The sequence below is a fragment of the Pseudophryne corroboree genome, chromosome 6 (assembly GCF_028390025.1).
Source record: "Pseudophryne corroboree isolate aPseCor3 chromosome 6, aPseCor3.hap2, whole genome shotgun sequence".
Lineage (NCBI taxonomy): Eukaryota > Metazoa > Chordata > Amphibia > Anura > Myobatrachidae > Pseudophryne > Pseudophryne corroboree.
In genome coordinates, this window is record NC_086449.1 from 14,929,826 (window position 1) to 15,001,914 (window position 72,089).

General features: G+C 40.8%; 1 protein-coding gene and 1 long non-coding RNA gene across 2 annotated transcripts; one reads left to right on the forward strand and one right to left on the reverse strand.

Moving 5' to 3' along the window:
- Positions 1–2,689: 2,689 nt before the first annotated feature.
- LOC134934011 (olfactory receptor 10AG1-like) lies at positions 2,690–39,912 on the forward strand. Its single transcript, XM_063929535.1, has 4 exons — positions 2,690–2,758; positions 2,954–3,882; positions 27,636–28,203; positions 39,742–39,912. Exons 1-4 carry the CDS (start codon positions 2,690–2,692, stop codon positions 39,910–39,912), a joined length of 1,737 nt encoding a protein of 578 aa, XP_063785605.1.
- Positions 39,913–50,625: 10,713 nt separating this feature from the next.
- On the reverse strand, positions 50,626–51,368 carry LOC134934766 (uncharacterized). The gene is made up of 4 exons (XR_010179798.1): positions 51,346–51,368; positions 51,201–51,264; positions 51,009–51,110; positions 50,626–50,780 (listed from the first exon to the last, which is right to left on the reverse strand). It is a non-coding gene; the product is annotated as an uncharacterized LOC134934766 (long non-coding RNA).
- Between the last annotated feature and the right edge of the window lie 20,721 nt (positions 51,369–72,089).

Below are 72,089 nucleotides of genomic sequence, written 5' to 3' on the forward strand. Positions count from 1 at the left end.
TAAAATTAAGACAGGTGCTTTGGCAGCTGAAACTTTTTCAGTAAGTTGCTAAGAATTAGGAAATTCAGCCGTGACTATCTTCTTGCGCTTAAACAGCTAGCCTTTTTTGTTTGAGAAACGGGCTCCTCCTCGTCTAGTTGATGAATAGATTTGACAGCCCCTACAAGTGCTGATACATCTAAGGGAGACTGATGCTTCTCCTCCCCTGAGGGGTGACTCAGTGAGAGAGATGTCTGCCTCCTCTGCCTCTCCAGATGATGCCTTAGAATCTGAAAGCTGTGTATACTGTGAGGATGGCACTGCACGCTTAGTGGTTTTAGTGGGCAAGGTTCTGTTACTCAGTTTCATCTGTTGTAAAGCAGTAAAGGTAGCAGCTAGGCTCTATACTGAGGTGGAAGTATGTCCACCCAGTGAGGGGGCATAGCTGTGACTGGTACAGCTGGGTGCTCCTGCTGGGGAAATCCCACAGGGGTAGAAACCTCCAGCAGTTACTAGGTGGTCAGCTATCTGTGCTAATATCTGTGGAAAAGAAGCCCAGGTGGGATTCTGCAAAGGAACTTGAGGGCCTGGCTGGTTAGGTGAGGTATAGAAACCTGCAGACAAACATCCTGTATAATGTCCTGGACTTGTATGAGACCAGCACAGAAACAGTAGCCTCCATGTAACCCGTGCCATTTCTAGACAAAGCTGCAAGAATATTATAACACACAATATGGCACTAGGCAGTGTGCAACAATTACAGTACTGTGACAACCTTCACAAACACTGGTAGCTGTGAAGTATATTAAACCCCTAAACACCTGTTCTTAGGGTTGATTGAGAAACAAAAGAAAATATATAAGCTAACAGTAGAAAAAAATCAGACAAAGAGCTAGCACAAGTCACAGACAATACAGAATATAATATAAAAAACTGCAATGGGCACTAAATCAATTACACAGACTGCAGTGGCTGGTAGCATATAGCAATGTATAACCTGGTTCCTTGGAGAGGTATACAGGAAGACTGGGACCAGCGTTTGACAGAGACCTGTAGCTGCATATGGGGAAATGGCTGCCATGGATCTCTGAGGGAGAGAAAGGGGAGGGAGGAGCAGCTAAGAGGTGGGAAGACTGCAGTGAATGGCTTCCTAATCCAGGGAATGGGATGCAAAGATTGGGCTAAACTCCCCTATGCTGACATCAACACTAGGTTCCCTGACCTCAAGTGAAAATCTTGTGCCAGTATGTTAGCCCTGGTGATCTAGTGGGGTCCTGGAAGAACAGGGGAGCTCATCAGAACCTCCCGTCTGTCTCCGAAGACCGGAGCTAGGACTGCATCAAAGATGCAGGTTCCCACAAGCATGAACCCACCTTCCCTGTCCACCCATACTCCAGATGCAGTCCTGTAGCCTCCCACGGAGCCGTGCTAGCCAGGCCACCAGGTGCCCCGCTGTAAGTACCAGACTGCAAGTTGGAGTTGCGGTACTAACAGGGGGTTGATGGACCAGCTGCCTTATGCGGCTAACTCTGTTAAATAAGAATAGGAAATAAAATATAAAATAAAGTTTGGGCTGCTAAATAGTAGCCCCACTGTTTAATGGTGAACTAGCTCCAGCCGCCACCAAAATTATACTGATTAGCCTCAGGCTGTGGGTGGGGTATAGGTAGTAAGGACCAGAGCTTCTTGGGATATGTTAAATCTTTAACAGTTTGGTACCAAGTCCTATCCACCACCTACAACCAATTGTCTCCCCTGCGAAGCCCTGTGGACCCTGATCTAGAAACAGACATAAATGTGTGACTCAAAGTGAAGCCATAAACATGCAGAGGAGGACCACAAGAGCAGATATGCCTTTCACTGCCTGATTAGCATATGTTTGCAAATGTACGTATCTTTTGTCTTTGTATTTCTACTATCAGGTACTGTAGGATGTCATTCTCTTTTGCTGGTCCATTGCAGTGTGCTGGGGAAATTTGTTTTTACTGTATAATGTGTGAAAGGTTAAGAGAATGTAAAAATATAATAATTCTGCCATTTTTCATCCTAAAGCTTTCTAAAGCTTTCTGATCAACTATTTCAAGAGAATAAAACTATTTACAGAATTATGAAAATTCCAGTTACATTTGCACAAACTGTCATTTGTAAAAGGACAATGATCATATACATACAGTATGCATTATGGACACGAAGGGTTAATCCAAGGGCCAGTCAATGTCACAAGGAAATAAAAGGCCTGGACTTTAACTTGGAAACTGGGACTTTGATGTTTGCGGACTTTGCCGTAGGAGCATCTGCCCAAAGTTAAGGATGTTAACTCTGGTCACCATCATCATTGTCATCATTATTAACAATATTATTCTGATAAAGTGCTCTCAGCCACTAAAGCAGAATCCATTTTTATTATTATTTATAACCGGAGTTAATTTTAACAAACATGCTACTGTAGATTTATTTATTTTACAAATCACCAGAGATAGCATAGCTTCAAATTAAAATGTAAGAATACAAATGAGGTATGTAGAGAATAAACCGGCCCCTGGAGTTTCCACATTATGTATATAAAAAGACTAGCCGATTATCATTCATTGTCTCTCCCTGCTGTGGGTGAGATGATCTGTTGTCTCTACAAGGAAAGCAGAAACAGTGACACTTCTTTATACATAATACTGATATATGCACATTACATTGATCACCTACTACTGCAAGGATGGGTGACTTGACACAATATTCCTATGGAGAGAATATTACAGGACACAATGCTAACGTTGCTAAAGAGGTAAGTGCCATTAACTCTGTGGCCGGGATGTAATGAAGTCCAAGTTTTGCAGCCGTGCAATCATGTACAAGGATAAACTATACCACCAGACTTGCAGTAACATGCTTTGGATTTTTGCTTGTTTCCATTGATGATGCCATAAAGTGCATAAAACCATGTATGAGCTACAGTACTGAACACTTCTGCTCTTTTTAGACATTTCAGGTGAGGAATATGACGGTAATCACAGAAATATTGCTGTTAGGATTTCCAAGTCTCCAGCAAGATAAGGGTCTAGCTTTCACTCTCTTCCTTGTGATTTACTGGGTGACAATATGTGTGAACCTCCTGATCATCTCACTGGTGGTGCACAGCAAGATTCTCCATTCTCCCATGTACATCTTCCTTACTCAGCTTTCTGTGTGTGATATTTTGGTGGTCACAGATATTGTCCCCAATCTGCTTTATGTTGTCCTCAATGACGGAGGCCTCATATCTCTTTTGGGCTGTATCACTCAATATTTAATATTTTGTCCCTCAGAAGCCTCAGAGTGTCTCCTACTGACAGTGATGTCTTATGACCGTTATTTGGCCATATGTAATCCGCTGCGTTACAATGCTATAATGAGCCACGTGTTTTGCTTTAAATTAGTTCTCATCGGCTGGGTTATAAGTTATTCACTGGTAGTATATCAAGCTATGCAAATATATACATTATCATTCTGTGGATCACATGTGATTGACCATTTTTTCTGTGATTTTGATCCTGTGCTTGAGCTTTCCTGCTCAGATACTTTTGGAGTTGAAATTAAATCTAAATTAATTTCCATTCCAGTAATTATCTTCCCTTTCTTTATCATTATTATTTCCTATGTCTGTATTGTGTCCACCATCCTAAGAATGCCATCACTTACTGGCAGACATAAGGCCTTCTCTACCTGCAGTTCCCACCTGGCCGTTGTCTGTATATATTATGGAGCCCTGACGAGTATTTATTCAGTCCCTAAGAATGAAAATTCACATAGTTTAAGCAAACTCCTGTCTCTGCAGTACACTGTGGTCACACCATTGATTAACCCTATCATCTATAGCTTCAGAAATAAGGACATCCACAAAGCATTTGATATGTATATCAGGAAATTTCTGTGAGTGCAACTAGATGATCCTCATTTGCACAAATAAACAGTCCACATCATTTGTCAGCTTCTTTTCACATTATAAATGATCACAAGTTTTGTAAGAGTTAATGGAAAATTCCTCTTTTAAGATGAACAAGACCTTAGGTGAACAAGATATCACAGAACATGAGTCTGGTGATTCCTGCTGCATTAGTGACCATAGGACTACAGATCACACCATATTGTGCTGCAGGTGTTGTAGTGCGTAATGCAGGAAAGTGTGCGCATATGTTCTCATAGACTAATATCTCAGTAACCAGCAACATGTTTAATGCTAATAATGTTTCCAATGTGCAAGTAACAAGATTTTGAATCCGCATTTTTGGATCACAAATGAAGTACAAGGTTTGGGAAATGGTATACTATTTAAGTTATTATATATTTATATTGCGAAAGGAAATTGTTTTTAATCATTTGTTTTTTTTTCTGGTAATGCATTTTACAGCAAAAGAAGACTTTTTGAGTATATGCCTAATATCTCTGACTCTCTTGTTACTATGGTATGTGCAGTTAATGGTAAAAGTATGCCTCCACAAGGGACGTGCGGTGAGCTAAATGGCTGAGGAGGCACTGGCTAGCACCAGAGCCAGATATACACCCAATATATGAGCCAAAGGGTACATCTGGCCATTATACACAGGTGCAGCAGTATAAACTCCTGGACATTTGGTGAGTTTTGCTCAGAGATGTGTGTAAAGGATACACAGGTGAGGCACTGCCTCACCTGCCATATACTTTTTACTCCAGAATTTTGGCTATAAAAATTATTAGACTAATGCAAAGAAGATATTTCAAACAAATTATTTGTATTTTTCATATACTTTATACAGTCAAAACTGTGGCACAAATGTTAGTATGACAGGAAAGGCTCTGCCTCACCTGCCTCACCCCACCGCATGTCACTGACTTCCACCCAAGCATTTATATCCACACAATATTATTATATGGGTCAGGGTAAGCTTGGGAATACCCTTATGATACAGGACTTATACTGAGTCATAAATCTATTTCACAATCTTACAGTATTATTTATTATGTGCATATTATCAAATTACCTGGTCTCTCCTCACTTAACAACTTCTACAGTTATAGGCCCTACACACTGGCCGATTACACTGACAGATATAAACAATCTCGTTCATTAATGAATGAGATATCATTCATATCTGTCAGTGTTTAGGCACCAACGATGAATGATCCGCGGCCCCACGCTCGTTCATCGTTGGTGCCGGCTCGTTTTTCCCTGCAAGCCAATATGGACAATATCGTCCATATTAGCATGCAGGGCTATGGGGCCAGGTGACGGGGGTAGGAGGGGTTGGGGTGAAGAACAGTAGTGCAGTTGTTTATTTTGTTTTTACTCAAATGTGAATAGATATTACCGACAACTTATTTCACAAATATGTATATATATATATATATATATATATATATATATATAATGCAAGTATAAGTTCTCCTCTGCAGAACCCTTTTTTCCATTTTTTTAATAGCTATAGCTGAGTGAACTGGTTCTTTCCTCTGGTAGATACTGTCTCCTTAATGTCAATGGGCCTAATTCAGACCTGATCACTGCAGCAAATGTGTTAGCTAATGGGTGAAACCATGTATACTGCAGGGGGGCCAATGTAACATGTGCAGAGAGAGTTAGATTTTGGTGCAGTGTGTTCAAACTGAGATCTAAATTGCAGTGTAAAAATAAAGCAGCCAGTATTTACCCTGCACAGAAACAAAATACCCCGCCCAAATCTAACTCTCTCTGCACATGTTATATCTGCCACACCTGCAGTGCACATGGTTTTGCCCATCTGCTAACAAATTTGCTGTTGCTATCAGGTTTGAGGGGGTCATTCAGATCTGATTGCTGCTGTGCATTTTCGCAAAGCGAGCGATCAGGTCCTAACAGCGCATGCGTTTGAGCCACAATGCTCACGCGTGACGGACAGCTACAACAAGCATCGCCAGTCAGCGAAGGGATGGTGTGAAAGATCCATTCGCACGGGCATACGCAAGGTGAATGACAGGAAGAGGCCATTTGTGGGTGGCATCTGTCCGTTTACAGGGAGTGTCCGGAAAAACACATGCGTGTCCTAGCGTTTTCAGGAAGGGTGTCTGACGTCAGCTCTGGCCCTGTTCCGCAGGGTTCAATCATACAGTAAGAGTATGTCCTGGGCTGCGCACACACTGCACAAACTGATTTTTATCAGCTCAACTACACATGCATTCGCACACTTGCACAGTGACAAAACACTCACCCTGAAGGCGGCGACTATTTGATTGCAGGACAGCAAAAACGCAGCCCAGCGATCAGATCTGAATGACCTCCTGAATTAAGCCCTATATCCTTGCTGAAGGTCAATTGCTGAAGGTCACTTTGTCTCCAAACTTCTACTTGTAACTTGGCACTAACTCAAATATATACAAAATTATTATTTTTTGTATCCACTGAGTCAGTCTTGGAAGTGTAGATGGTGCGAGATGGATATAAACACAACTCCACTAGATGTCACTGTCCATCCATTTATATTATTTATATACTTAAATGCATTTAAGTGTGGTTATAAAGTATACTGTATTACCTCAAGGCTTCATATGATGTTGATATTGTTAATATTAATAATAATAATAATAATAATAATACTTTATTGTCATCAATAGTTCAATGAACAATCAACGAAACTAAAAAGCAAGCATATACAGAGACCATAAGAACAGAACGAAGAGAGCACTCCTAAACCCAAGACATTCCCAATTGTCAATTTATCTCGGTCCTATCTGGTTTAACATGTTTATTGCTTTTGGGAAAAAACTACCCCTTAACCGGTTTGTCCGACAAAGAATAGAACGGTAACGCCTATTAGATGGCAACACAGAAAACATCCCCCCATTTGGATGAGATAGATCTCCCAGAATACTTTTCACCTTAGTGAGGAGCCTTTTTTCATATATATCCTGAATACAGGGCAGGCTGACTCCAATTACTCTACTTGCAGTTTTAACCACTCTCTGAAGGGACTTACGTTCTATAGCAGTACAGTTTCCAAACCATACTATAATTCCGTATGTGAGGACACTCTCTAAAATTGCTGAATAAAAGTTTACTAAAATCTCCTTACGTATCCCTGCCATGCGCATTTTCCTCAATAAAAACAGGCGTTGTTGAGATTTTTTAACAACACATCGTGTATGGATACCCCAAGACAGGTCATTGGAGATGTTAATACCCAGGAATTTAAAGGACTCAACTGTCTCCACAACCTGGTTATTTACGACTAGGGGACAAGAAGGCTGCATATGAATTTTCCTAAAATCTACAATCATTTCTTTTGTTTTTTTTACATTTAAAATTAAGTGATTAGTTTGACTCCAAGCTTCTAACCTAGCGACCTCAGATCTATATTCTGACTCATCGTCCTTACTTATTAAACCTACGACTGCGATATCATCGGCAAATTTAATAATGTGAACTGACTCCGAATTTGAATGGCAATCATAGGTAAACAGAGAGTACAGCAGGGGACTCAGTACACAACCCTGAGGCACCCCTGTACTGATTACAAGTTCGCTTGACAGGGAATTGTACAATCTAACAGATTGGGGCCTGTTAGTCAAGAAATCCAAGATCCATCTACATACAAAGTTATTCAATCCCAACTCAGATAATTTAAACACTAATGATGTTGGGATTACTGTATTAAATGCCGAACTGTAATCCACGAACAAAATTCTCGCAGAGGAACATGTGGATTCTAGATGGGTAGCCACACGATGAATCAAGGTGATAGCAGCGTCATCTGTCGACCTATTTGCTTTATATGCAAATTGAAAAGGATCCAGATTGGCTGGGATACTTTTTTTTATGTGTCCCATAACCAATCTTTCAAAGGCCTTCATTATAAGAGATGTCAGAGCAATTGGTCGGTAATCGTTTGGCTCACTGGCCTTACCATTTTTGGGGACCGGGACAATAATAGATGACTTAAAACACTTAGGCACATGACAAGTGGCAAGAGAAAGGTTAAAAATTATAGTAAAAATCCCAGCCAACTGCTCAGCACATGTCTTGATAACATTTCCCGGAATCCCATCTGGGCCGGGGGCCTTACCTGATTTAGAACTGGCAAAGCACCGTCTGACAGACAATTCATCCAGTACCAGGGGCTCCGCGTTCTCCAGATTCCCATCCCAGTCTACAGGGGAAACAGCCATGCTATCAAAACGAGAGTAAAATATGTTTAATGTCTCCCCTAGGGAACTGTCAGCCTCTTTATGAGAGGGGTTCTTATTAACTTTGTAGTCAGAGATATCTTGAATACCTTTCCACAGACTTTTTGCATCTTTATCATTTTTAAACTTGCTTTCGAGTTTAACAGAAAAGGCCCTTTTTGCCTCTATTATACCCTTTTTTAATTTTTGACGGGCAGCCCTAAAAACATTTTGGTCACCAGATCTAAAAGCTTTGTCTCTCTCACTTAATAAGGTTCGAACCGTACCATTTATCCATGGTTTATCATTTGCGTAAGTACGAACACACTTTTTAATTGTTACACTCTGTATGCAACAACACACATAACCAAGGACCATGGAAGTAAGGGAGTCCACATTCACATTATTATCATCCCCCAATGATTCTTCAATGAACAACCCCCAATCAGTAAATTCCAAAGCATCCTGAAGTTTCTGCATTGCCCCCTCAGGCCAAACTGTAATACTAGTACTAGTCGGCCTAAACCGTTGGACTACGGTTTTGTATGCTGGAACCAAAAATAGGGACATGTGATCAGAATGACCAATATTGGGATATCTAAAAGTCGCATAAGCATCCTTAATATTACAATAGACATGGTCCAACACATTTCCCCCTCTAGTAGGGACTTTAACATATTGATAGAATTTTGGTAAAACTACCTTCAATCTAGCCTGATTAAAATCCCCTGCTACTAAAAGAACCCCCTCAACATATTTAGTTTCCAGTTTAACTATAGCAGCGTGCAAGATATCTAATGCAGATTCTACATGAGCAGAGGGAGGAATGTATACGGCCATTACCAACGCCACTGAAAATTCTCTTGGCAAATAGAATGGTCGACACTTTACCACCATATATTCCACATTTACAGAGCAAAAAGTCGCAACAAGACTGGCATCAGTACACCAGTTATTATTTACGTATACACATAGTCCACCTCCTCGCGTTTTCCCAGATTCCATGGTTCTGTCTGATCTAAATAATGATCTATCTGTAAGCTGAACTACAGAGTCCAGGATAGAGTCATTCAGCCATGTCTCTGTGAAAATCATGAGAGAGCAGGTCTTTAAAGGGGACTTGTTTGCCAGTCTCACATGGATCTCATCCAATTTGTTCGTAAGAGATCTTACGTTTGCCATAAATAAACTGGGAAGCGCTGGTCTATAGGGGCACAGATAAAGTCTTACCCTAATACCTGCTCTTTTACCCCGCTTTTGCTTCCTCTCTCTCCGTGGTCTGCGTTTCCATCTGGGCTTGCATACCCTCCAGGGACTAGGCATCCTCCATTCATGGGCAGAGTCTTGTTGCTCAGGCTGCTCGGGCTGACCAGATTCCAGGCTTCCTTGCCTCCTCCAGCCCCTAGCAACCACGGTCCTCCTGAGACCTCCGCAGGATCCACCACAATTCTCCTGACCAGAGGAGCACCCAGCATGCCTCGGGCCATCACCTCCTCTGACCCCGGAACTAGCCTGCGAGCCCGCCGCAGCAGCAGCACTCAGAGGCCGGCCAGCGCCTCCCACATCCACAGCAGCAGCGCCCGGAGGCCAGCCAGCGTCCCCGCCAGCCCGCACACCGGCGCCCGCCGGCCGCACACCCCTGGCCGCACCAGCCCGCCCGCCCGCCACCAGGACACCGGAAGCCCGCAGGATCCCCCACGCGGCTTCCCCCAGCGACAGCGAAGCAGCAGAGGGACCAGAGGCGGAACGGACCGCGAGCAGCTCCCACCGCGAGTACACAATCCCACATGGACCACACGGCAGCAGAGCCCCCAGGCCCACGATCCACGTTGCAAACAAAAGGGTGAGTCTGATGGTAGGTAGCGATGCTCCTGCTACTGCTCCTACTACTGCTCCCATGGCTCTGCAAGCTCGCAGCCGCTGCGTCTGAACGCGCCGCCACCCCCCACTGTCCTTTGTTCCCTAGCTGAAATGTCCAGTGAAGTCTTCCAGGAATCTCCTTGCCTGGTGAGAACACTCTATCTGCACTGTCTACTGTATATCACCATTTAACGGTATAATAGTTCAGGACTAATTAAAACAACAGCTGATAGGGCTATGGTGTCTGAGCTCTGATTTAGCCATGTCCACTTTCTTTCCAATATGTGGCCAGTGGAGTCTCAGCTGTCTCCCTTCAGCCAGAACCCTCTGAGCTGTAAGGACTGCTGGATGACCGGGAGATACTGTAACAGCTTCAGTGGCACGGGAGGGTCGGACTCTCCAGCACCCATCAGCAGTCACTAAACATAGCAGGTAGCTCTTCCTGCATTGACCAATATCGCACTTCAGGTAGATAGAGGTGCCACTCCACACAATCTCCAGCTGGTCACTCCACCTCCCGGCTCAGCCACCTCACGAAAGTCCCACTCTGCCAATCAGCTTGTCTGCGGCGGTCTACTTTGCACCTTGCCCAAGCTGTTGCCGCTTCCTCTCTCCTGCCACCTGTTGAATGTTTACCGTGCAGCACTTAATAGCTGTGCAGGAGAGAGAGAAGTAGCTTCCGCTCTTAAATGACAAATATCGCTGTTGGCTCCCATTTTATACTGGCGGCCTTGTCCTCACAGGCAGTGTGTTTTCCCGCTCAGGTTACATGCCGGCTCTTCTTGTCCATAGTCCCCACCACATCTAGGTTTATGTAAACAACTGGCAGTTTGATATACAGATTCATCTGAAGGGGACCATTTAACCCATTACTTGCATTGCTTGTGTCCATATAATATATCTCCTGTGCCACTATAGCCCGGGCAGCACAGATGGTGTAATGGTAAGCATTACAGCCTCACAGCACTGAGGTCATGGGTTCAATTTCTACCATGGCCCTAACTGTGTGGAGTTTGTATATTCTCCCCGTACTTGCGTGGATTTCCTCCGGGTGCTCTAGTTTCCTCCCAGAATCCAAAAATATTCTGGTAGGTTAATTGGATCCCAACAAAATTAACCCTAGTGTGAATGTATGTGTATATGTACATGTCGTACGAATTATAGAATGTAAGCTCCACTGGGGCAGGGACTAAAGTTAAAGTGAAAGGCCAAATAATTTCTGTAAAAATCTGCGGAATATGTGTGCGCTATATAAATAACTGGTAATAATAATAATAATAATAATAATAATAATAACTGTTATACAGTATATGGGATCTTTTGGACAAAAATGACATCTCCTGTATGGGGAATGTCAAAACACAGAATTTCTTTACCCGACAGCCAGGACGCTACAAGTGACTCGTGTTCACTACGTGCCGCTACATGGAATATGTCTCTTCATTCTCTCATCCTCATTCGGCACCAAGATTAAAATTAGACATGTGATGTCTTGTCAAAGTTCATTTGTCATTTACTGTTTCTGTTGTTGATGTGGACTATTCTATATTGGCAAGACTATCAGACAATTTAGAGAGATAATGGCTCTCCACCACTTGGCTATCAGGAATGCTTTGGAAGGCAAACCTCAGGAGCAACTGGTGGTCTGGCATTTTATGGGAGGCAAAACATTCAGTTACAACTATGTGCCACAAAATTATTGCCCATGTACCCTCCATGATCAGGGGGAATTACTGTGCTACCCGATTGCTACATGTTGAGGCACACTGGATTCACTCTCTGAAGACTGGTGCCCCATTGTTTAAAATTAAATGAATAGTTTGGGGTATTTCTTGTAATGGTTTATATGATACTTAATTATGGATATCCTGATGAATTATATGGTGTACATGGATTTATGTTACTACAGTATATCCCCTATGGATCTGTTTCTAATGTATAAATACTTATTAATGTCTGCTTATATAATACCTGTCGATTTCTATTACTGCTGTACTCATCCATTAATAGTTGCTGCCACCTGGTGGTCTTTTTATGTACTACACGTTTGTTATTGTGGTATGTCGTCTTTACTCATTTTCCAGTGCATTCCCGACGGGTTTCCATGGCAACAGCGCCAGAAGGCGCATGTTGCGGATATTGTGATGTCATCGGGACGTGACAGTGTGCACCCTGCTGCTGGTGGAGTTTCCGGTATGGGGGTCTTTCCTTCTGTGGCTATTTAAAGTAAGACTGTGATTGTATATCTTTTGTTATTCATTAAAATTAAATGTTGACTGCAATCTTGGACTGGGTGTCCTTGTGAAACTGTGATATACCCAATGTAGTGATATTTGGAAGATCCTTGAGTATCACAGAACCTGTCTACAACCATTGTTATATATATACAGGTTGAGTATCCCATATCCATATATTCCGAAATACGGAATATTCCGAAATACAGACTTTTTTGAGTGAGAGTGAGATCGTGAAACCTTTGTTTCTTGATGGCTTAATGTACACAAACTTTGTTTAATACACAAAGTTATTAATAATATTGTATTACATGACCTTCAGGCTGTGTATATAAGGTGTATATGAAACATAAATGAATTGTGTGAATGTTCACACACTTTGTTTAATGCTCAATGTTATACAAAATATTGGCTAAAATGACCTTCAGGCTGTGTGTATAAGGTGTATATGTAACATAAATGTATTCTGTGCTTAGATTTAGGTCCCATAACCATGATATCTCATTATGGTATGCAATTATTCCAAAATACGGAAAAATCCCATATCCAAAATACCTCTAGTCCCAAGCATTTTGGATAAGGGAGACTCAACCTGTATAAATAAATATAATTTTTTGTGGAAACATGTTTGGAACCTCTTGACTAGTGTCACATAAAATATACAGCTCTCCATTTCTCTAAAAAAGACCTAGGGGTCATTCCCACCTGATCGTTGCTGTGCTAAATTTAGCACAGCTACGATCATCTACAGCAGTGATGTCTAAACTTGACACTCCAGCTGTTGTTGAACTACACATCCCAGCATGACCTGCTACAGTTTTGCTATTAGGCCTTGCTAAAACTGATGCAGGGCATGCTGGGATGTGTAGTTCAACAACAGCTGGAGTGTAAAGGTTATCCATCACTGATCTACAGTAACATGTTGGGGGATGCCCTGCACAGGGCTAAACCGCCCCGCAGGCCAGGCCAACCCCCACACACGCACAAGTACAAAAGCATCGCACAGCTGCAACGCGTTTGTACTTGAAGAGTAACTCCCAGCCTGCACAGCTCCTGTGCATGGTAGGGAGTTACTCGTTGCTGTGCTGGTCGCAGTGACTGCGTGTGACACCACATCGCTGTAGCCCACCCTCCGCATGGTCCGGCTACAGCTGCATTGGCCGGACCGCACCCCTAAAATGTCGGCCAAAGGCCGCCTTGCCACCCCCTCCCGCCCAGCGAACGCCTCTGTCTGTCAAAGGCACATGTGCAATTCTGGCCTGACCGCTGCGCGGCGAACATCCTCAGCGTGCGGTCAGATCAGAATGAACCCCTTATTGACCATCATTTCTCTGTGACTAATAGAAGGCGACGGAGTTAATGTAATGTTGTTCTAGAAGCTGGAGGTTCGGCATTTCATCCAAGAATGGTCATATTTTTAAAAGCGCCAATCATTTTCGAGGAAAAGCCAGGTTGTGTGTGCTTTTGGAAATGATTGCTGCTTTAAAAATATGGCCATTCTCGGATGAAATACCTGACCTCCAGCTTCTCACATTATTACATTTACTCCAATGTACTAACTTGTATTTTAAAAATCTAATTTTTAAAAAAAAATTGGTTCCCAAATGAATTATTTAAATTACGTAAATTATCTTGTGCTGCCAAAACTCTTTCTGGAGATTTCGTTATATTCACTTTGGTTTTAAACAATAAGTAGAAATAAGTAGGAATGCACAAATCGAGGGGCGGGGCCTAGTTGGTTGAAGAGAGTATGTGTTAACTGTGGGCTTCTGCCTAATTTCATCTCGTACTCTCTCTGCCTTGTACCCTTGGTCAGCATGTGCCTGGATATTTCTCCCATCTGCTGCCCTGCATCTGGCGGTATGGTCCTTGGAACCAGGGAATGTTTTTTAATGTTCCTGTGGGTTGCAGCCTACCTGCCATGCTTTGCCCATGGGTCTCTGCTGCCCTGCCATCCTACCAAGGCCAGGAGACTCAGCGCTGGCACCTGATAGTTCCTATGGCTATCTGGCTCCTGGTGGCCATCTTGGAAGCGGCTCCCTCCTTCTATCAGTGGCCATTCACTACCCATCGGGTGGCGGTGTTCTGGCCACAGGCAGGTCTGTGGCTGGTGCCCCCCTTCCACCCATCTAAATGATTATATAAATAATAAATAATAGGTGGTGCCTGACGTGGTGCTGATAGGAGGGCTCGGACAGCACCATCCGGCCCCCTGCAACTGGCTGAGACTGGCGATGGGTGTGGGGACAGCGGAGGAGGCTGTAGTCAGTGATGACGGAGTGAGCTTTGAGAATAATATTCCAATCTGTTGGGTTTACACTCCTTGAGCTGGCAGGTGTATAGGGTTCTGGACTTTCATTCTTAGGTGTTTACAACATTTACATTTAGCACCTTGGTCATGGTTATCTGCGTTAATATTTTCAAAGCACGTCTGGATGGAATAAGTGTTTTACTACAGGCCGGCCCCAGCATTAAGCTCCTGATGTAACCCTACAATTCCTGATCCAACAACCATGAATTTTATGCTTACCTATTAATGAATATATGTAGACACTCTACTTTTTATCAGCACAGAGATTTTCAACTTCCATTGAGTAATAGAGATTTTGAAAAATTCTCCTGATTACCTCAATACCACTATGCCTCCTAAAAAGCCAAAAGAGGTACTCCCTCCACGTGTGACCTTTCTTGCTCAGAAAGCAGTACACACATCCTCCTCTCCACCTGGCTCATCTGGTTCCAACTCTTCGGGGAGTGTAACGTTAGACAGCTCTCAAAGCTCTCTTTCTATTTTGGAGATTGATTCTGAGTTTGATGCACCCCTTATAAATAAATCTCTATGTCAAATATTGTCTACCTTAAAAACAGATCAGACTGCTAACCATATGGCTGCAATATGTGAAGTAAATTACAGCATGAGCCATTAATTTTACATACAGTAGTGTAACGGCCGTTTTGAGTTTGTCATTTAGTAAGCAGTGCACACAGTCTGTGAAATCACAAGTCTCACAGGGGGTTGGATTAGTGGTGGGGGAGGATGCCTATTAAAGCAGTGGGGAGGCCCATGAAGAAGTTCAGTAAACTCAGTCTCATAAAGATAACACTCTCATAACTTGAAAAGCTGCACTTGTATTGTATATTTGTGTAAAAAGAAGCATTCACAGATTTATTCTAATTTTCCCAAAACAAGTTATATCATACTTTGTATACAGACTCAGACATGCACACAGATATACAGTCAAAATTAGAAAAAAAATGTAAATGTCATTTGTTGGAATTGAACCCTAGCTCACTGGCATGGTATCCATCGGTGACATCACTCTGAAAAGAGAGCTATGGAGACAAATGACTGACATCTGCAGTGACATTGTGATGTTGCTCATTGTAATTTTTTATAGTGCTATGTGTCTAAACTCTATTTCTGATTGTAATTATTTTGTTTCTTTTAGAGAGCTGTGTAAAACCCTGAATTGTTCTTTTCTTTGTGTGAGTCAGAGACGCTGAGCCAATCTTTTTCTGTGTTCACATTTCTAATTAATGTAGAAATCTAAAAAAGAAGTTCTCAAACTACAAGCATTGTTTGACTTTACAATGGAGACTTCACACATGTGCAATGCTGGTTTTTACAGAGGAAATGGGTCTATACTGCACACCCCAGTGCTGGTTTTTAAAAGCGACCGACGAAGACGTAATTCATTACACTGGGTCTGAATATACCACATTGTGACAAGGCGCAGGCAAACGTAAAGAGAATGTCCTCCTGCGTAGTGGTGGTTTATAATGTATGGAGTTCTTCAATAGGACTCAAAGTGTCTTAAGTACAATCTTTTCTGCGGATGTGATTTGAAAAGATGGTTATTAAAAATGTTTTGTTCGGTTGCTAAATCTCTTTATATTACGTTTGTCATATTTAATTTACCTTCCCTTTAGTTCTTCTTTATAACATTATAGTTATGTTTTTGCTAGACATAATTAAATGCAGTGTATTTGTTACTCTAGGTATGCTATATTTCATTCTTGTAGTATGTGTTACCTGTATGGGTGGTGGTGCAAGGCAACAAGTTCCCCTCTCCTGTACTACTACATTTAATTCTTGCCCCTGCACTAGTTATTTTGGTTTGTTTCTCCCTTTCTTTTTTCTTCCTTGCTGTCCTTCCTATTTTCCCCCTCTTTTGGTTCTGAGATCTATATACAACTGACATATTGCACCATGCCTCTCTTTTTACCCCCCTTTTTCTTATATAAATTGTACGTGTCCTTTTCGCTAATGTTAAGGGGCTGAATTCCTCTAATAAGCAGAGACTGGCTCTTTCCTTTTCTCTAAGCAGAAAGCAGATGTTGTGGCTTTGCAAGAGACACATTTTTCAAGATCTGTCCACCCTCCAAGACCATAAATACTCTCAGGGCTATTTTGCGCTTGGTCCTTTAAAATGAAATGGTGTGGCTAGATAGAAGACCTGGAAGAAAGAAATAAGCGTTCCCCTTCTAAGCCTCTTTGCAAAGAACTATCTGACGTGCAAATTCAGCTACAGAAATTGCTTATAGCTCATGCACAAGTTGCCCTTAACCACTTGCCAGGCATGTTTGCATCATATGTTATCATCAGATGTTATCATGCTAGCATGTTCTTTATCTGACCTGGTCATACAGGAAGCAACCACTCAGATAAATGGTGTTTGCAGTTGCAGGGAAGGGAAACTTACCGCAGTTGCAGGTCTCAGAGAGATCAGAAGGTCCCTCTCCTTCCCGCACCATTCCTCAGTGTTTGCCATGCTGCCAATCATTGCTGATCATTCAGCCTGACCGGATTACGGCCCAGCAGCTGCAGACAATAGCAGCCACTGGGGAAGTGTAAATTAACCGCCCTTAAGCCCCCCTGTGTACCTGGAGGCTATTCCGGGGTTATATAGAAAGTCATGATAGTCACAATGTTTCTGATGGTTGCAATGTTCTACTGGTGCTGAACGATGTTCCAATGTTTGGAGAATTTTTTTTTCCAAATATAAAAAAAGATCTAAAATCATTTTGGATAACATTAAATACATGTTTTTTACATAAATCACTTATTTTTTTTAAAAACCAACAACTTCTGAGCAGTTTTTGGGAATAAAATTGTCAGATGAGTGGTTAATAAACTTCTTCAAAATATTTATTTGATAGCAGTAGACCCGGTAAAATGCTGGCCTATAAACTAAGAGTGAAACAAGCCAGGCAACAGGCACCAGATACTCAAACCCATTAGACATTTTAAATTAGTTTGATAGTTATTATACTCAGCTATATAACCCTTCTTTAGATTATACTACTCCCCAGCCCTTACTAGCCTCTACAATCTATTTCTTGCAAAATGTAGGCTTACCACCCTTATCTGGAGATCAGTAGGAGGTGTTGAATGCTCCTTGGACTTCTCTTGAGGTCACTGAGGCTACAAGGTCTCTTCCCCAGGGCAAATATTTTTAAAGAAGTTACCATTTTAGGGGCCCATCCTAAATAAATGATAAAAGCACAAGTTGTTACATTTTCTAAACCCAGGAAAGACCCAGCAAACTGTCATAATTACCAACATATAGCTTCACTGAATAGAGATATTAAACTCTTTGCAAAATTGTTAGCCACACCTATTGAATCATTTCTCCCCTTGATGATGCATCCTGACAAATGTGGATTTGTTCCTAGAAAACAAGCAAATGACAATACTGGTAGAGTTTTTAACAAAATATATTCATCCACCAGCTGATTAGGGCCTTCTTCTGTTATATATTGATGCAGAGAAGGTGTTTGACTGATTGAATTGGCTTTGTATGCGATAAGTGCTCGCTAAACTTGGTTTCCTGGACCAAATATTATTATCTATTTTAGCGCTATATAGTTTTCCCTCAGCGCGGGTGTTTAGCAGTGGTTATCTATAAGACGTTTTCTCCATCTCTAATGACACGCAACAGGGCTGCCCTCCTTCCCCTTTAATTATTTTTAGCCATTAAACCACTAGCTGCCAAGATACATTTTGATGCATCATTTTCTGGAGTCCTTATTGGCCCTTCTTTCCATAAACTATGTCTATTTGCTGATGGTATTCTTTTATTCATCACTGACCTTATCAACACTCTTCCACATTTACACACTATCTTGGACAAAACTAATGAGGCTTCATACAGTATTACAAACTCAACATGACAAAAACTGCCGCTCTTCCTATTAATCTTTCTAATTGTCTTTCATTTCTTTGATCTTCCTAACCTTATAACTGGCAAACTGCATTGATCTAATGCCTGGGTATTCACATTCCGCCCAATACTTCTTTAGTATTTTAGCGGAATTTAAAATGTCTCTATTACCCAAATTTAATGTATTTTTTTCTAACAATCCCATCTATTTTCCCCAAAACATATTTGGATAAATGTAGTGCTATCTTAAAAACATACAGTATGTGTGGTTGTCCTGTCCTGTCGATTTGGCATGCTCAAAGATGGTTCTCCCTAAGATAAGAGGAGGGATAAACCTTCCAGACCTTACACTCTATTATGAGGCATGCATCTTGGCACAACTTAAAGCATACTTAATTATAGATTCAGGTTTAATGGTTAATGTGCCTGTAAAAATGTAATATTGCCATGCTCAGTGTACCCCTTAGAAAATTTTCTGCAGATCCCTTAACCTTTACACCCTCTGCATCTCCCACTTTTGCCTTCTATGCAAGCTTCTCTTCAAATATGGGATAGATTAATCATCCCTCCTAACTTCTCTGCCCTTTCCTTATGGGTACACTTATTTCCAATTTATATCTTTCAAAATAGTATGCCTGCAGTTTGAATTCATTTGGAGACATGTTACATGGTTTAGTATCACATTCATTCCCCTGCCTCCAAAAATATTTTTCTCTCCCCAACTCTCTACTATTTCCAAATTCAGCACTGGTGGAATAGCCTTCTTTAGTCAACTTGAAGCATTTGTCTCTCACTTCCAAAGTTTATACTCATTTATCATTTAAAAATTCTAGAAGGGATATATTGTTCTAGTATATAATTCTTATAGATCTAATACCTGTATCCAAATCCAATGCTCAGAAGAGGTGGGAGGAGGATGTGGGTATTACACTGTCTGAAAACCAGTGCAGTAAGATTTATTTGCCCTCTTATAATATGTCTAGATCACAGGTTCTCAAACTCAGTCCACAGGACCCCACACAGTGCATGTTTTGGAGGTCTCCTCACAGAATAGCAAGTGAAATAATTAGCTCCACCTATGTACCTTTTAAACTTTGTCAGTAAGTTATTAATACACCTGTGCACCTGCTGGGTTAACTGCAAAACATGCACTGTGTGCGGTCCTGAGGACCGAGTTTGAGAACCTATGGTGTAGATGTTTAAACCACTCTTAAATGCACATAAAACTACTTCATAGGTTATAGCTTACCCCAGATAGGCTCCATACATTTTGGCATACCTGTTCTAAAGTCTGCTGACGTCAATGTGGGGAAGTGGGTTATATATTTCAAATTTTTTGGTCCTGGCCACTCCTTCTGCATTGTCAAATGTATTCCCAGACATTATTTTGCTGAACCATCGATATGTTATAGGTCATATTTTTATAGCGGCTATGGCTGCTTTGGCACAAGTATGGAAACAACCCATACCTCATTCCCAAATTAAAGTTATCCATAAAGTACCCTTTGATTTTGTAATGGAAACAAAGCATATGCCTTTTTCACTCTATGCCACCTCCCTGGTAGTGCATCGGATGCCATGGCATGAATTCGTAACAGATGGTGATTGGGCACATTTTTTCTCAAAACCCTTTAAATCTGACCCTCTTTAATTTACTGTAGCTTAAACGAGACAGAGCCAGCATCTGCATGACATTTTATATTTTATATATTTTTTTACACTCTAGAATTTATTCTATATTCTCTTTTATTACAAAGATGGCATCTTTGGGCTGATACTGCTTATATAACTAGGATATTCCCATTGTATCTCTGTGCAGTTCTATTAATGACTGTGAGAAAGTTATTCATTGATTAGATTGTTCGCATTTGTTTTATGTTACTGAATCTCAGAATCTTTGGCTATGTTCCCGCCCCCCATTCCCCCCCTTTTTCTTTCTGTATGCACTTAAAATAATTCTTCAATAAAAAATATTGATGTTAAATAAAGAGAAATTCACAAATTATCCCAAATCTGATATTGACAATACAAATTCTAAATCCCTTGGTAATAGCCAGTTTTGTTGTGGACCTGTGGCCTGCCATATGCTCCTTAAACATGCGTTCAGTTTTGCCAATGTATGACAGCCCATGGGGGCACATCAACTGGTAAACCACGAAGCTTGAGGAGCATGTAAGCGTGTGATAGATAAACATAGTTTTACCCAACTGAGGGTGTTGGAATGTATCCCCGGGAATCATAAACTGGCATATACAGTAGTACAGGTATCATGGATACCTCCCTTTTTATTAAACATAAATTGAGGGGATGTAACGTCAGTTTTAACTAAGATGTGCCTCAGATTTTTATTAAGTTTGTAACAAGACATTCATTTGGTGTTCTGCAATCTTAATTCTGGATCACCCTGGACGAGTAGCCATATTTTTTTTAGAAATCTGATTGATTCCTGTACTAGCGGCATGGTATTGGACTACCCATGGGATCATGGGGTTTTCTTCAGTATGTACTTTAGGGGAACCAATGAGTGTGGCTCGATCTATGCTCAACACCTTTTCTTTAGCAGCTGTAAGCTTGCTTGGCAAATTGTTCAATCATCCCGTCCATTTGGACACCGGCTGTGACTGGGTCAGAGGTAATCCATCTGACCCTGAGGAGCTGAGAAAATGGCAAACCCCTTTTGAGTGGTTGAGTGTGGAAACTCTTGTAGTGTAACACATTATTCTTATCAGTGGATTTAGAATATTATTTATTATTTATTTATTAACAGTTTCTTATATAGCGCAGCATATTCCGTTGCACTTTACAATTAGAACAGTAATAGAACAAAACTGGGTAAAAACAGACAGACAGAGGTAGGAAGGCCCTGCTCGCAAGCTTACAATCTATAGGGAAATAGGCATAGATACACAAGGATTGATGCTACCTATTGCATAATGGTCCACCAGATTGCTAGGTTCTTAATGGGTTGTATGATGATACCCCACAAAGTTATCCAAGTGTCAGGAGGGTGTGAGACTAAAGAAAGACAAGATATGTGATGTTATGAATACTCTACAGAGGATGTAATTAGATAGGGAAGCACTGAAGGTTATGTGGGTGGGTCTGGAATTTGATAGGCTTGTCTGAAGAGGTGAGTTTTCAGGGAACATTTAAAGGTTTGGAGATTAGAGACGAGTCTTACTGTGCGTGGGAGGGCATTCCACAGAGTGGGTGAAGCCCGGATAAAGTCCTGTAATTTTGAGTGTGAACAAGTAATGCGTGTGGATGAGAGACGTAGGTCTTGTGCAGAGCGGAGAGGTCGGGTAGGGAGATATTTTGAGATGAGTGAAGAGATGTATGTTGGTGCAGTTTGGTTAATAGCCTTGTATGTGAGTAAAAGTATTTTATATTTAATACGGTAGAATACCGGTAACCAATGGAGGGACTGACAGAGCGGATCTGCAGAAGATGAACGTCTGGCAAGCAAGATTAGCCTCGCAGCTGCATTCAAAAGGGATTGTAGTGGTGAGAGCTTATGTTTGGGAAGACCGGTCAGGAGACTATTACAATAATCAATGCGGGAGATAATGAGAGCATGGATTAGAGTTTTTGCTGTGTCTTGTGTAAGATAAGGGCGTATTTTGGATATGTTTCTTAGATGTATGTAACATGATCTTGAGACAGATTGAATGTGGGTAACAAAGGATAGTTCAGAGTCAAGAATGACACCTAGGCAGCGAGCTTGTGGGGTAGGGGTGATTGCAGAGTTCTCAACAGTGATAGAGATATCAGGTTGGAAACTACTATTGGCCGGTGGAAATATAATTAATTCTGTTTTGGAAATATTAAGTTTGAGGTGGCGAGATGTCATCCAAGATGAAATGGCAGAAAGGCATTCAGTGACACGGCCCAATACAGATGGTGACAAATCAGGGGAGGATAGGTAGATTTGAGTATCATCCGCATACAGATGGTACTGATATCCGAAAGAGTTGATTAATTTGCCAAGAGATGTGGTATAGATAGAGAAAAGCAGAGGACCTAGGACTGAGCCTTGCGGTACTCCAACTGAGAGAGGTAGCGAAAGAGAGGTGGAATCAGAGAAACGAACACTGAAGGAGCGATTAGATAGGTAGGATGAGAACCAAGAAAGGGCTGTGTCCTGAATACCTAGGGATTGTAGTGTTTGTATGAGAAGAGAGTGGTCAACAGTGTCAAAAGCAGCAGAGAGATCAAGGACAATAAGTAGAGAGAAATGTCCTTTAGATTTAGCAGTGACCAAATCATTCACTACCTTAGTCAGTGCTGTCTCTGTGGAGTGTTGGGCACGAAATCCTGACTGAAGTGGGTCCAGTAGGCTGTGTGAGTTTAGAAAGTGTGTGAGCCGAGTGTAGGCAAGTCTCTCAAGTAGCTTGGAGGGGCATGGGAGCTGAGAGACGGGACGGTAGTTAGAGAGAGTGTTCGGGTCAGAGTTTTGTTTTTTCCGAATGGGAGTAATCACTGCATGCTTGTATAGAGAAGGAAAGATACCAGTAGACAGGGAGAGATTACAGATTTTCGTTAAGGTTGGGATGAGCACAGTAGACAGAGCTTTACTAATTTGTGAGGGTATAGAGTCAAGGGGAGAGGTATTAGAGTAGGCAGATGAAAAGAGTGCAGATACTTCATTTTCATTTGTAGGATCAAAGGAAGAGAAGGTGTTAGAGGGTTCAGGCAGGGAATTGAGCAGGTCACTTGCTGTGGAAGAGCATACCATTTCATTTCGGATCTTGTCAATCTTGTCCTTGAAATAGGAAGCAAGATCTTGCGCACTGACAGTGGCTGGTGGGTTAGGTATGGGAGGGATAAGAAGTGATTTAAATGTATTAAAAAGTCGCTTGGGGTTAGAGGCTTGAGCAGAGATGATAGATTGAAAATATGTTTGTTTGGCAGTGTCCAGAGCAGTACGATAAGAGTGGTAGGTGGTCTTATATGTGAGAAAGTCACTTGAACTACGAGATTTACGCCACTGGCGTTCAACTTTTCGTGAGAGTTTTTGTAAGTGTCTAGTGTATTTAGAGTGCCACGGTTGACATCTAAGTCTACGTGGAGTGTGATGGGTAGCTGGAGCCACTTCATCCAGTGCTGTTACTAGAGTTTGGTTAAGGTGTGACACAGCAGTCTCTGGAGAGGTGAATGTAGAAATTGGTGAAAGTAGTGGTTGCAGAGAGGTAGATAGTTGTTGAAAATTAATAGCGTTAATATTTCTGCGGGTAAGAGGTGTCCTTGTAGACTTTAGGGACATGGAGTTTGAAGTAATGGAGGAGAGCATGCATGTGATAAGGTTGTGATCTGAGAGAGGGAAAGGAGTGTTAGTGAGTTCAGAAACAGAGCATAGTCTGGTGAATACAAGATCAAGGCAGTGGCCCTCCTGATGAGTAGGGGAGTCAGTCCATTGGGAGCGGCCAAGAGAGGAGGTTAGAGAGAGTAGTTTAGAGGCATGGGGAGATTGTGGACTGTCAATAGAGAGATTGAAATCACCCATAAGGATGGTGGAGATGTCAGAGGATAGAAAGTGAGGGAGCCATGCAGAAAAATCTTCCAGAAACTTATTGGGTTGCCCAGGTGGGCGATAGATAGCTGCAACACGCAGAGAGAAAGGGGTGAAAATCCTAATAGAGTGTACTTCAAAGGATGTAAATGTGAGTGAGGAAACAGGTGGTAAAACGATGTGCGTGTAAGATTTGGACAGTAATATTCCAACACCCCCTCCTTTGATGTTACCAGGCCTGGGAGTGTGTGTGAAGTGGAGGCCACCATGTGACAGTGCTGCAGGGGAGGCAGTGTCTGATTGTGTGAGCCAGGTTTCTGTTATAGCCAGCATATTGAATTTTTTTGCTATGAAAAGGTCATGAATAGCTGTTAATTTGTTGCAAACAGAGCGTGCATTCCATAAAGCACATTTTAGTGACTTGGAGGTAGATGGGAGACATGTGATGTTGATAAGGTTTGTTGATTTTATATTCCGTTGTGAATCAGCTGAATGTGAGCGTGGTATGTGGATGGGACCTGGATTTGGGGATATGTCACTAACTAGTAGAAGTAGAAGAAGAGAGAGATAGGTATAGTTGGGGAAGATGTGTGATAGTTTCTTATGGTGACAGGTAGAGGATGTGACAGTTAGTGTACATAGATATGTTAAAAGCTCATGAGTGTTAATAAGAGGGGAGTGGATTAATGAGGCTACAATGTGTACAGAGCGATACATAACAGGAATAGTGAAGGACGATGTCATTTTATAGAGGATACCATGAAGTGCTATGAGGAAAAACAGTTTGTGGAGCATGGTGTTTATAAAGAGTAAAGTATAGATAGGAAAATGCTTATGGAAATTGTTAATTAAATGGTAGATTTACCTGCTTTCCAATGTTTTTTAAATGTTTGTTCAACTGTTGGTTTAACTGTTCTTTTTAAAATTTCCTAACTTTGTAATTTCCAAACGTCGTATATTTCTAAACTTCTGACTACTGCCCCGCAGACAACTGCCCCATAACTGAATGCTAACATATACTAGTTATAATTTACAAAGGCTTCAGCTGAAGCTAATTGGACATCTAATCAAAGGAATTATATTACCCTGTGTTAAGTAAACACCAGTCCATGTATGCTAATAAACTCCACTCCACTGACCAACATCTATACAAAAGATAATATCAGCTATAAGCAAGTACTAATATTCTACAAATACAATTACATACACTGCTAAAATATACATTGGTGTGAATAGAGATCAAGAGTTCTAGTTTGCAGGGATCAACAAGCAGAAATCCACATACATTTGAAAATATAGCATGGAGATGTCTGTGGGTTATTGCAGAGGTGTAGGGATCAACAAGCAGAAATCCACATACATTTGAAAATATAGCATGGAGATGTCTGTGGGTTATTGCAGAGGTGTAGGGATCAACAAGCAGAAATCCACATACATTTGAAAATATAGCATGGAGATATCTGTGGGTTATTGCAGAGGTGTAGGGATCAACAAGCAGAAATCCACATACATTTGAAAATATAGCATGGAGATGTCTGTGGGTTATTGCAGAGGTGTAGGGATCAACAAAAAAACACTCCTAGTGCAGCGCCTAATTGTAGTGTAAAAGAGATAATAAACTGCTGAGACACTGCGCTTGCCGTGACCACTATGTGAAGAATGGAAAAAGTAGACTAAAACAACAAAGAAGGCTTCGCTGTGTGTCAGTAGTTAGTACAAAAAGAGAGCAAACGTGTACTATAAAGGTATTCAATTTAATTAAAATAACATGAAGTTATAAAAGCAAACATAAAATATAAGCACACTTGTACCTGTCTCAAAGGTATATTTGAGTGGTTATAAATGGTATATGGCAAGGAAAAATCCAATGTTATAGTTCAGAGAGAAGAAACTCAAAATGGTGCAGTCCCAAAAGATGGTTATCTCGTATATGTCAACAGGCAGGTTTATAATGAATAATGATAGTACCTCTCCGAATGGGCTGGTGTAAATTTCGGCCGAGCGTCCCCGGCCAAAACAATCCTGCTTTGCCCAAAATGCTGCACAGCGGAGGGACGGTATCTTGTAGACTGCCTGTTGATGATCACTCGTCACAGTGAGAAGGTGGTAACAGCATGCGGCTGGATGGAAGCAAGGTCCAATAATGCTCACCAGTTGCAGTGGTGAGATGGACGACAGCCTGTATGGTGACGAGCCGGACAGTAGATGGAAATAAAAACCAAGGAGGGTATGCACGGCAGTGTAACACCTTGAGCCAGGTGTGCTGGTTTAGAGGCGGAGTTCTGATGCGTTTCGTCACGATCACGTGACTTTTTCAAAGGTATGATCCTGCCTCCACATTGATCGGTATTTAAAGCCTGAACGGCTGATGACAAACAGATGTCTGCAATTGATAATTAAGGCAACTGCCCCATACGATACATTGCATACACGTTCGCTCTCAAAATAACACAGTTTAAAAGACACATTGTTAAAGAAAACACTCGAAGCATATGGCAAAATTGACCCGTGAGCAGAATTAATATGAGTCTTCAGATTAACCCTCTGCATAGGGATTGCAATATTGTGCAGAAGGCTTTCTCATAAACAAATACTAAACGAGGATATGTGAGCTGATTAGCTATCACCTATAATAACACTTCAGTGTTAGACATAGTTTGCTCATTTTATATGATAGGGATCCTCTATAATTTTGGACAAAGGACATATATTGTCCAATAAAATAAAGCCAACAATAAGACATAATTTAGAAAAATAAAAAATAAAAAATAAATAAATAAATGATTAAGCTGGATTCGAACTAGGGTCTGACAAGGGATACTATTCACTGGTCTGAAGAGGGATACTGTTTAGTAGTCTAACCTGGTGTGCCACTGACCCCACTGTGTGTGAAACAGATTCAGACCTACATTTGAAAGCTATCAAACACTCAAAAGTACATGTAGAATCTGGTATTTAATATTATCTCCATAAAATAAAAAGAAAGTGGTAAAAGTAAAACATACGCCAGGATCGAGGTCATAAATTGCCTATATTCTTGTCAATCCATAGCGTCATGAGTACTTACACCACTGAAGTATAAACGTAAAAATAAAATAAATTTATTCTATATACACTATTGTAAATAAGAATATACCAGAAAGAGTCCTTCCATAGACACCCCACTTTAACACAATTGGTTAATTTATAGGTACTAATCCAACAGAAGGTGAGTCCCATAGGTTTAGTAAGTATAGATAGGCTCTAAAAATCTATCAGGCGCATTAGTGACTGCCATGAGTTCGCATCCCACGTCCAGCTTAGGCGCCATATGAAGTCTCAGCTCGATGTGCCACTGATCTCACTATACACACCATAATTGTCACACATTTTTTTTGTGTTTGACAGGAAATATTATTTACAAACACTTGAGACGGCCATGGGGACGAGGTTCGCGCCGAGCTTCGCCAATCTATACATGGGTGCCTTTGAGGACTGCCATGTGTGGGGGCGGAGCTTTGGCGCGGACCTCGTCTACTATGGCCGTTACATAGATGATATGTTTTTTGTTTTTTATGGTGATATCTCTCTTTCTTCTGAGTTAATCACACAATTAAATTCTAATGATTTCAATTTACGTTTCACTGGGGAGTCTAGTAATATATCTATTTCTTTCCTCGACATCTCACTCAATATAGTTGATGGTAGAATTACTACCAAAACTTTTCTCAAAGAAGTTGACACTCTGAATTTTTTACATTATAACAGCTCCCATCATAAACCATGGCTGAACAATGTTCCATTTGGACAATTAAGACGTATTAAACGTAATTGTAGCAGCTTATCAGATTATCATTCACAAGCAGATGAGTTATCAACCGCATTTAAGAACCGAGGATATCCTGAATCTCTGATTAAATCAGCCAGAGAAAGGGCAGACTCTATAGACAGGAAGGAATTATTGGTACATAAAGCACATCACTGCAAGTTTGATTCTGATCAACCACACTTTATAACACAATTCAATAGCTCTTCATCTAAGGTCAAGAACATCATTAATAACAATTACACCATTCTTTTGACAGATCAAATTCTAAAAACAGAGTTGAAAGATAAACCGTCTGTTATTTTCAAAAAATCTAATAATCTACAACATCTTCTTGCACCCAGTCTTTTTATAGACAAAAGAAAAACAGAGGCGAATATCAACTCCTCCAACATGGTTCAATGGCTCCCCAAAATTGTGGGATGTTTCAGATGTGGAGCCAAACAATGTATCACCTGCTCATACATTTTAAATAATGTTAAAGTTTTCAATACTCCTAACTCCCTAAAGGTAGAGATTCGCTCACATATCAATTGTAACAACTCTTTTGTAATATATCTATTGATCTGCAATTGTGGTCTTATCTATGTGGGTAGGACTACACGAAAATTAAGAACTAGGTGTCTTGAACATAGACGCAATATTCAAAAAGGTTTCGTGTTCCATAGCGTCTCTAGACACTTTTTAGATAAACACCAGAAAAATCCAGAAGACATCAAATTAATTGGTATTGAGACAATCTTACCAACAGCACGCGAAGGAGACAGATATAGAAAGTTATGCCTGAGAGAGAACTACTGGATCCATAAATTGAGGACCCTAATGCCGGAGGGTCTCAATGAATGTATTGAATTCGACCTAGGATAATAACAGCTAATACTCATTAATCTAGTAATGATGTTATAGACGCTTTGGGTACCCAGTTTCTTTCTGCTTCAGGCTCTTTATATATTCTCTATGAATGAATGTGATATATGGGTATTATATATTTTTACATTGTTTATACTTCGTCAAAGTTTCTGTGAAATTCTATGATACCCCATAATGAACAGTCGTTTTGCAATTATGGTGTGTATAGTGAGATCAGTAGCACATCGAGCTGAGACTTCATATGGCGCCTAAGCTGGACGTGGGATGCGAACTCATGGCAGTCACTAATGCGCCTGATAGATTTTTAGAGCCTATCTATACTTACTAAACCTATGGGACTCACCTTCTGTTGGATTAGTACCTATAAATTAACCAATTGTTTTAAAGTGGGGTGTCTATGGAAGGACTCTTTCTGGTATATTCTTATTTACAATAGTGTATATAGAATAAATTTATTTTATTTTTACGTTTATACTTCAGTGGTGTAAGTACTCATGACGCTATGGATTGACAAGAATATAGGCAATTTATGACCTCGATCCTGGCGTATGTTTTACTTTTACCACTTTATTTTTATTTTATGGAGATAATATTAAATACCAGATTCTACATGTACTTTTGAGTGTTTGATAGCTTTCAAATGTAGGTCTGAATCTGTTTCACACACAGTGAGGTCAGTGGCACACCAGGTTAGACTACTAAACAGTATCCCTCTTCAGACCAGTGAATAGTATCCCTTGTCAGACCCTAGTTCAAATCCAGCTTAATCATTTATTTATTTATTTTTTATTTATTATTTTTCTAAATTATGTCTTATTGTTGGCTTTATTTTATTGGACAATATATGTCCTTTGTCCAAAATTATAGAGGATCCCTATCATATAAAATGAGCAAACTATGTCTAACACTGAAGTGTTATTATAGGTGATAGCTAATCAGCTCACATATCCTCGTTTAGTATTTGTTTATGAGAAAGCCTTCTGCACAATATTGCAATCCCTATGCAGAGGGTTAATCTGAAGACTCATATTAATTCTGCTCACGGGTCAATTTTGCCATATGCTTCGAGTGTTTTCTTTAACAATGTGTCTTTTAAGCTGTGTTATTTTGAGAGCGAACGTGTATGCAATGTGTCGTATGGGGCAGTTGCCTTAATTATCAATTGCAGACATCTGTTTGTCATCAGCCGTTCAGGCTTTAAATACCGATCAATGTGGAGGCAGGATCATACCTTTGAAAAAGTCACGTGATCATGACGAAACGCGTCAGGACTCCGCCTCTAAACCAGCACACCTGGCTCAAGGTGTTACACTGCCGTGCATACCCTCCTTGGTTTTTATTTCCATCTACTGTCCGGCTCGTCTCCATACAGGCTATCGTCCATCTCACCACTGCAACTGGTGAGCATTATTGGACCTTGCTTCCATCCAGCCGCATGCTGTTACCACCTTCTCACTGTGATGAGTGATCATCAACAGGCAGTCTACAAGATACCGTCCCTCCGCTGTGCAGCATTTTGGGCAAAGCAGGATTGTTTTGGCCGGGGACGCTCGGCCGAAATTTACACCAGCCCATTCGGAGAGGTACTATCATTATTCATTATAAACCTGCCTGTTGACATATACGAGATAACCATCTTTTGGGACTGCACCGTTTTGAGTTTCTTCTCTCTGAACTATAACATTGGATTTTTCCTTGCCATATACCATTTATAACCACTCAAATATACCTTTGAGACAGGTACAAGTGTGCTTATATTTTATGTTTGCTTTTATAACTTCATGTTATTTTAATTAAATTTAATACCTTTATAGTACACGTTTGCTCTCTTTTTGTACTAACTACTGACACACAGCGCAGCCTTCTTTGTTGTTGTAGGGATCAACAAGCAGAAATAAAATAAAAGGAGGTTGTTAACCGTCCCTGTTGGAGAGACATTTGAACATCTAAATAATTAATGACATGATCACTAATAGTATAGATTAATTGAATGTGGTGCTGCAGCATATTGTGGGACTGTATCACCTCTTCAAGTCTACCCTTAGATCCCTGCCAGATTAATAGTAAATCGTCGATGTAGCGACAGTAAAAAAGTATACTGTCCGCCACATCGGGATCTGCAAAAAATATCTGTTGTTCTACTTCAAACATAAAAATGTTGGAGTATGCCGGGGCCACAGAGGAACTCATAGCACACCCCTTCCGTTGCAGGAAGCTATGCCCGTCATACAGAAAAACATGATCACCCAAATATTGCTCCACTGCCGCTAAGCCCTTTTCGTGAGGAATAACTGTGTATAAATTTTGAACATCTATACTACATAGTATAACATTAGATTCAAAGACACCCAGTTGACAATATCTGGTGGTTCCCGTTGATGTGCATCGCTGCTGCTTCTGAGGCTGACAGTCAGGAGAAAGGAGGACGCTATATGCGGCGGCTTGAGGATGGGAGCATATTCAGCTGACAGGCGCCGGCGGTGCACTGAGCTCCAGGAGCCGGACTGTCCTTTCCCCATAGCCTACAAGGTGTGTGCACTGCTTATTGGAGCTATTGCAGTGGGAGACGGAGGACACCACGAGCGGTGGTCAGAGAACGGGAGCCGTATTATACAACAGGTGCTTGCGGTGCACCGAGCCCCGGGTGTTTGATTTATCCTCGAGGATTCAGGATATCTCCCATAAGTAAAGAATTTTTCTTTCTTCGAGCACATGGATAATTTCATCAATTGGTAAAAAACTACATCTATAATATACTATATGATATTTAATCCAAGAGATATTTAAGCACACCTAACAGGACTGTCCTATTTAGGAATACAATAAAATAAGGACATCAGTACCTTTACAAATATTGGATTAATCCACTGTGGTCAATTATAATAATTTAGATATATGATCAACCTCTTATGCTCAATCAATATTAATTATCATTTTATTATATATATATTTTTTTTTATATATGTACATATTAATTAAGTCAATTTTGTGATTTTTTTTGTGTTTTACATGATTGATTTTATGGATATTAAAAAATATTATAAAAGAATTAATGTATTGAGTATGTTCATGCCCTGTTGCCTCTAATTAATCATATTTAGCGTGAGGAGTCTTTTAGAATTTTGCTAGCTTGCATCTGGTTTATATCAGGTGGGATTGTGTTGGCTATATCCACAAGCCAATTTAACTTCCCTGCTTTGTAGAATATATTGGTTTTTATTTGTAAGACAATATACATATTAATCTTTATACTCTAATGGTTTGTATATATGTGAGATAGGTGTGTATGTGGATGTATGCACCTATCCACAGTTATACATACATTTATATATATAATGATTAGCGCAAGACACTATTAGTGGTTTAAAAAAATACAATTACTCTATATACTCTGAAACATATTTTTATACATTTTTTTATTTATTCATTAAAAGTTCCACATAAATTAATGTATAGATGGGATTTAGTGAACAGCCTGTAGCTAGGCACTTTGCCCTTAATCATCATCCAATGAGCACCTTGAAATACCGCATGATTGACCATGTCCCAGCTTCTAATAGGGGTGGTGACCGCGGAGGCAAACTACTGAGGCTGGAAGCATGGTGGATTTATCATTTGGGCACTGTGCACCCGCGGGAACTCAATGAGGCCCAGGGGTTTAATAGCTTCTTATAGTACTCAACTGTAACACTGTCCATTTAAATCATGGTGCATCTATTTAGGACACAGCCGTGTGTAGGAGATGTTATGCAGTATAGCATTGTTTATTACAAACAGTATAGTTTACATAGTAACATCTATATTACAGATAACCTCTGCCTGCATATGTATGTTGTACTAGTTTTTGTCTATGATACATCCACAGTGATCCGACTGTATTGTATATGTCACCATGGTGATGGGGAGCACTCTCGTGGGAGGTGACGTAGTGCGACGTCACTCCCGCTGCACCAGATGGAGGGGCGGCATTCTGCTGCTTACACGCGGCATGAGCACAGGGTGATTAGCAGCTTTTAAAGGTAAGATCTTATTGTATGTTTTTATACCTTAGGAAAGTGCCTGTATAAAATTGGCTTTGAAACGTTGTTTTCTATACATTGCCTACCTGCGAGTTCTTATTGTGCAAGTCACCAGAAGTGCCACGTTGGCTGGTTGTGTATGTGATTTATCACGGAGTCACCCGGTGCAGCAAACACCTCAATGGAGAGCCGGATTACATGGACTGTATATCCGTAAGATGTTGGAGTGGCATCTCTAACATACTTTTTATCAAGGCTCCCTTACTATTTTTGAAGCTCAATTGTTACTCTGTTTCCTTTGCCACTTACTTTTTATAGCTGGAGATTAGCTTTAGCACCTGCCCTTTTTATGCTTATTTGCACAGCACAGAAACAGTTGTTTATATTTGTTTTGTGTTGCATTCATATTTGGTCTGACATATTAATTCCGATCAGGAATTAGGCGTTCATAGATCTTGGTGGGATTTCAAATACCATGCCTGAATCTGTTGCTGATTCAGGGCGGGTGTCCCCAGTTTTCTAATTATGCCATAGGTGATTTGCATGGGTACTCAGAAGCCGAAGCAGATGAGATACTGTATAGTGAAATTATGGATGCACAGGAGGAGGCAAGTACACCTGATAGCTGTTATCGTGAGTTACTCCGCCTGCACTGAAAACAGATTGACTATTATTACCATTGTATCTCTCTGTCAGATTATTATAGAGCTAAAAAAATCACCCGTGGGCTACGGGTTGGGAACTCACCCACTATAGGCTGCGATCATCTGGGCTTTTGTAAAAAGTGGGTGGGTATCCTTAATAAATTCTCCATGGACTTAATGCTCTTAATAATAGAGCAGTCCACCAAAGAGATGAATGCTATTAAAGCGAAAATAACGGAATTCGAGACCATACATAAACCTATTCTGCAGGCAGACACCAGCACAAACTGGTACAAGAAACTTAATGGTCAGCTACAAATACAAGCGTGACTTGATTAAGTTTTAGGCACAAAAATGCACAAAAGTCGATGGTGATTATGATAACCATAACGTATATAAGTGGACTGATTCTTCTACCCAACATGACCAAAGGAGACCATTTTTCTGATGCAGACGATACCGCCAGAGGGATCTTGAATCCTCCAATGAACATACCCCATCTACTAGTGAATCCAACTCTGCCAGTCAACATCACCCAGGTAACCTTCCTTTAGGGGTAACTTCTCGGACCCAGCTATCAGACAAACGAGAAGCAGGCGGCCCTACACCAGAAGGGGCCAACAGTGGCAGAGGCAGAAACAGAGTAGGAAGACCACTGAAACATCAGATACGCTAGTAGTTAACATGTCTGACTATGAGTTATCTCCGATTGAACAAGTGCTTTCTAGGGGCTTATCATTTGTCCCTACTTCCAAATGTGACCCATTCAACTGGCAGGTGGAAAAGTATCGTCTACAGTGACAACTTAAATTGAAAGAATATTTTAACAAACAGGCTACTACAGCAGAGCATTCATAAATACAAACTAAACTGCTGAAAATTCTGCCTAAATCTAAATTCGAACTACAGTCTCAAAATGCCTCGATCAGAACGTTTAGTCGGCTGCTGGATGAACAAACTAACGAATATATGTCTAGCATGCCGCGGTTGTGCTACAATTTAACCAAAGTAGAAAATGAGGCCTTTCAACATCTTGCAGCACAGAGTAGCCTCATTTTTCGCCCTGCGGACAAAGGCGTTGGTCATTCAGAACATGCAGGACTACAAAGATGAAATCCAACGTCAACTCCAAGACTCTGCCACATATTGTCGGCTGAGCAAGGACCCCACCAATGAATTTAAAGAACATCTTACTACTTTGTTGGACAGTGCTGTGCAGGAGGGTGGAATTTTTAGTACTATACGCAATGCTTTAATTCCAGCAAATCCTGTTATGCCAGTACTATATACAACACCTAAAATCCATAAGTCACTTGACAAACCACCAGGACACCCCATCATTTCTGCCAGATCCTGCCTATTCCAACCCGTTGCCTTATATCTGGACTCCATATTGCAACCATGTATACAAATGCATCCCCGTTTCCTGCTTTATACCACTTCTCTACTCTATAAATTACAGCAGTTGCCTATCTTTGAATCTAATGTTTTACTATGTAGTATAGATGTTCAAAATTAATACAAAGTTATTCCTTTACGAAATGGGATTAGCGGCAGTGGAGCAGTATTTGGGTGATCATGTGGAGTTCCAGGGCGCAGATTTACAATTATGTCTGCAACTATTACAAATTACGCTGCTAATTTTTTTTTTTACTATATGACGGGCATATCTACCTGCAACGGAAGGCGTGTGCTATGGGGTTCTCTGTGGCCCTGGCATACTCCAACATTTTTATGTCGAAGTAGAGCAACAGATATTTTTTGCAGATCCCGATATAACCTCAACCGCTGACTACAAAGTTCCCACCATTAGATACAATGGAGCGCCTATGCGTTACATTGTATCTTCAGTGCGCAGCCTCAATAACACTACAGGAGCGCACAGCCAATCAGGAGAGTGCCACGATGTGGCGCTCCCTGATTGGCTGAAGGGACTTTCTTTGACAGGAGTCAGGGGGGGGTCCCAGCAGTCGGGGAAAGGGGTCCCATGTGTAAACATGGGCCCCCTTGCAGTGCGTGGTTTGGGTTTTCGGCTTGTTTTTTTTGCCAAGTACGTGGATTACAAAGAGGACACTTGCTACCCTGGATTATGTGAGTATAATTTTTTTCACAGGTACCCCGTGGAGTCTACATGGAGAAGTGGACCGAGCCTCTTGTGAACATAGGTAAGTATGTATGTATGTAGGTGTGCATGTATATAATAAAGTTTTACTGTCACAGTCTGTGTGTGTCCTGTTTTTTGTTGGGTATTTTTTTGTATTAGTACTACAGGTACCAGCGAACCCGTTTTCCCCCCGCATGCTGGCACTTGTGGTTCTCCAAGTACCAGCTTGCTGGGGAGGCTTGCTGGGACTTGTAGTACTGCTACAAAAAACAATATTCTATTTTTTTTACAAGACTATCAGCCCCCCATCCGCCGCCCTTGGATGGGGGGACAGCCTCGGGCTTCACCCCTGGCCCTTGGGTGGCTGGAGGGGGGATTTAAGGGGTTCCCACTCCACCAGGGTACCCCGGCCAGGGGTGACTAGTTAGTGATTTAATGCGAGGGCCGCAGGGACCAAGAAAAAAGTGTCCCCCGGCTGTGGCATTATCTCTCTGACTAGTGGAGCCCGGTGCTGGTTCCAAAAATACGGGGGACACCTACGCTTTTTGTCCCCCGTATTTTTGGCACCAGGACCAGGCGCAGAGCCCGGTGCTGATTGATCAAATATGGCGGAACCCCTGACATTTTTTCCCCCATATTTTTTCAACCAGGACCGGCTCAAAGAGACCAAGGCTGGTTCTACTTAGGAGGGGGGGACCCCACGCAAAAAAATTTCCCAATTTTTACAGTAAATAGACCCTTTCCCATAGATAACCATGCACAGATCTCACTGATCCGTGCATGGTTATCCAAAGTCGACTGGAAAAAGCAGGTCTATTTTTTTGCTGCTTTTTTTAACGATTCGCAAGAAAATACACCCGCACTTGACCACTCAGAGACTAACACCCAAATACGAATGAATAGTGAATACCCGTGTTGTATGAAATAACAGCAGCGTTTGACCGATGGTCTATTCATTCGTATTTCTGAACTTTGCCGATCAAACCATTACGAATAGCCCAAACACTGCCGAGATTTGTGCTTAGTGAATTCCCGTGTTAGGACTTAGAAAAAAAAAACACAAATCGGAAAAACTTGGATTTTTAGTAAATATTGGCAATTGTATAAAGCTACCCATTCCTGCAGTAGTTGTAGTTCAATGCAATAAACACATATCAGTATTATGTATCAAGAAGCGTCACGATTTCTGCTTTCCTTGTAGAGACAACAGATCGTCTCACCCACAGCAGGGAAAGACAATGAATGATAATCTGCTAGTCCTTTTATATACATAATGTGGAAACTGCAGGGGCCGGTTTATTCTCTACATACCTCATTTGTATTATTAAATTTAAATTTGAAGCTATGCAATCTCTGGTGATTTGTACAATAAATAAATTTACAGTAGCACGTTTGGGAAAATTAACTCCAGTTAAAAATAACTATCAAGATGGATTCTTCTGTAGTGGCTGAGAGCACTTTATCAGAATATTGTTAATAATAACAACGATGGTGGTCATGGACCAGAGCTGTCATCCTTAACTTTGGGCAGATGCGCCTATTGCAAAGTCCGCAAACATAAAAAAGCCACAGTGTCCAAATCAAAGTCCAGGCCTTTTATTTCTTTTTGACCTTGACTGACCGTTGGACTAACCCTTTGTGTTCATTATACATACTGTATGTATTTGACCATTGGCAGATGACAATTTGAGCAAATATAACTGGAATTTTCATAATTTTGTATACAACTTTAGTCTCTTGAAATAGTTGACTACTTGATCAGAAAGCTTTAGGAGAAGAATGACACTAATATTATATTTTCACATTCTCTTAACCTTTCACACAGTGGGGGTCATTCCGAGTTGTTCGCTCGTTAGATTTTTTCGCAACGGAGCGATTAGTGCGCCTGCGCCAAGTAAATTAGCACAAAAGTTTGGTATTTTACTCATGGCTTAACGAAGATTTTTCATCGTTCTGGTGATCGGAGTGTAATTGACAGGAAGTGGTTGTTTCTGGGCGGAAACTGTCCGTTTTACGGGAGTGTGCGGAAAACGCTGGCTTTTCTGGGAAAAATGCGGGAGTGTCTGAAGAAACGGGGGAGTGTCTGGGCGAACGCTGGGTGTGTTTGTGACGTCAAACCAGGAACCAAAAGGACTGAACTGATAGCAGTGTAGGAGTAAGTCTCGAGCTACTCAGAAACTGCAAAGAAACATCTATTCGCATTTCTGCTAATCTTTAGTTCGCAATTCTGCAAAGCTAAGATTCACTCCCAGTAGGCGGCGGCTTAGCGTGTGCAATGCTGCTAAAAGCAGCTAACGAGCGAACAACTCGGAATGAGGGCCAGTATACACTAAAAACAAATTCCCCCAGCACACTGCAATGGACCAGCAAAAGATAATTACATACTATAGTACTTGACAGTAGAAATACAAAGACCACATATTTGTACATTTGCAAACATATTGGAAAGCTATCAGGCAGTGAAAGGCATATCTGCTCTTATGGTCCTACTCTACATGATTATTGCTCCAATTTGAGTCATACATGTATGTGTGTTTCTATGTCGGGGTTCATAGGGCTCCGCAGGGGAGACAATAGGGTGTAGGTGATGGATAGGACTGGGTACCAACCTGTTAAAGTTTTAGCATATCCCAGGATGCTCCAGTTATTCCTCCCCTACACCCCACCCACAACCTGAGACTAATTAGTTTCATTTTGGTGCCGTCATTCCAAGCTTTATTTTATATTTTATTTCTTATTCTTACTAAACAGAGCTAGCAGCATGAGGCAGTCCTCTGGACTCAAACACTGCTGCCCCATCAACCCCCATTAGTGCTGCAACTCCAGCCTGCAGTCTGGTACTAACAGTGAGGCACCTGGTGGCCTGGCTACCATGGCACCACGGGAGGACTCCAGACTGCATCTGGAAAATGGGGGACAGGTAAGGTGGGTTCCCGCTTCTTGTAACCTGTGTCTTGGATGCAGTCTTACTTCCAGACTTGGGAGACAGACTGGAGTTGCTGATGTGTTCTCCAGTTCTTTAAGGACCCCATTAGACCACCAGGGCTAACATACTGGCACAGGGATCCCAGTGTTGATGTCAGCATAGGGGAGGAAAGCCCTTTCCATGCGGTTCCTCCACCAGCTCCAGGCACCTTTCCACTGCAGTTTTCCCACATCAGAGCTGCTCCTCCCTCACCCTTCTGCCCTCAGAGACCCATGGAAGCCATTTTCCTTAAACAGCTACAGGTCTCGGGGAACACTGGTCCCAGTCTCCCTGTATACCTCTCCTAGGACCCAGTGCTATATCCTACCAGCCACTGCAGTCTGTGTAGTTGATTTAGTGTCTATTGCAGTTATTTATACTGTATTTTGCATTTTACTGTGACTTGTGCTAGCTCTTCTGTCTGACTTTTTTATACTGTCACCTTATAATTTTCCCTTTTTTTCTCAATTAATCCTAAGAACAGGTGTTTATGGGTTTAATATACTTCACAGCTATCAGGGTTTGTGAAGGTTGTCACAGTGCTGCAATTGTTGCACATGCCCAGTGATAAATTGTGTGTTATAATATTCTTGCAGCTACTGTATGTCTAGCAAATGCAAGGGTCACAATGAGGCTCCTGTGCTGGTCTCATGTAAGTCCTTTTCATCAGGATTTCCCCTCAGGACATTGTACAGGATGGTTTGTGTGCAGGTTAGTATATCCCACCTAACCAGCCAGGACCTCCAGCTCCTGTGCAGGACCCCCCTGGGCTTCTTTTATACAGATACTAGCACTGATATCTGACCACGTAGAAAACACTGTGGGTTGCTCCCCCTGTGGGATTTCCCCAGCAGGTACATCCTGCTATACCAGTCATAGCTATGCCCCCTCCCTGGGTGGATGTGCTTTCCACAGCAGTACAGAGCCTAGCTACTATCTTTACTGCTTTACAACAGATGATAATGGGTGACAGAACCTTGCCCACTAAACCCACTAGGCATGCAGTGCCATGCTCACAGTCTACACAGCTTTCATATTTTAAGGCATCATCCGGAGAGGCAAAGAAGGCAGACATCTCTCTCACTTAGTCTCCCCTCAGGGGAAGAGAAGCATCAGTCTCCCTTAGATGTATCAGCACTTGTAAGGGTCATCACATCTATTCTTCAACTAGAACAGGAGGACTCATCTCTTCCACCAAAAAAGGCCCAGCTTTTTAAGCACCAGAAGATAGTTAAGGCTGAATTTTCTCAGTCTGCGCAACTTACCGAACTACTGCGTGAAGCTTGGAATACTCCTGGTAAAAAGTTTCAACTGCCAAAGCACCTAGCTTTATTTTACCCTACTACAGCGGCTTATTGTGCTAAGTGAGAGGTTCGCCCAGCTGTGGATTCCCATCTGGTTAAAACATCTACTTTACATATCCCTACAAAATCCTTCTTAAAGTAGACTATGGATAGGAGGATTGAAGACCTCAAGGCAAAGCTAAAGGACAGTCCTTCCCTCGACAATCGGCTTCTACAAAGACCTCCAAGCAAAGGACCAATCAGGCCTGGGAGACCCAATGTCCAACTACCAAGCCAGAAGACAATTCCTCAGCCTAATGGGAAGGGTCTCTAACAGGTATGTGTTCTCATTCCAAAGACACCCTCCTCAGCAATTATTTTATATAGGCCCCTCTTTGGACTTGAGCAAGGCCTAGGCCTTCCAGCAGGTCATTCAGTCCCTACTGCAATCAGGGGTTGTGATTCCAGTCCCTATGTCACAATGTGGGACAGATTTTTACTCTTTCCTGTTCCTCGTTCAGAAACCCAAATGGACCTATCCTCAATCTCAAACCTCTCAACAGGTTTATCAAGGTCCCCAGGTTTCATACATAAACCCTCTGCTCTATTGTCCTAGATATGGGGCTTAGGGATTTTATGGTGTCTCTGGACATTCAGGATGCTTCTTTTCATATACATGTAGCATCCTCTCATTAGCGGTTCCTACAGTTTGCTGTCCTTCAGCAACATTTCCAGTTTGGGGCACTGTTCTTTAGTCTTTCTAAAGCTATCAGGGTCTTTACCAAAATTATGGCTGTTATGGTGGCACAGCTGCAATATATGTCCTTGACGTTGTAGCTGCCAGTGAGGAGCGGTTAAAACTGGACAGGACAATCTGATCTCTCCATCATTCACCACGATCTGCAAAAAGTGAGGAAGCAAGTTGGAGAAGTAGAAATTCACACATCCACTTTAGAGGACAAAATGTCTACATTAGGTGTCCGAGTCAAGAAAATTGACTCTCAAATGAGCGATGTCCATTAGAAATGAATGGATCTTGATGGACGTATTCATAGAAATAATGTGCAACTGGTGGGTTTACCCAAAAAATCAGAGGGGAATGCCCCAGAAATATTCTTGCAAAGATGTCTCATTGACACATATGGCACGGAATACTTTTTTATACATTTTGCTGTCAAAAGAGTGCACAGGGTGCCCACACACGCTTTGCTTCCAGGTGCGCCACCACACACCTTTATAGCAAAACTTCTACATTATGCTGACAGAGACACTGTCTTGTGACTTGCACGAACCAAGGATCCTCTCAGTTGACATGGTACAAGGATTTATGTGTTTCCAGATATCGTCGTCGACGTGCAAAAAGAAAGGGCCTAATTCCTACCTATTAACAGATTGCATGAGCTAGGCTTACAATATGCAATATTATATCTCTCTAAGCTGATGGTCATTCATGAGGGAGCTACTAAATTCTTCACATCCCCCAGTGAAGTGGCAGCTTGGCTAGACCATAGACTCTCGACTGCCCGTGCCCTGTTTTCATACTTCCATAATACATCTTTCCCTTTTCTAATTTTTTTGGTTACTGCACTTAGTACTCACCACTGCTTATTATGTTTTTATGTATTTGTCATACACACATTTTTATATAGTTCATAATGCATATGTGGTGACTATAGTCTGTTGTATGTTTATTAGTTTTCTAATGATTGAGTTAATTGAAGTATTGGGGTGGTACAGGGTTCAGTGAGGACCCAATATTCTATGTTCTTAATTTGTTGTTGGCTCATTCCACTAATAACAATATCAATCATATCCGCATAAACTGAGGGATAACATCCTGTAGCAGATGAGCACCTCTTATGGTGTAGTCATTATATATTTTGCCTTGCTCCAGATTCCAGAATGTGGCAGCAGTACAGTAGCATGCTGTCTGCATAATACTGTTTGCTAGTTAGCAGATAGGAGTATTTTCACAGTTTAAGGGTTCAGGATTAAGTACTGTATGTCATTGTTGGGGTTTGACGTACAGGGAGGGATGGGGGTTTGGGGAGGGTTACCGTTTCATTTTTCTAATATTCTTTTATTACTGTGTGGTTTCTGGAGAAAGGTTGGGTCTCAGATTCTATGTTGCAATGTATTTTTAAGATCTTGGGATGTGTTCTCTATGTTATTACATGATGGCCTCAGTTATGTATACACTACTCTCATGGAATGTCAGAGGGTCAAATGACAAAATCAAGCATTCTATAGTTATGCATCAGATTAGACATTATGCAGCTGATATCATATGTATCCAAGAAACACACCTTCTGGGGTCAGCTAATTGGCCCTCAAGCAGCCTTGGGTGGGGTGGGCATACCACACAACATACACATCTGCATATACAGGAGTTTCGCTCCTAATACGTAAAAATTTTCCCTTTATTTTAGAATAGGTCCAGACTGACCTTAGAGGTAGACATGTCTTTATGAGGTGTAGGTTGAATTCAATTCTGTTGTTACTGCTGACTTTATATATTCCCCTTTACGTATGAAGGTATAAAGAAAGCTGTAGAGTTTATTGCTATTTTCACTTGAAGCTCAATGATTATGATGGCTGATTTTAATAATATCCTGGATCCCATATTAAACAGGAGAACTATTGCTGCTTTAGGCCATAGAGGGGGAGGAGGTGATTTATCTGCAATGATTGAGGAAATGGGCCTGGTGGATCCCTGGCAGTAGAGGAATTTGACATGGCTTCAGTTTTCCTGCTCTTCAGCCTCACATTCCTCATTCTCTAGGATCGATCTTGCTCTTATCACTAGAGATCTTTTACCCAGAATGCAATCTATAGCTTGTGAGACTAGGGCATATTAGATCATTCTCCTCTCTTGTTTTCTTTAGATTTGGGGGGACAACGTGGCTTTACTTACTGGAAAATTAATACATTTTGGCTTTCCTGTATGAAAGCCAGGTCAGAACTAGAGACAGCATGGCAGGAATTTTTTTAGATTAAAAGTGGTATGGCCTCTCCTGGGGTGCTTTGGGATAACTTCAAATTCTTTCTTAGGGGTACATTGATGAAAAGAATTGCTAATCTGAAATATTTTTACAGAACACAAGAGTTGGATTAAGAGTCCTCTTGCTGAAATCTTGAGGTAGCTTACTTAACTGACAGATCACTTGAATCCAGAGCCGCATGGCCTGCTGCACAGGGGGCGTGGCAGAGCTGTTTAACTGATTAGGCACACTACAAACTACTTTTTGGTGATGTCAGAAGCGCTAATGGGGATAGACCAGGCAGCTATTTGGCTTACCTGGACAGAGTGGATCATCTTTCGGTGGCAGTGGATGAAATTATAGGTCAGGGAGGGGATTTAGTACAACAAACTCCTGATATTGCCACTAAATTTGTTCAATCCTATTAGCAACTATATAGCTCCCATCAAATATATACTGTGTCTGAGATTCATTCATATCTTGCAGAGCAGGAGCTTCCAACCCTGATCCCAGAGGTGAGAACAATGTTGGTTGCCCCTATTAACGTGGAAGAGATTAAACTGGCCATAAACTAATTTCCTGGGGAAAAGCACCGGGTTTAGATAGGAGTCCTCTGGAGCTTTATAGATAGCATAGGGAATTTTATACATCTAAACTTATGTAGGTGTTCAATCAGATTTATGAGAATGAGTCCCTCCCTGGCTCCATGTCCTAAGTACTGATAGCGGTACTTTCGAAGCCTGAGAAGGATCTTCATTATGTTTAATCTTATAGGCCAATTTCACTTTTGGCAACAGATGTAAAAATCCTTGCCAAGGTACTGGCTACTAGATTAAACCAGGTAATTAACCAAATTATACACAGTGATCAAACCGGTTTTATGCTGGGAAAGTCCACAATTATTAACCCTCTGCGTCTGTTTTCCCAGTTGCAGGTCTACCGCAGGTATGTTTCAACTTTCGTTATAGACATTAGATGCTGCTAAAGCCTTTGATTCTGTGGAGTGGGCATTGCTGTGGGAGACCATGGAGTCCTTTGGTATTGGCCCCAGATTTATAGGTTGGATTAAATTATTATATTCAGCTCCTGTTGCCAGTCTCGGTCAATGGGTTGTCCCCACTTCAGAGGGGCACGCGATAGGGGTGTCCCCTTTCACCTGTTCTCTTTGCTATTACTATTGAGCCCCTGGCATACTGAATCAGAGCTAGCTTGGTTGTTTAATGCCTTTGTTTGGGACTAAGGGAGGACAGAATTGCACTGCATGCAGATTATTTTTTTTTTTTGTTTGTTGATAGATATGATGTTTCTTTGCCAGAAATATTGGTAATTATTTACATGTTTGGTTAATATTCAGGCCTTATGAAAAATTGGGATAAATCTTGTCTTTTCCTTTTCAGGGGCGCATGCCCATTAGCCCCTCTTAACCATCTTCTACTACATTGGGTGGATTTGTTCAAATACCTAGGTGTCTGGATCACAAATGAGCCCAATAGTTAAGTACCTTTAAATGTTACCCCACAAGTAACATATCTAATATCACGTATCCCACTTTGGGGAAGGATACCGCTAACCCTCACTGACCGGGTGAATCTGTATAAGATGATTCAACAACCAAATTTCCTTTACATCTTTCAATACTCACCCATTTATCTTTTCACACAGTATATTGAAACTGATTGATCACTTTCTCTCCTCTTTAATATGAACTAAGAGGAGGCCACCCTTAAACTTAACCACACTGAATACAGCAAAACCTGACAGAGGTCTAGCCATACTCAACTTTAGACTATATTACTTAACTGCACAACTGGCTTACTTACAAACATGGCTCCACGATTGCGGCACTGTGGAGTTATAGTCCATACTGGTTGACCAGGTGTCACCTGGTCATACTCCTTTACAGTTGTTGCTTAATGGAGACATGTCCTACAGATGGCCTTCTCTCATTAAATAGGCAGCTTGGGGTCAGACTTGAGACCTTGCAATCACTCTGTTCCATTCTCATAAACTTCCAGAGTTGGCAGAATAGCAGGTTAGGGAAGTGTGGGGTACAGTGAGAGTGACAATACTTGGGCACCTTTATAATACTATGGGACTTAAATCATTTCAACAGTTTAAACTAGAATTTCCCATCCCCAACACATACCTCTTAAGATATTTTCAGCTAGAACACACCCTTACTAAGCAATTTGAGGGGAATTAACTGGTGGGGCCAAGACACTTGGTTTCCATAATTTATTCAGACCTCCTTACAGCATTTCATAATACTGCTTTGTTGAGTCTTCATTCATTATGGGTGACAGAGCTGGGGGATATTTCAAATGAGGATTGGCAAGAGGCACTAGGAAATATTCACTATGCTAATAACTCTGTTAGATTTAAACAAATTCAACAATTTTTGGCACATAGAATCTACATGACCCATGGGAGACTCTTTAGATTTGGAGGAAGTGCTCCCCTACTGCTTCTACAGTCTGGAAAGCTGTCATTGATGTAATAGTTTCCACAGATATTTCCAGATGTATACTTACTCTGATAGTATGCATATTATCAATTATTGATGAAGAACTTCTGAACAGATGTGAAAGATAATATGTCTATAATCTCTGTGCTAAGGTCTGCATTGCCAGTACTTGGCTAGCCTCCAATGTCCCAGAACTGGCAACTTAGAAATATCTGGTTAATGATAAAATTGTGCATAAAAGGTATATATATTTGGCAAGAAATGGGGAACAGAAATTTCATAATATCTGGGATAAATGGTTTGTCTCGCTAAATGCCAATGAATCTGGTGTGAACGCTCTGTCAGATTTTGTATGTTTTCTCCTCTTAACTCTTATATGTTCCAAAATGATTGTGCTTGGAAATTGTAAGGGTTTGTACATCATTTGCTTATTCCTTATACAAATATGTGTATTGAAACAGAGAAGTAATGCATATTGAATTGTAATGTGCCCCTACATCTCTTGAGATTTGTTAGTGAGACCACACAAAATACTTGATGTCAAAGTCTTTCTCTGTTTTCCTCCCCTTTTTTTGTTCTGTATTATGTATTTGCTGTTACAATAACATGCCAAAATGAATAAAAATATATTGAATAAAACAAATAAAAATGTAAGGCATTGGCCATATCAAGTACTGCAGTCTATTCCCCACTTCTATAATCATATATAGTGCTGCAGCTGCTAAAGGAGCAGCTACTTTGTCAAATGTATGGTAAGCCTATGAGAACCTACAGATTTATTAATAAGGTACACTGGAGCATGGAATGGGCTTATTCCCGAAACACTCCATCTTTGAGCAATGCTTGCACAGTTTCTCCAATCTCTTTTAAAATATCCTTGGACGCGGTATTGTTTGATGTTAACAGGCTAAGGTTAAGGAGTAATGGACACACTCTTCTATAATGCTAGTTGCGGTAAACGCGTCTCAATTGCAGCAAATAGTGTGCTCACAGCTGTTCATTGGCATGTGCATTTACATCCACTTCCACAGGAATGCATAGGTCACACATTTGTACATTGTACATTCCTGCTACTGGTCTTCAGTGCCCCCAGAGCAGCTTTACCTTGGTATTTTGTTTCTCCTGTGTTGGAGGGGCTCCTGCCCAGCTCATTGTTTCCTGTCCCTCAGAATCCTGGGGACAGCAACATGTACCGAAACCACCTTACATAACTATGATCACTTGAAGCAATGGCCTTCCCACAAATGTTTTATCTGCTGAGTTTACGCTTACTCACATCCTGCCTAATTTGATTGCAGCAGTTTATTTTTGCTTCATAACTTCATCACCTCCTGCTCTAGACTTTTTACAAAGTAATGGAAAGTTATCATTGGGGAAATTACCCATTATTTTTTCAGACATTTGCCCCCTGTCTCTCAATAGAGCTCTCACTCTTCAAAGATAAGTGAAATGGATGACAATTAAGCCTTAAATTCTCCTTACGAACTGAGAGGAATCTATTGAAGCCAAACTTGATAAGGTGTTTTCCTCTATCAGTTTAGATAAATCTCCCCTGGCGGCTGGAAAATCCAAACTAGAAGTCCGGCAGTATTCTCTACAGCATGCTCATATTGACATAAACAGGGATCACGGGCATATGACCATGAAATTAGAACACATATGAAACACCTGAGTGTTTCCACTGCAGAGGGCTCACTGGGCCCTTTATCCCAAGGTGGGAAAAAGTTACCCTTTTAGAGTCATTATTTGATTTCTTAGGTTTAAAACTGGTCATCAGCCAAACTTGAGAACACAAAACTCCAATTCTATCAATATCTATCCTCATCAACAATCACAAAATGGTGAAACCTTACAGATATGATGAGGGCCTTCAATGATAAGGGAATTCGGTACTGATGGGGTTACCCAGTACGCAAAACAGTAATTATTTGAGACCTTAGAAAAACCCTAGAAAGGAAAAAGATCTGCTGCTCCAACTCAAAGTAGATGCACCTCCCCAGAGTTCTCGTGACATCCAGTATTGTTTCATCTACTTTTTTGTTGACTTTTCAGATCTTTTTTGCAGCCCAAAAGAACACAAAATTCCATATTGTAACAATCTTTTTTGCTGGGATTTTATACTGTGCTGCATCCCCACCTCTGAAACCACCACTGGTTATTGGATCTTCTGCATCAACAATGTATTTTGTGTTCTTCGTTTAGAAAGAAATATGGTAGATCATTATTTGTGTACTGACTACAGAGGTCTAAATATGAAATCCGTTAAAAACAAGGATGGCCCATGTATTGTCTACTATACTGACCATATAAGGGTGCAACTTCTTTTTCTAAAGTCACTCTGATGGATGCCTAAAAACATGTAAGCCTGGAGGCAGATTCCATCACATTGCATATGTAATGAAAGGGACACACCTACAGATTGTTCTCCACCTGACCTTTCAGCTTTTAAACTTTCAAAAATGTTTATATTTCAAGATCATCAATGTCCTAATACCAATCTACTTTTCTTGTGGAAATTGACACTTTGGAAGCTATTACTGAAGTAATATTTTCCAAAAGCAGTCTTCTAGACAGAGATTCCAATCTTATATCTGAAAGCAAACATTGTATTGTTAATCATGAATAATGATCTACTGTATACAATGTGTAAGAATGGAAATATTAGTAATAAGGTGCTCTTCATTTCATTGTTAAAAAACATTGTTAGCATTAAACATGTTCCCAGTCACTTAGATATTGTTCTATGAAAACATATTTCCACAATATGCACTCAAACATCTGCAACATAACATTGTGTGATCTGTTGTCTTATTGTCAATAATGCTGTAGGAATCACCAGGGCTTGTTCATCAAATACCAGGAATCTTTCAAAATCTCTAACCAAACTTGTGATCATTTAGAAATTGAAATTATTTAATAATTTAAACAGTTTACATGTTCAGATGAGGATTATCTAGTTTAATTCAAAATAAATTCCTGATATATTATTATTATTATTACATTTTATTTATAAGGTGCCACATGTGTTTCGCAGCGCCGTACAAAGGACAGTTCAGGGAGACAAAACATAGCATTACAGTAAATAAATAACAGAAATAGAGTACAGGTAACAGAGCACCACACGTTCTCAAGACATAATACAGCTAATATGTAATTATTGATGGAGTGATCATCGTACTACTAGAGGCTGGTGGCCATAGATGGAAATGAGCCTTTACTAGCAGGATAAAGATGGTCATTGAGTAGGGGAGAGCTGCGAGTGACATGTGTCGAGACGAGGGTTTAGATAACAAGAGGAAAGAGGGCCCTGCTCTGAAGAGCTAACAATCTAGTGGGGATGGGCGACAGACAGATGACAAGAGGTCCAGGCAAGTGGGAGGTAGCCAGATGGCAGTATACAAGCAAAGCTGAGGTGTTCACAGCATGAGGCAGGGGTGGAGGCGCGGCTTCAGCACTGGGTTATGCATCGGGAGGGTATGCTTTGATGAATAGGTGGGTTTTTAGTGCCCGTTTGAAGCTTTGCAAGGTCGGGGAGAGTCTAATGGAGCGGGGGAGTGCGTTCCACTGAAGGGGTGCAGCACGGGCAAAATCCTGAACTCATGCATGGGAAGCAGTGACCAGGGCATACAAAATACTTTATGTATGTCCTTATTTCTGAAGCGATAGATGATAGGATTAATCAGTGGTGTGAATTTTAATTCTTAGGAACTGAATAAATACTTGTCTAGGTGCCATAAAATATACAGACAACAGCCAGGTGGGAGCTGCAGGTAGAGAAGGCCTTATGTCTGCCAGGGAGGGATGGGATTCTTAGGATGGTGGACACAACATAGACATAGGAAATAATAATTATAAAGAAAGGGAATATAATTACTGGAATGGAAAGAAAGGTCCAACAAAGGATTAAAATCACAGAAAAAACGATCAATAACATGTGGTCCACAGAACGGTAATGTATATATTTGAATAGCTTGAGCTAGTAGCACTAAATAATTTATAATCCAGCACATGAGAACTAACGTAAAGCAGAACATGACTAATTATAGCACTGTAATGCAGCGGGTTACATATGGCCAAATAATGGTCATAAGACATCACTGTCAGTAGGAGAAACTCTGAGGTTTCTGAGGGACAAATGATTAAATATTGAGTGATACAGCCCAAGAAAGGTATGAGACCTCCGTCATTGATGACAACATAAAGCATATTAGGAACAATATCTGTCAGAATATCACACACAGAAAGCTGGGTAGGAAGAAGTACATAGGAGAATGGAGATTCTTGCTGTGCACCACCAGTGAGATGATCAGAAGGTTCCCACATATTGTTACACAGTAAATCACAAGGAAGACACAGAAAATAAGGGCCTTACTGTATGTTTCTGGAAACTTTGAAATCCTAACAGAAAAATGTGTGTGAAAACTGTCATATTCCTCAGCTGGAAGGTATAAAAGTGCAGACAATTTCAAAAGCTCATACCTGTATATGGTTTGATGTATTTTATTAAGCCTGATTGAAAAAATAGCCTCATAACTGGCTACTGAGATGAGCAACATAACAAAGGTTATGCTTGTACAGTATGGTGAAGTTGGGTCTGTAACAGTGGTACTCACTCCAGTCCTTAAGTACCACCAACCGGTCATGTTTTGTGGTTTCTTAAATCAATATCAGGTTAGTTAATCTATTTTTCTGGGTCAGCAATTATCCCAACTGCTTCCACATGTAAAATATCCCATTCAAGAGGATGAACTCTATTTACCTGGGTTTTTTTCTGCATTATAAAGGGGTATTTCTCTAATTGGGTAGGCTTATATAAATAAATAAATAAATAAATAAATAAATAAATATCTATATTATATGGTGGGATATAGGGGACGATGCAAGAATAAAAATAATTGAAGTTGTAATTTTAATAGTATATTCTGATATGCATGTAGGTAAAGGAAAATATACATTTTATAAGTTATTTATAGTTATTTTTTTTGCATGTATTGGGGATTAAAACTAACATAATTGTTGTCAGTGTGATTGAGGTTCTCATACTGTAAGCGTTAGGTGAAGCTCAGGAAGAAACTTCCAGAGCCCGTATGTGCTGTTACATCAGTGTTCTAAATTACGGCAAAAAAAATCAGACTAAAACTATTAATTGACAAAGGTTTTTTTAAGGTTCCTTAATTGTGGTGTTTGAGAATCACCAATCCATTAGTCAACGAACTTTTTTCTCTGGTAACGGCCAGTCCTGGATGAAGGTGGCAATTACCAGCAAAACGATTTAGTTAACTGATGGATCGGTGATTCTCAAACACCACAATTAAGGAATGGGTGACAATATAAATACCCAGATTACTGAATGCAATCTCTGATTTTTTTGTGCATTTATGCACAGGCATTGCTTTTTATAGATGGCATTAAATGTTCTATTGTATATAATTGGTGTGCTGGCTACCCTTGTTTTTCTGCACCTTTATTGACTCATGCGGACATGGACTATGATATATATATATATATATATATAGTCTTGGAAGATCCTGCACTCTCATCAAAAGTAATAACGACGGCGGGTGCTCCTAATGACCTGAGAGGTCACCAATATACCACAACAACCACCTAGGTGGAAGGTGCACTCACGCCCAGAAATTAGTCTCTGAAGTCACTTGTAAATTCAGTATATTTTTATTCGGGTTCACTGTTGATGCCGTATTTCATCGACGTTTCGGTCCTTATGCGGACCTTTATCAAGATTGGCACTTAAATCACCTATACAATCAGAAACAGTTACAATTAATATGTATAAGAACCCAGATTTATTCAACACCAACACCACCAGTGCCTCCCAGGCCCTGAAGACTGTCACAAAAACCAGAAAACGTATTAAAAAGCTGTTTTTTTATATATGTAAAAAAGAGATACTTGGAAATAATCCACGTGTGATGAAAGAGACACCTCCACCGTTAGGACTATCTGTTTAGATAGGCAAATGATTACCTGGACGGCAAGCCAGATCACTCAGATGCGTGGAATGGCCTTCAAAGTTGGCAACATGCCTGATCACATAATGAAGTTAAAAAGCCTATAACGTAGGGGAAGCTACAAGGCGTAGTCACCTATTAGATAAATAACAGAGTAACTACACCATAAGAAAATACACTAACAACGTCATTTTGGAAAAGATCATACCTAGTTACATGTAGAAATAGCTCATGGCAGCTTGTGGCCTCTGTACATGTGTCAGACACTCAGTCTGTAAGGAGGCACAACAGGAAAAAATAATCACCAACCGTAATCATGTGTCAGAAGGGAGCTGCAGGAGAACCATACTCACTGCTCAAGTGTCCAGAGCCAAATGGAAGCTGCATAAAGTTCAGCCTCAGCTGAGCACTATTTAAGGATCAACCACAGGAAGTGCCAATTAGGGAGATTAGTATAAACCCAGTCTCTCATTAACTGATCACCTCTCAGATAACTAACTCAGACCAACTGGGTAAAACGTTACAGGGTTCACAGGACAGGCAGTGGCTATCGCTAACGCACGGCTACTTAAATGAGTGTATTTTAACGATTTAGAAGGGCAACTGCCGGAGACGCGTCTTTTGCGTTCCACCGACCGGAACACCATGCGTTCCATTCCGCGGAAGTGGCGCTGGCCGGAAGTCTCTGCGTTCCACTCGCGGAAAGAACCGTAATTAGGCTTATCCACTGGCTAATGTTTAAAGGAGGTGTACAACCTAGAGGGGGGTGTTCTCAGAGAATGAACATTCCCCCAGGTGGAATCATCAATGTACAGGTCCACTCATAGCTCACAGGGACTCGGAGGTATACCGGAGGTCACCTCACGTATAATCCTGGATTAACCTATGTGTAGCCTGTCAATCACCACAGAAGAAAAAGAGTGCAAATGTAAATAATGATCCATAATATGAAATGTCAAAAATGTCAAAAATGACATAAGAGGGCACCAGATCAAATGACCACAACTCACCCTACGCATACAAACTAACATATATCTGATCAACAAAGGCAAATTGAATACTGATGTGAGTGTAATATCTTTATAGTAATACATTGGTATAATGTAGTAAAAGATTTTAAATAATAAAAGGGAATAGTGGGTGGTGTGGTCATTGAAATTGGTGGACCCTCGTGACTAGTATAGGACCTGGGAAGGCTCCGGGAAACAACAGAAAAATATATATAAAAAACATAAGCAAGGACGTATAAATAACTGTCCTTACTTTCTTAATCTCTATACATAAAAAGAACATACAAAAATGAAAAAAATAAAACATAGAACATAGAACATATAAAACACAAATCGAAACCCAGCCTGTATGTGCTGATTGTATCACAGTGCCCTATGTCCCTGAAACATACAAAGTGTGTTCCAAGGTATCCAATCAACTATGGCAAAATAAAATTCTAAAGAAAAATATTAAGGGGGTTGGCCTCATTGAGGCCCTTTGGTGACACTGTATTGAGTTTGTGTATCCAAAAGCTTTCCTTCTGTTTAAGTAACAAGGTGCGATCGCCTCCACTAACAGGTGGCGGCACCCAGTCAATCAGCTGACACTTCAGGGCAGATACTTGATGTCTAACTGACAAAAAGTGCCGTGCTACCGGTTTGTCAGAGAAGCCCACATTGAGGGCCGTGTGTATGGATGACCGATGGTTTGCCATCCTGTCGCGAAAGGGACGCGCGGTTAGTCCGACATAACATAACCCACATGGGCACTTTAGAAGGTAGACGACATGATCCAGTCGACAGTGGAGATGATATCTGATGAAGATTTTTTTCCCTGTGTGTGGGTGATACAAAAAAGGACCAGTGATCATAGATCTGCACGTTGTGCACCCCCCGCAGGAAAAACTGCCAGGTTTGGCTTGCATAAGCTGGATTTGAGATGTGTTCTGTTCAGGGAAAATCGTGGGTCTCATTAGTAATTGCTTTAGGTTGGCCCCTCGTTTGTATGCAACCATAGGAGCAGGTGTTTTAAGAAAAGGCAAACTGTTGTCGGTGGCTATTATTGGCCAATGTTTCCGTAGGGCCTTTCTGGTTGCACTTGTGGAACCATCATACTGAGTGGAACAAATCATCCGATTGTTACGAATGGGGTTTTTAACCTGTTGTCCATGAAAAATGCTGTTCGCTTTATTGAGACAGCGAGTAAGTACACTGCTAGTGTACCCTCGCTCCAGAAAGCGAGAAGTGATCTCGTTACATTGTTGATCTTTGAGTGCTGCGTTGGAATTGATCCTCATGGCTCTGAGGTACTGGGATATGGGCAATCCTTCCTTGAGGGCTGGGGGATGATGGCTGCTAGCATGCAAGGTCAGATTGCGGTCCGTGGGTTTACGGTACAACGAGGTGTCCAGTCGGTCACCATTTCTGGTGATACTGACATCCAGGAAAGTGATGTTAGTGGCCGATACTGTGTATGTGAACTTGATAGGATTATCCAAAGCATTCAATTGGTTCACCATGTCAAGAAACTCAGACTCGGTGCCCTCCCACAGCAAGAAGACGTCATCAATGTACCGTTTAAAGAAGGCAATCTTGTGCCCATACCTAGGTAACAGGTACGTATGTTCATAGTGCGCCATGAACAGATTAGCGTAGGCGGGGGCCAAATTAGACCCCATCGCGGTTCCGGCGATTTGAAGAAAATAATCATTTTTATACATAAAGTGGTTGCACGTAAGAACCAATGAGGTCAGTTCCAACACAAACTCAGTGGGGTAATCTTTGCAGGGGCTGTTGGAAAGAAATTGACGTATAACATCCAAACCTAAGTGGTGTGGTATAACGGTATAAAGGGACCCCACATCCATAGTGGCCAGAAGAGTGCCTTCACTAAGATGGGTAAATGTCCGTAGATGTGTGAGGAAATCCCCAGTGTCCTTTAAATAGCTATCAGTTTTTAATACCAAAGGCTGTAGGATACTGTCAATAAAGACAGCAATTGGCTGTAACAGAGAGCCTTCCGCGGCAATAATGGGTCTGCCGGGAGGGTGAACTAATGTCTTATGAATTTTGGGCAGAGTGTATAGGATGGGACACCTGGGTGAATTGATGGTCAAATATTTTAATGTGTCTTCACTTATGTAGCCCTGCTCAAAACCTAACTTCAGAAATTGATCGATTTTAGATTTAATTTTAGGAACCGGATTGGTGGTTAATTTCTGATAGGTCATGTCGTCTGCTAATTGTCGGTTGATCTCCATGTCATAGTCAGTCCAATCTTGGACGACTATTGCTCCTCCCTTATCCGCCGGGCGGATGACTATATGGGGAGAATCCTTTAAAGTTTTTAATGCTTTCCTCTCGGCTATGGACAGGTTATCAAACATCCTTTTGGGGGGTGAGCTCTCAGAGTCTCTTTGGACTAACCGTAAATAGGTTTTGATGCTGGGATTGGAGGATGGAGGATCGAATGTCGATTTGGGTCTGAATTGAGGTATCTCTTTGTTAGTGGATTTGTTAGCAAAGAACTCCCGCAGACGGAGGGAGCGGCCAAATTTATACTGATCTATAGTTTGTTGGAATGAATTAATTCTGCATGTGGGGACGAAAGATAAACCTCGGGCAAGAAGTTTAGTTTCCGCTGGACTCAGTTCTACGCTAGATAGATTAAAGACATTGTCACCTACTGTCTCCTCCTCCCTCTTCTCTTGGTACCCCCCTCTCCTCGGGTGCGGTCTGTGCCGCTTCTGAGAACCCTGGAACGGGTAGAGGAGGCCTCTCCTCCTCGATCTAAAAAACGAGTGGAGTCGTTGTTCCCTTCGTAATAATCGGTGTCTGAGGTAGAGGCGGAGGAAACAAATTCATGGGCAAACGGTTGGGCCCTTCGCCTAGTGTATTGTCTATTCTGACGTTCACTAGTATTGTTTCCAAGTAACCAGCGGTATACAGTATGCGTTTGGTAGTCGTTAGTTACAGTGGACAATTTTTTTCGTTTGAAAGAAATTAGATCACGTTTATAAGTGTCCACCTGTGTCTGTAGACGTTCGATCCAATTTTGGGTTTTGTCATTCTGCAGCACGGTGGTGTGAGATTTGATGGTAATATCCACTTCAGTAGATAATTTCTTTAACTCAATGCCAACTTCCTCCACTACCAGGGTCATGAGGTCAAGCGAACATTTGTTCAATACTCCACACCACCGGCTGCAGAAGACAGGGTTGTTTCTACCCAATGTTGGAACGTTAGAGATACGGAAACCCCGGGGGATTTGTTTTCTCCTGAGGTATTCCGACAAAAATTGACCATGTAAAGTCAAATCAACCTCTTTTTGTCTGTGTTTAAGCACTTTGTAAAACAAATCCACAGGGGTTTCGGCTGGTAAGGCCTCAAACTCTAATTTATCGAATAGTAATTTTTCAGTGTCCTCATCCGTAAATGAAACTATACCAGTTTCAGCTTTGGCCAGTAGGCCATCGTCCAACAAATATACCCCGCTCTGAGTCATAACACTCTTTAGACTGGAAAACTCAAACAGGTATAGCAATTAGATTAATAACATACTAAACATGACAAACAAAACATGTAAGGTTCCCGGAAATAAAGGTGGTGATCGGTGAGGAAGTCCAATCCGGTATGTTGGATGGGTGTCAGGAAGTAGGAACTGCGTATAGTAGTTCGAACAAATGTAGTCTTGGAAGATCCTGCACTCTCATCAAAAGTAATAACGACGGCGGGTGCTCCTAATGACCTGAGAGGTCACCAATATACCACAACAACCACCTAGGTTGAAACGTCGATGAAATACGGCATCAACAGTGAACCCGAATAAAAATATACTGAATTTACAAGTGACTTCAGAGACTAATTTCTGGGCGTGAGTGCACCTTCCACCTAGGTGGTTGTTGTGGTATATATATATATATATATAAACATATACAGAAATCCACCACACACTCCCCATTCCCAGGAAAGGGGTGCACTTTTATACCTCCATCCCCAGGTTAGGGTGCAGCAGACTGTGACCACCTGCTCAACCAAGGACCCTAAACTCTCCTTAGCAATTTTATTCACCTTAATACTTTAATACACAACTAGATAAATTGGTGACTGTCTCACTCTTGAAAGCCATTAGTTAGTTGGCAGGTGAGCTTTAAACTAGGTCAGCACACTTATGGAGTTGTGAAAATATATGTGATAGAGTAGGACTTGCAGTGAAATGGTGTGCCTTGATGTTGGCTGCAAGCTTAAATGCATTGTACAATTCATGAACTAAAACCCCATTATTTATCCAGTTATGTATTAAAGTATTAAGGTGAATGTAATTTCTAAGGAGAGTGAAGGGTCACTGGCACTCATTTATTGCAATCCACAATATGCCCTGGTGCCACTTTAAGGGTAGATGCAAAGTAGAAAAGGTATGGCACTCAGAATGGTACTAATCAAAATTCTGGTGTATTGTCACATTAACATTTTTGGATGTAACCACCTTTGTCAAGATCACACCACACCATATATAAAACAACATGCTACACTTACCAAAATATATAACCTGTAGCACCATGAAACTCACACTCCTGCCACCACCGCAAGCTCCTAATGCTGGAAGGTCCCATATGATGCACTTCTGGTGATGCATCTCACGCAAACATAGAACTCGCCAGCATTGCATTCCCTCATTGTCATGGTCACCACCAAACAATCGGATTCAGATGGTGCACAGAAAAATCCAGCAGTCCCTTTAGGCCAGGAAAATGGTTTTCAAGGGGATATGGTATAAAATTGACCACCAACCGAGGGGGGGGGGGTGTCTAAACAAGTGGAGTAGGAAAGAAAGAGGCCAAGAAAACAAGCTTATTTTTAATCTTTCCAATCTCATATTTATGGATATTAAAATCCAGGTGCTTAATAAGGTTGTTTTTAATATCCCTACAAATCGACATGATGATTTCCATTGGAAAAAAGACGTACATCAATTTTCTAGAAAATTGTGTTTAAAAATAAGATTTTTAACATTTTCCACTCTCCATTAATACAGATCTTGCACTTGATGAGTTCCTGAGTTCTATATCTAGATCCACATTTGATCCACTTTCAACTATCATAGATTATTGGACAATGCTGTCACAAAATTTACAAGTGGTCCTTTTAAAGTTTGGTCTAATATCTCTAAGTTAGAATTTAAAGCCCTTAAGGATCTTGAATCTTATCAAGATAAAATTATTAGAATGGCGGATAAAGGCAGTGCAATTGTTGTAATGAATATTGGAGACTACTGCAAAGAGATCATACACCAAATATCTGACCCAGGAGTATACTCTAAACTCCTGGGGATCTGACTAAAAATATGAAGAAAAATTCCATGAGATATTATCTTTGGCAAAACAGGATGGAAATATTTATCCACAGTTATTCACAGCATTATACAAACAGTTCCCAGTGGTCCCAATACTCTACACTTTGCCAAAGTGCACAAAAGTTCTACCTGTCCTCCAAGAAGGCCAATAATATCTGCCAGTGATTTTATGTACCAACCTGTGGGATGCTTATTAGATTGTATCTTGCAACCTAAAAGGTAATTTTTGAAGGACACAACAAGCTTTTTGAACCTACTCATTGAAGTTAAAAGTGTTACACTATTGTGTTGTTTAGATGTATGCAGTTTATATACAGTACATCTATCCCATATAATGAAGGTCTAGTGGCTATGAGAAGCTTTATGTCCACCTATTTACAGAGTATAACATTCAATCTTAAACTATTTCTAACTTGATTGGAGTTTATTTTACAAAGGAATTTCTTTTTCTTTGATGTTTTTTTTATTATTTGCAAAACTGAGGTTGTGCAATGGGATCCTCTTACGCAAACATCATCATATTTCATCAGGAAGATCAAATGTTTTTCCCAGATCATGCTATCTCTCAACACATAATGCTGTACACTTGTTATATAGACAATATGTTTATGTTATGGACTGGGGGTGCTCTACTGTTTGAACAATTGATGCATGATATTAATGTCCAGCCTGGACCTATTACATTTACATACTCTTACAGCTTGGAGACTGCTAACTTCCTGGATGTGAAGGTTTCTGTAATAAAAGGAGAACTACATACAGAAGTTTTTATAAACCTACGGATATAAAGACCTTCCTGTTGGCATCAAGCAGTCACCCTCCTGCATTAAAAAGTGGTTCTCTCAGATGATGAGAGCTGCCAGAATCACTAGTGAGGCTTCAGAAGTATCTGCTCCAATAGATTGATTAATTGTTATATTTTTGGCAAGAGGGTATGACAGAAATACTTTAATGAAACAAAATGAGAAGTTCTCAAGATACCTCGTACAGCCTTGTTACAACATAAAACTAGATAAACTAATTACATCATTCCTTGGTCTAGTACATTAAAGACTACAAGCCCAGTTTTTCAAAGGGCCAGTCAGACTTTGTGGTGCATTGTTAGATCAGATAAAGATCTTCCAGTGTTTAAAAACACTAGGCCAGTGGCAGCATTAAGGAGAGGATAGAATTTACATGACTTTTTAGTTCACATGGATATTACCAGTCAAAATGATCCAAGGCTTCCTAACATCTATACCAAGGCACTAGGTTGTTATAAATGTACTAACTCTGAAATTTGTAAGTTTCTAATCAATGGCAAAAGTTTCAAATGTCCTCAATGAAACATTATATATGACATTCTTTATGTTTTGACTTGCACCATTTTGTTTGTGGTACAAAATTTGTGATTATCTGCCCATGCAGGCTTTACTATGTAGGCCAGAAAATAAGAAAATTCGGTGACCATATGACCTTACATGGATTAGCAATTAAATTAGCTCTGTCTGGTAAAGATGTGTAACAGCTGGTGGCTCATCATTTTATGGAAATAGGACACAGCTTGACATCACTCAAGTACATTATTATTGACTGTGTGAAGGAACCCATTCAAGGAGGTGACTGTACCAAGGCACTGCTGAATAGGGAAACTAAATGGATATTTAAATTGAACTCAGTATTTCCTATGGGATTGAATGAGAAAATTAACTGAAATACAGTAGCTTGAATACTTCCATGATTGATTCTTTTGTAGCTGTTTTTGTACAATATTCTATTGTTTTGTGTTCTCATTTTTTAGTGATTAGTATTATCGCACCTTAAGTGTTATATTATTTGCTTTTTTGTCTTTCCATTATTATTTTTATTTGTTGTTTTAACTTCCAATGCAGTTATCCCTACGGAGAGGCATACTGACAAACAATGCCGGATGATGGTGTTACCTGATAGACTGGGGTATACAGCTGTGAAGCGGTTGTTTGATGGTGACCATGATGATGGTGGCACACAATGCCAGTGAGTTCTGTTTGCAGGTTAGATGCATCACCGCAAGTACCTCATGCGGGAGCTTCCAATAGTGGAGCTTGTGGCGGTGGCAGGAGTGTGAGTTTCACTGTGCTACAGGCTATATATTTGGGTAAGTGTAACATGTTGTTTTAAATATGTTTTGGTATAATCTTGACAAAGTGGGTTACACCCTGAAACATTGATGTGACAATACACCAGGATTTCCATTATTACCAGAGTCTGAGTGACGTTCCTTTTCATATATATATTTATATATATATATATATATATAGAGAGAGAGAGAGAGAGAGAGAGAGATGTGACTCACCACAGCACCCGGCATTCACACAATCCAGTAGCATATTCCCAGGTGCTCTCACAACAGTAGGTTTTCTGTAATAAAGCATTTGTAGGTGTGGCACTCATGGTGTACAGAAAGCACACAAACTCAGCAGAGTTACATCAACACTTCAGTATAATTATCATCTTCATGAAGATGGAAATTATATTGAAACGTTGATGTAACTCTGCAGAGTTTGTGTGTTTTGTGTGTTTTTTACACCCCTTGAGTGCCGCACCTTACAATGCTATATATATATATATATATATATATATATAGGGATTGATCGCAGGTCCGGCACTCCATGCTCCTTAAGTAACTGCGTTGGTGCCCTCACAATGATTTGGATGTAGGCTTGCAGATGTGCAGCACTCAGACTGGAATAACTAACACTTAAAACCTTTATAGGTGATTACCACGAGTGGTGATCAACCATAAAGTTTTAAGTGTCAGTTATTCCAGTCTGAGTGCCGCACCTCTGCAAGCATATATATATATATATATATATATAAATAACCAGAATGTGCTATGCCTTGAATATCACATTTGTTCCTCAAATGATGAATAAAAGTGTCCATTTGAAATAGTGTCCAGCCTCAAGCAATTAAAACAGGTTTAATTGGCTTAAGTCTTCATCGGTATCCCAATAGTGTGGGTTGATGCATCCCATACATTCTGAAATTGTATCCCTCCACCAAATAACCCAAATCAATAAGGGCCCAAAGACCACTCTTTAGTTGATATCAAAAACATTTTATTCTTGATAAAATTACATACAAGCTTTAAAATTTATTTACAGCATCAAAGACAGTGTCAGATAATCCAATGTCGCTAAAGCGGGCGATGGTACTGATTCCAGCCAGCACCCATGCAAGTGTGAGCTCCAGTCAGAATCCATTTAGTTAGCACGTGGGCAATGGCAATCAATACCCAATGCGTTTCATCTGTATAACAAGAAGGAAAAAATATAACAGCAGAATACAATTCACAGGCTGTTCAACATGTGTTTGCTCATAAATTTCACAATGAGCATTGACTTCAGTGGTAAATCAGGGAAGGTAATAACACTCCTTGGTAAAAAGTCTTGAAGATAGATAGATAGATAGATAGATAGATAGATAGATAGATAGATAGATAGATAGATAGATAGATAGATAGATAGATAGTGTAAGGTGTATAGGGACTAACCATTTAATATTGACATATGTACATAGAAGAAAGGAACTATTGCTCAGCAGCTAGACACATGAACATCTTTGACCATGTTAATAGGCTTTGGGGTTCATACTGTACATTAATGCAGTATGCCTTGCTCTGGAGATTTGATGCCTGCAATAGGGGCTTAGGGGATCTAACTGTTATGCTTATGTTATGTTATGCTTGGATGTTATGTTCTCCACTCTTTTGATATTAAAGAATGATTTTTCTTGCTTCGTCATGGAGGAAGAGGACGTGCGTGCTAATAATAATAATAATAATAATAATAATAATAATATTTCAGTATTATGTAACAAGAAGTGTCAGTGTTCCTGCTTTCCTTGTAGACACAACAGAACGTCTAACCCACAGCAGGGGGAGACAATTAATGATCATCTACAGTATGATTATTCTTATAACCCTAATTTATTCCCTATATACAGTACTGTACCTGATGTGTATTAATAATTACTTAATTTAGATTTTAAGCTATACTATCTTTAGTGATTTTTGTAAATGAATAACAATGCAAGCATGTTTGCAAAAATTAACAAATAAAATCAATCATGTTAAAGTCTTCTTGTTTATTGGCTATGGGGGTCATTCCGAGTTGATCATAGCTGTGATAAATTTAGCACAGCTACGAGCATGTTCCCAGACATGCGGGGGGACGCACAGCACAGGGATAGGCCGGCCCGCATGTCTGTCCACCCCCCCACCCCCGCACAAGTACAAAAGCATCACACAGCGGCGATGCTTTTGTACTTGTTGAGTAACTCCCGGCCAGCGCAGCTCCTGCAGCTGACTGGGAGTTGCTCATCGCTTCCCCTGGTCGCAGCGGCTGCGTTTGATATCATGCAGCCACTGTGGCCCGCCCCCCCGCACGGTCCGGCCACGCCTGCATTGGCCAGACCACGCCCCCAAAATGGAGGCCAAACGCCGCAGTGCAGCCCCCTCCCACCCAGCGACCACCTTTCAAATTCAGGAAAGGTCCACAATGATGCAATATCTAGGTGAAACAGGATATTTTGGTGGGTTCAAAAATAAAGTCAACTGGTAACGGGAGGAACAAAAGTGGTATAGTCTAGAGCAAAAGTTACAAATGCAGAGAGAAAAATGGATGTTGGCAGTAAGGATGTTGCTATTGGGTAAGTGGGGAGTAGGCACCAGAAAGGGCTAGTAAGTGAGTAAACAAATAGTTTCTGCCTTTATGGATGTCCATATTCTGTGTTCTGGGTGGGTGTGCCAATGAAACCATGGAGCATGGTGTACAGCAAATATTGAATTAGTTATGGTACATCAATCCCCCCAGAAGTATCGGGTTTCTGCAATAATAACATTTTAACTCTGGGCTTTTTACACACCCAAATAAGTCGGAGAGTTTGTCTTGAAGGTGTTTTAATGTTTATGTGGGGATATATATTTGAAGCATCAGCCAATGGTAGACAAAACAGTAATTTTTACCATGGCTATGTGACCAACCCATGATATGAGCAGCACATTTCAAGCTTTTGTATCTGGCCTAATGGAGACTAAAAGCCTCTGGAAATTGGCTGAAAATAAGTTAGAATGATGGAGTAAGGTAAACTCTAGGTACTTGATTTTATGGCGTTGCCACCAATGGGTAAGAGACATAGAAAGGATGATGTCAAGTTCTTCTGAGGAAATGTTGAGGACTAATATTTCAGAATTATTACATTAACTTTGTAGTGGGATAGCTGACCATAACAGTTGATTTCATCAGACTATTGATTAAAAGACTGTGGTTAATCAAAGTCAATATCACATATCTGCGTATAGAGCAATCTTATGTTCAGTATGGCAAACAGTAATTCCTGAAATATTGCCATTAAGTCTGTTCCTAGCAGCTAATGGTAGAACTATCAGGGAAAACATGAGGGGGGAAAGATGACAATTCTCTTTTGTGCCGTTTCCTATGGTAAAGGAGTTAGAAGTGAGACCATTCACTAATACTGAAGAATTGTGATATAATGATGAAACAGCTTTGTAGAAGAACCCTTCAAATCCCATACAGCTAAGGGTTTTGTATATGAAAGGACAAGCAACCCTTTCAAAGGATTTCTCTGCATTGAGAGTCGACGTCAGTGCCAATAGAGACATGTCTTGGGTAAGATGGAGGAGGTTGATGAATCATCTAGTATTTTTGGCATCTTATCTGTTGGAACCAAACCCAACTTGTTCTGGGTAAATTAGGGATGGCAGTAGAGGAGCCAATTGGTTACATGTATTTTTGCAAGTAACTTTAGATCAACATTTAGGTATAGACCTACAGTATAATTACTCATGTCCATAAGGTTGCAGTCAGGTTTAGGGATAATACTTATATTAACCAGAGTGGTGGCTTCATTGAGTGAGTTGCCCTCCATCAGTGAATTAAATAGAAGCTAGAGCATAGGGAAGTGGAGCTCAGAAAAAAATTGTATAATAAAGGCATAGAAATCCATTCTGGCCAGGGGAAGTAGATTGACAGAGCTGTTTAATGGTTTTGAAGGTTTCCTCATTGTAATAGAAGAATGGCAAGCTGATCAAATATAAGTTGGGCAGGAAACAGGTTAGGATTCATATGGGCAAGGGAACTTGTGGCTAGGGGACTGATGATGTAAACTAATAAATAAAAGCTACAAAATTGTTTTGCCATTTCTCTATATTGAACTTCATTTTCCATTTAGATGCCCAGGTTTCAAGTTTAAATAAGTCATTTTGTAGAGAATCCGCATCACTTTCTGAATGAATTACCTTACACAGTTTAGTATCATCTGCAAAGATTGACACTGTGCTTTCCATACCTATTCCTATCATTGACAAATATATTGAACAGTACTGGGCCAAGTATGGACCCTTGCGGTATTCCGCTGACTACTGGTGCCCAGCTAGATAACATCCCATTTACCACTACACCTTGTACTCTGTTATCCAGCCAATTACTTATCCATGTACAAATAATATATCCTAGGCCAAGTTCCTTTAATTTGATGATCAGTCTCCTGTGAGACACTGTATCGAAGGCTTTTGCAAAATATAAGAAGACCACATCCACTGCTTTTCCCTGGTCACGCCTCCTGCTCACTTCCTCATATAATCTAATTAAGTTAGTTTGACATGATCTGCCCCTTACAAACCCATGCTGACTTTTGCTAATAATTTTAGTAGTATGCAAATAATTCTCTATGCTATCCCTCAAAATTCCTTCCAATATTTTACCCACTATAGAGGTTAAACTAACCGGTCTATAGTTACCCGGATTATCTTTAGTTCCCTTTTTAAATAAGGGCACTACCTCAGCTATGCGCCAATCCTTTGGTACCATGCCTGTTCTAATAGAACTATAGAAAATCAAGTAAAGGGGTTTTGCTAGCTGTGACCTAAGCTCCATAATAACCCTCGGATGAATGTCATCTGGGACTGGTGATTTATTAATCTTTATTTTGCTTAGTCTCTCCAGTACTACTTCCTTACTTAAAAGAGTTTAAAGCCAAGAGTCATTATCTTCACTATCATTATGCACTACTCTCACCATCTGATCCTCCCTGGTGAATACTGAGGGAAAAAATTGTTCCGTATTTCCGCTTTTATTTTGTCGTCTATCAAAGCTTCCAGTTCATTTTGTAATGGGCCTACACTCTCCTTCTTTAACCTTTTACTGTTTATGTACTTCTAAAAAATGTTAGGGTAGGTTTTACGCTCTATAGCGATTTGCTTTTCGTTGACAATTTTAGCTGCTCTTATTACTTTTTTGCATCTTTTGTTGCATTCCTTATAATACAGGAATGACTCCTACCCACCATTAGATTTAAATGTTTTGAAAGCATGCCTCTTTTTAGCCATAGATACTTTGACCTCCTTATTACACCACATTGGTTTGTGTTTAGTATTTCTGCATTTTCTGCTCATGGGAATGAATTTGTGAATATTGCTAGCAAGCAACCCTTTTAAAGCATCCCAAAGAAGAACCATAGCAAACTTGTCAACATTGACCATTAACTGACAATGTTTTCAGGTACAGATGTGTCCTTATCTATCTAGCCTCAATACGCCACACAGCGGGACATGCCTGGCATGATTGAGCTGACAGGAGCCATGCAATTCCGCTAGTGTCAGACATCTTTTTTTGTCAAAAGTGCATCTTAGTCACAGTCTCCTGATTAATCACTTTTTTTTTTCAATATATGTTTATTAAACACACAATACAGGATACAAAATGGTTGAAAAACAATGGAACACATGCAATGTAAAAATATACAGATGGAGCCAAGCTCTTTGGGCATGGCTGCATTGCAGGTGGGGGCGAGCTGCGTTCCTAGGTGCTCCTGCATTTTGACACGCTGCCGAGTGCGCAGAGATGCTCCTATTCATTTTGAATGAGACACGTGCGCATCTACGATGCACACATGACCTGTTCATTCCCGGCAGTCCACCTCACTGGCAATGCCCAGGCACTGAAGGAGCCACGTTAAGTGTGGCTCCATCTATATATATAGTTTGATACAGAATAATTATAAAAACAGATACAAAATGTGCTGTAGCAAGAGAGTCCATAACAGTACCCAGTATAAATTGAGTAAACCATGCAAGACATTTAAAGAAAACAAGAAATTAGACAGGTCAACAAAGAAAAATACATCACACAAAAGGGGAGAATACAGGACAGAAGGGGAAGGAAAGGTGGGAAATTGAGAAGAATTGGAAGCCCTAGAATACAGATAGAGAGGATATTACAGGCACAATGTCCACCTGCAATGGCAGCTGTAAAAGATCAGTTAGAGGGGATAGAAAATGGGGAAACCCAAACTCTGGTTACATTCGTAAGATATTATCGCGAGAATTTAAATTCCAGCCAAAGGAGCCAAGTAGCCGCAAAGTCCTGGATCTCTCCGGCGTCACTCAGAGATTCTTCAATGACCAGTACATGTCAATATGAGTAAACCATTATTTAATGGTGGGAGGCGATGTAGACTGCCAGTGAACCAGGATTATGGCTTTCGCAGCACTATTGAGAAACTTCAGAAGGACTTTTTGTAGGTAGATAAAGCCAGAGTAAGAGTTCAACAGCCAGAAAGAGGGAGTAGAAAGGACCACCGCGCCAAGTATTACATAGTAACATAGAAACATAGTATCTAAGGTTGAAAAAGACAATTGTCCATCGAGTTCAACCTATTTGTGGTCTCCTATGCAGGATTAATTTGTATAAAATTTTGACTGATGTTGATGACTGCCGTTACGTTTTACCCCTCTTTTTTATAATAACTATAGTGCGTGACTATGCCCCGTAACCCTGGATATCCTTATCCATTAGGAATTTATCTAACCCATTCTTAAAGGTGTTGACTGAGTCGGCCATTACAACTCCCTCAAGCAGGGAATTCCAAACACGTATCGTCCTTACCGTAAAAAAGCCTTTACGCCGTATTGTGCGGAATCTCCTCTCCTCTAACCTGAGCGAGTGTCCACGAGTTCTCTGTGTTGATCTAACCAAAAACAGGTCCTGCACAAGATCTGTATATTGTCCCCTTATATATTTGTAGATGTTGAACATGTCCCCTCTTAATCTCCTCTTTTCCAGTGTAAACATGCCTAGTCTTGCAAGCCTTTCCTCGTATTCCAGCGTCTTCATACCCTTGATTAGTTTGGTCACCCGCCTCTGAACCTTTTCTAGCTCCAGGATATCCTTTTTGTAGTATGGTGCCCAGAAATGTACACAGTATTCAAGGTGTGGCCTCACAAGTGATTTATATAACGGGAGTATAATACTGTCGTCCCTAGCATCAATTCCCCGTTTTATGCATGCTAATATCATATTAGCCTTCTTTGCTGCAGTCCTACTTTGGGTACTACTGCTTAGTTTGCTATCTATGAGGACACCTAAGTCCTTTTCCAGTACAGAATCCCCTAATTTTACCCCATTTAGTAGGTAGGTGTTATTTTTGTTCTTGTTACCACAGTGCATTACCTTACACTTGTCTGTATTGAAGCGCATTCTCCATTTAGCTGCCCAAGCTTCTAATTTATAATTTATTATTGCCCTATTAGTAGACACTACTCTGTCCCAAAATAAGGTGGAGGAGTTGACAGTCCCACCATATATGTATTGAGGAGCCAACCTCTGCATTACAATGCCAGCATGTGTCTGGTACCCTGGGAAATATCTTAGCATAAGGGGACATCGATACCAATGTGGGAGAACCTTAAATTGATTCTCACTTACAGAGTAACTTACAGAACTAGCAAACATGATCTGAAAGATCCTAGTTCATGCTTCATCTGCCAAATCCTATTGTAGGTCATGTACCCAGTCTGACATATTTATGAAGGGCAGAGTACATATGTTCAATCAGGAGTCCATACCCCCTTGAGAGCAAATGCTCCGGACATAGAGAGGCTAGGCACATGTTCTCAAAAGGAGTCAAAGGTCTAGTAGAAGCTGTACGTTTTTCCCACTTTGTACAAAGTGTTTCAAGTGCAAAAATCTCCAAATCTCTGGTGGGGGAAGTTCCATTTAGTCTGCATGGAGGGAAAGGGAGACACACTCCCATGTTCCACCAGCTGGCCAACCCTGTGCATGCTCTGCTGCATCCATATAGTAAAAACAGAACCAGCAACCCAGGGAAAAATCAGGGTTGTGAAACAGTCTGCTGATTAATCTGATATGCAACACTTGTACAGACATGTGCCACTGAGTCTGAATATGAAGCACAAAAGAACTTTACATAGAAAAAAGCCAAGGCTGCTGCATCATCACATTTCATATGCAGATTCAGAGACTCGGTCACACACAGACATACAAGTGTCGCACATCAAATTAATCAGCACAGTTTCCTGGTGTGTCCTAATTACAGTACATCATGTTGTGTCTAACATGTATTTTTATTGGCAAACAAAACCCAATGCTATCAGAGTCCCATGGGTCCTGGTGTGCCAAGAGAGGCTGCATTAAAGATATATGAGGACACATTTGTAAGTGCATTTTTTGGGATAAAGATTCAGCTTTCTCTGTGCAGCAGTTAGATTAATAAACAGTCCATGGAAAGTAGCTCTGTGGGCTTCCCAGAGCATTTGTTATATAAAAATTAGTTAAAGCTTTAGTTAAGTCTTTGACATTGGAGGGTTTCAAGAGCAAGGATTCGTTCAGCTACCAAGTATGGGAAGAAGCGGGAGCTTGGAAAGTGGCTATCGCCAAGTCTGTATTGTAATGGTTTTACCAAAAGCTAGGAGGAATCTGAGCCCATAGGAGATTCTTGGTAGTTTCTCAATCCACAAAAAATAGTCAATACATGTATAAAGATCATGAGATGGGGAGTAGTGGGTGTATCCCTTTGCTGAGGGATACAGATGTGACCCCTTACATCTGACCTCCCCGCATATTAAACAGCCCTTCTAGTCATGCCATGCTGTGGAATTACTTGGTAGCACCAACTGTCTTTTCATGCAACTTTTGCCATTAAAATGGAACTTATTCATAAAATGCATGCCTGCATTCTGTGTGCAACAGTGGCTGTATCTGCATACAAATGTAATGTACTGTAGCTATTTGTGAGCAGACACAGTAGCGGACACACACAGAATATACTGTAGACATGCCGCATATCATTTTAATCAGTAGAGTCTGCTCATGTATCTTATTCACATTGCAATGCAAATAAGACACATTTTTGGCAAAAAAAAGATGCCCGATGTTTAATAACTTGCACGGGACCTGTCAGCTCACTTATGTTAGGCATCTCCTGCTGTGTGGCATATTGATGTAAGATGTATGAGGCCATATATGTAGGTGACTCTCTGCACATCATAGAGGTCATTGAGAGAAAGTTTTGAAATACGATTTTTGGGAAGTTCAGCATGAGTAGGGAGGTCTGTGTCTGAGTGGGATCTACAGTATCTAAAGAAGGGTTTAGGGTAGCATTAAAGTCACCCCTATAATTGTAAGACAATGGGGGAGTTGAGCAAGGTGATTAAAAAAGGTTGAATATAGAGAACCCTGTTGCACATTTGAGGCATAGACAGAGGCTAGTATAATCGGGTCCTGGTCATAGGTTTCAGTAAGGTAATAAAGTCACCATGAGAATCAGGTATAGAGTCTTGGAAAGCAATAGTATCTTGATAGCAGTGCCCCCAGAGCCTGCCTTAGGCATAGGCAAACTATGCAATTGCCTAGGGCATTTGGTATGCTTAGGGGCACCAGCAGCTTCTGCTGATTAAAATGATATGCGGCATGCCTATATTCTGTGTGTAGCATTTCGTATGCAGATACAGCGGCAGCCGCGCACAGAATATAGGCATGCTGCATATCATTTTAATCAGCAGAAGCTGCTTGTGCATCCTAGCCACATAGTGATGCAAATAAGATGCATTTTCATAAACAAAAGGCACCCGACGTTAGCAGAGCTGCCAGCTGACTCATGCCAGGCATCTCTTGCAGAACTAGAGGTGGTGCTAGGGGGCACCAGACAAAATCTTGCCTAGGGCATCATATTGGTTAGGGCCAGCTCTGAGTGCCCCTATGTTTAGCCAACATGGAAGAAAAATAGATGTGAAGATATTGCTTCCATACCAAAGAAGGATGAGGGGCCTTAAGGTGAGTTTCCTGTAACATTATATGTCAGGTTTAAACCTGGAAAAATATTAATTGGCCATGGCATGTTTAGTGGGGGAAGTGAGACCACTAACTTTCAGGGTGTGAATTTTTAGTTTCATGGTGGATGATGCAGAGCTAGGTAAGGGCGAGGTGATACATGCTTACAGGTGAGGAGGGAGAAGAGGGATGGTGTAGGTGAAGTAATAGAAAGTATACTGGAAAGGCTGGGTAGAGACAAAAGGTAAGGTCCCATGTTCCTAAAACATGACTGGGTCCATAGTGGAAAGTGTTAGTGTCACTCAGACACTTCTTTTGGTGGGGAAAGTGCACTTCAGGAAACAGATTAAAATGGTAAACATGGGAGAAGAGGGAGGTTTGGGGTTGACAAACTGGTCAGGGGTAATGAAAGCTGTGAGGAGACAGCTGCTTAATAAAAGGGCTGCGGCATTACCTCTCTGACTACATCTTTGTTTCCCTGAATTTTTTAAACCATGACTAGTCCAAGAGCCCATTCCTGGTTTTTAAAATGGGTGTGATACAGGATCCCAACAATTAGAATGTCAATAAGGATGGGGTATTTTTGTTATTGCTCCCCTGTCCCCTACCTTAACCCTAACCTGCCTGGGGTAGCCTCTAGGACTAAGATAATGGGGGTTGGTTTCTAGGGCTAAGTCACTTGGGGTGGTGGCTATGGCTAAGAGTTGGGGTGGTGATGGCTTAGGCTAACACCCCTCTAGTGCCTAACCCTAACCCCCACTGGGTCCTAACCCTAACAGTGGCCCTGATACTTACCTTTGGAATGTCGGCATTCAGTGTTACAGTGCCGGAATTCTGAGTGTAGCCGGCATTCCGACATGCTGTAAATCTGACCACATCTTCTTAAGATTCAGGAGGAGGATGTCAACGATCAGTGCAGGCTTCATGTTTAAAAGTGTTTGGCTCCTAGCAAACATAGCAGCCAAACATGACTACATAAACCATCAGATAACATGATTAACTAAAACACAAGAACATAGTAAATTCCTGTGTCTTAATTATAAAAAAACACTCATGTCTCATCGTTCTCACCACTTCTCTGTAACAGCAGTTCAAGCCCTAATTTTATGTTATCCCGCTTACAGGAATGCTGAGATATTCATGACCAAATAAAGGTGGTCATTCCGAGTTGATCGCAGCCAGCAACTTTTTGCTGCTGGTGCAATCAACTAATCCCTGCCTTTGGGGGAGTGTATTTTAGGGCTGCATTTGCACGTGCTGCCCTGCTTAGCTAACAAAAAGTTTGGTACTGTTGAAGAGTAAGGCTGGATATGCTCACCCTGTGCGATGGATCCAGCGACGTTCCTCTCGGCTTTGACGTCAGACATCCGCCCTCCATTTGCCTGGATACGCCTGAGTTCGGTCGACCACTCCTCGAAAACGGCGTCCACCGGTGGGTATCCGCCCCGGAACGCTCCTCTGCTGTCAATCTTCTTGCATTCAGCGCTGCGTCTTCTTTCTTCGCTGTGCGCAGTGACAGGCGTGCGCAATGTGCATGCTGTGCATGCGCAGTTCTGACCCGTTCGCACTGCAGCGAAGAACCGCTGCGTGCGAACGGGTTGGAATGAACCCCAAAATCACATATTGGAAAATCCCCTTACACATAGATATAGGTAATCTAAAGCCCATATCTACTCATCCTGTGTCAAACATAAAAGTGGTCCTTAATTTAACGTGGCAGATTATATAGTTTTTAAAATAATAGTCCGTGTTGTGGAGACAGGAAAAATCTGATAAAAATGCAGTTTAATTTCAAACATAGAATGTTTTGTAAAAGCATAAAATCCTGCATTTTACTATTTTGGAAAGATGGATAATTGGTGACACAATTACCACAAAGTATTTATTTGTTGTATTTCTAAGACCCAAAAAAAATCATGTTTGCTTTTTGTTACTTTTATTGAAATTTCAAATTAAAAAATACACTTTTTTTGGCCATTTGGGTTAGCTTCGCTTTACAGAATGTATTAAAAGATTGATGGCATTTTCTGAAAATAGAAATAATTCTAAAAAATAGGTGTAATACTGTATGTGTGGATTTCTTAAGATGATAGAATGTGACGAGGGTTAGCATCAGAGAATGACCCCAGCATAAGGGTGATAAAACTCCCAGCAGTGAAGGATACAGTATATCTTTATTTGAATTGTCTGTTTGCCTTAACTAATGAAAGCTATTAATGTGCCATGGCAATATGGTTACTAACAAAGGCTGTGATGTAGGTGCAGCCAGAGCCAGCCATAGGCATAGGCAAACTAGGCAATTGCCTAGGTGCATTTGATATGCCTAGGGGCATCAGCAGCTTTTGCTGATTAAAATGATATGTGGCATGCCTATATTCTGTGTGTAGCATTTCTTATGCAGATACAGCCACAGTCTCACACAGTATATAGGCATGCTGCATATCATTTTAATCAGCAGAATCTGCTTGTGCATCCTAGCAACATAGCAATGCAAATAAGATGCATTTTCATAAAAAAGGTTTCAGGCGTTAGCATTGAGGCAAGATTTATGAGGACACATCTGTATCCAAGCAGAGGCAGAGGTCACAGTATTAGTGGCAGTGTGAGTGGGTTGGTTGTGCAGTAATGTTCGGAATATGTGTAAG

Excerpts from the sequence above, each read along its gene's own strand:
- LOC134934011 (XM_063929535.1), top strand. The coding sequence starts at position 2,690 with ATGGGTGACTTGACACAATATTCCTATGGAGAGAATATTACAGGACAC. Across the intron at positions 2,759-2,953 it reads ATGCTAACGTTGCTAAAGAG|ACATTTCAGGTGAGGAATAT; the intron begins GTAAGTGCCATT and ends TGCTCTTTTTAG. Across the intron at positions 28,204-39,741 it reads ATACTCCTAACTCCCTAAAG|ACTATGGATAGGAGGATTGA; the intron begins GTAGAGATTCGC and ends TTCTTAAAGTAG.